Source organism: Apus apus, chromosome 2, assembly GCF_020740795.1.
Source record: "Apus apus isolate bApuApu2 chromosome 2, bApuApu2.pri.cur, whole genome shotgun sequence".
NCBI lineage: Eukaryota > Metazoa > Chordata > Aves > Apodiformes > Apodidae > Apus > Apus apus.
This window is the reverse complement of record NC_067283.1, coordinates 32,295,144-32,367,232: the sequence shown is the minus strand read 5'-3', so window position 1 is coordinate 32,367,232 and position 72,089 is coordinate 32,295,144.

The window sequence follows — 72,089 nt, the reverse complement described above, 5'->3', positions numbered from 1 at the left end:
GGGCCCCCTACTCAACGCCAGGTCCTCAAATCTTCCAGCTGGTCATTAACAGGCACAAACGCCTGCTCTCGGGGTCATTATTGTTTAATTAATGCAGACTATAAAACAATTTTAGCATAGTTTAACTCTATAAAATCGCACACAATTGAATTGTATCTCCAAATTGAAAGCATAGAAAAGTTATTTTGTATTATTTATTGATTTGGCTGCTTAATATGAATACATAATTAATGATACAGCACAATTTTAGGGAAAGATCTAATAGAAATAATTACACTGAACTTGCAGGCTTTTAGGGTTACAAGAAACTGTCACTCAGTTTACACACAATTGATGTTTTTCTCTGTGTGTAATTCTTGATCATTTCTCTATGCTTTGCTCCTGACAAACTGTCAAATTATGTGGTTACAACAGCCATTAGATTTACATTGCATTGTCTAATTCACTTTGCCTCATGAAATTAGATGAATTATTAAACACATAATCTGTTATTCCCTATTAAAATTAATTGATTTTCATTTCAGTTTAAAACTAACGAACTGTCTAGGGATACTCTCATAAACCTCATCACACAGCAGAAAGATTATCTTATTTCTCATCATTTCTGATCATGATCTTTAGAATATGATACCTCTACACCTTCACACAGTAGTAAAAATATGATTATCCCAAAGCAGGCTTTTCAGCTGGTTTACATAAAATGCTTTCAGCTGTTCTGTATCAGAAAGAAAAAATGTAAAAGTTATAAATTACCTGAAAAATAGAACAGCTACTTATAAGCAAAGGTATTTTAGATTGACATGAATGCAACTAAGACCACAAGACCACACTGAGTAAATCACCATCTGCTTGCCATGAGGTAGTCTCCTCCCCAAATTAAAGCAATACCTTGACAAATTAAAAACCAAGTTGTGTTAAAGTGGAGAAAATGATGAGTAGTATCTTCTAAGAGATATGTTTAATATGTTATTCCTCAGAGTATTAATATTTCAGGGACTTGTCCAGCTGTGTCTGAATTCTACAATTAGTTTTATTAATTAATTCTTTTATTCAGATATTCTCCCCTCATCTCCCCTCTCCCCCCAACTTCTTTCCCAGCCTGGTTACTTTATTTTTGCTGAATTCAGCTGCATCATTTGGTATATTTGACATTGTTATATTCCTATAGATGTCTATAAAATCCCACTCAGCTCTTTTGTAAGCAGCTCCATTACTTCATGCAACACAATTCACCAACTCACTTTTAATACTCCTGATTGCAGTGCTCATCTAAACCAGCAGCACTGGCATCAAACAGTGGTCTCCAGCCTGTAGCATTGACACAATGGCTTCCTAGGGTTTTGAGAAAGCTGCTAATTTCACCTTTCAGCCAAGATAAAGCCCTTGCAAATCTGAAGCAGTCCAACAGTGTTCCACAACATTAAAGTTCCTAGGATTTCAGTTGAATAGACTTTCTCTTTATTTATTTATTTCTTGGCTCATTCCCTTTTTATGCGTATGATTGCTATTTACCGGGAAACAAACATTATTTATACCTTGCGTTTTAAAATCTTGAAAGGTTGTGTGTTCCCGACTTCCTTCTGACTCTGACTTCTAATGCATTCTTTGACTTTTCTTTCTTTCAACTCTCAGAGAAATCATTTCAAACAAGCCCAATTATGCTTCCTTTAAACATGTCTGTTTCACTTCTCTCCAAAAAATGCAATAGCACGATGAAAATTAAAATTTTTTGTAGGAACAAAATAGTGTTTTGCTATTGTTTTCATAGACTTACTATACATAAGCCTACAAATATGACTATATAATATTTACAGTATAATTTTAAGCAGTTTGCACTTGGGTTTTACTCAATATTAACATTCTGAATTTCTAGGAATTTTAATTCAAACAAGTAGTCACAACCTTTCCAGAAACGTTTGGCTGAATGCATAAAGAATAGTGCAAAGGCAGCAAAAAAATGCCTGTGATTAATCTGTATACTGATACCCAAACAATGGTTTTGTTTATAGGGTTCTTTCAAACTGCTGGAAAGATGTGCTGGGTTAAGGGGTTGGCTTTTCCTCCCAAAGCCAATTTGTCTCATCTCCTGTCTAGTTTAGGTTTCACAGCTATTTTTTACAACTACCATCACCACAGCATTCAGGTGTTTTCTGCATAAACTGCATCATCAAATGGGTGACACTGAGGGTCTTCATGGATTCCCTGTGTGTCCTTCACAAAGGCTGTTTTCACCCAGTACTGCTAATGGAAAAACCTGAATCAAAAAATCATACTTTTTTTGTTGTTTGTTTTAGCTTGCACCATCACTCCCCATGTTGTTTGCAGTTGTAGGTCTCCACAGTCTCATCTTCCCCAAAAGTCACACTGTATCTTGACAACATTTTGCCTTTTACTCTTCCAAAAGTGTTTTATCTGTTATGTTCTCAGTTGCATTATCCTGGATAAGCCCAGCTGGGAACTGACCTGGTATAGATTGTAAACAATAGGATCAAGGACCTGACATTGTGGCTTGTCCAGAGGAGAAACAGCTTGTCATATTTTCTGCTCCCATTTTCCCAAGGATCAGCCAACACCTTTCTCAGGTCTTTCCTACATCTTCACATGGGTGCTGACACCTCATATGCTATGTGCCATATTACCAAGCTTTTGTAAGGCCTAACTGGCTTTCAGCAAGGACTGCCTGTCTTCTGTTGGCCTCCATCTCTTTGCATGTGCTGGGACTGATCAGGGGGTGACAGGAGATCTTTCCCCAAGCTCAGCTCCGTGCTAGGGAGCAGCCACTGGACCTGACTCATGAGTCTATAAGGCAGAGGAGGGCTCTCCCCCAGTTTGTAGGAGATGAAGACTGTAACTTAAAAGGATGATGTCCCTTCCCAGAGACTATGAGATGTGAGGGAGAGGAGGAGCCCAAGAAATGGCCTGCAACCTTCATCTCTAGGAGGGAGGAGAACTGGCCTGACTGAGCTGGTGTGGCCTTCACAAGTCTGAATTTAGAGATAGCAACTCAATCACTATTCCCCGATAAAAAACCACCAGTCCCTACGTGGGATGAGGCATTTTTATTTCCCCACAGTAGGGAGGCCATACCCAACTCATAAAGCCATTGAAAGAAGTTCCCCCAGGTCAACATGGTAAAATGTGGCTTACATGTTATCTAGGTCAAAATAACTTGACTGATATTATTAATGAAAATTAAGATTCTACCTACCTAGTGGCATTGCAGCAGCATCAAAGCTCCATGGAAATATGTCTTTGTGAAAGATACCATGAAAAATACATTTATTTCTACACTCTTGTATTTATTAAGTACACTACAAAAATGTCACCATATCAGCAACTTGTCTCCTTATTTTCCTTGAATAATGCATAGTTTTCCAATCTTGCCGATGAAAAAGAAAGGGATCATTTCAATTATTTGATATTTATTTAATACGTGTATAATAAATTCAAGAAGGAGTTTAGTAAATTATTTTTTTTTTTTTTGCATTTCCTTAACTCTTAATACAGAAATCATTTTCTTACCTGTAAATGGGAAGCAAGAAATAAAATCTCCTTTTAATTTTAACAATTCCATCGCACCAATTTGCACAATTTCTTCTTTCATTATACTGGAAAATAAAGAAAAGCCATATTTATATCTTGAATTCTCTATCTATTCCAATATACAATATGAGTTTTGTGAAGGTCGTTGCTTATGAGAATCAGAATACAAAATTAAATTAAACATTTTGAAAACAAGGATACAGATACTTAAAGACAGATTCCTGTTCGGGGCCATTTTTTCTTCTGTGTAAGCTGTACCAAAAATTTCAGGGTAATTTTGGGTCCAAAATACTATGCAAAATCTGTCATCGTGATAGTTTCAGTCACTGCTGAGGCGATTCCTACGAGAATGCCAATCTATTGTGTTAATGTGACATTTTTCTGTCAAATTTTTGAAGTGGAAATTTAATCTGTTCCTTTAAACATCGAGCAAATTCTTTAGTTTGTTAGCATGGAGCCAAATATCTAGACATCTCTGTGTGCACAGTGTGACCAGTTTATCAGGAAGAGGGAGCATGGTGGCAAAGTTTCATGTCAGCTTGGAATTAAGTTTCTCGGCAATGAATATTCAAGAGCTAAACTAATGAGGAGCAAGCCAGATGTTGGCTTTGGTACCAATGATATACAGAGGAAAGCAAATATAAAATTTTAAAACCTTACAAATGTAAAAATACATGTACTTTGTTGTTGTACCCAATTGCCAAAAGAAAAAAAAAAAAAGAAGAAAAATCTCCATACACACCCAGATGCATAAGCTTGCAAAGAGAACAAAGACTGCTATAAATATTCCAAGAAGCCAATAAAAAAAACTAGGAGTGGTTTGTTCTCCTGTGTAATGGCCTGCCATAAAAGCTTTTATTGTTAAAGGAGTTACTTTACTAAGAGCTGTATGAAGAAAACTGAATGAATGTGAAAAATTGCATGCAATAACCTGAACTGAAAGATGATTATCAGCCTCTGAGTTCTATGCTTTTGAGCGGGTGCTGCTGTTAGAAGATTGCCGTTGTGGTTAAAGAAAAGCTTGTTTTGTACTACTATCCCTCCTCCAGGTGTACAGAGAGTCAGTGTGTTCCTCTCCAGTGCCTTTGTCTGTCCATATTAAATGTCATTTTTTAAAATTGAAGGGCCTGATCCTGCAGTTTTACTTTCAGGAGGCACTTCTCCAGTGTGCTGGAACATTTCCATTGCAGTAATTTTTAGGATTCAAGGGTCTGATTGCCTGATCCTGGAAGGAGAAGCAATCATGACTTGCTGTGACAGCTACCTTGTGCTGAACTGAAGACAGTGTTGGCCTGCAGGCCAGGGTTTGGAAGTGGAGCTTGACCTAAAACCACAGAACTAATTCCCAAGAGTGACTCACATGACTGCTGAATCCACCACTTCCCAGGAATAAAAGCAGATTTCCTTTCTGTGACCTTTTTTATTTTTTTTTTTTTTTTCCCCTAACCAGGCTTTACAAGTACACTAAATGCATACATTGACAAAAAACAAAAACCCTGAAAGCTGTTTCTCTTACAGCTGCGAAGGAAGGAAGTAAAAGCCATGGTTATTTCTATACTTCACTGTATGGGAGGTGGTCTGAGTGCTGTGCTAATTAGGACCTTATCAGTGGCTAAATGAATAGGCAGGTATCATAAGCATTCCATGTCACTTCAAAGGGAGCTCCGAACTCTGAACATTTACAGCATCAGGCTTTTAGATATTGCCACTTTAGAGAGTATCTTTGTGCCTTTGATTCTTGGGCTAGTTTGTTTTTTTACTCTCCAGCACTTAAAAAACACACAAAGCCAGAGGATGGCTGCAAATCAGGACAAATTTGCCTGGAGTTTCCCATGGAAAATGCTAAGGCACCATGTTTAGTGCCTCTGTTTCACAGTTTCACTGCATTCGTGATTTTTATCATTCTCGTTGACATTCTCAGAGATGAAGTCAAACAAAAAAACACTAACATCAGCTTTACCACTTCTCTTCCTATTCTGTTCACAAGGGATAGAAGTATTTTGAAGGAAAAACTGAAAGGAAGATACTGTTCAATCTTTAGCAAATTCATCACAATGAAAATTGAAAGCAGGAAAGGAGTTGAATGTCTTTTTATAAATGAGAACCAGATTATTCTAGATTTGCTGAAATTTGCTTGGTTTTCCCCTACAAATCTCAAAAAATTGATACACTGTTTTAATATAATCTAAAGTAATACTGATATTTATAAATTTAATTTATCCTAATAAGAATACTGATTCAGAAGAGCTGATGGGCTAAGTAATTTTTGATAGTACCAGACTGCACAAAAACTTCAGCTAGTTCTCTGTACCAGTCACTATTCTGTATACATATAAATTTTGCCCTGCTTTGGCCATCAAGCTAATCTCAAAGGTTGACAAATCAATGCTGCCACCAAGTTGCCCTGAACACAAGGAAGTGCCGTGCCACAGCAGGAGCCTGTTTCAGCAATGTGAGGTTCTTCTAAAGAGCATCGAGCCAGAAATCTCTCCCCCAAGAGGAAGGCACCTCTCAGACTGCATAAATGCCCCTTGGGGAGACAGAAGGCTGGTTTCAGATACCTGGATTTCCTAGATATATTTTCTGCTGAGCAGCCATAAATTGTATAAACTTCAGGCTCCTTGGAAAAAAATCCACAACTTCCCACACAACATGTACTTCTCGTTACCTGTAGCTGCATTTTGGAGGAGGTTCAGTGGCTGTAAGCACATGCCCCAGACCGTTTTAACACCTTCAAATAAGAATAGCAGGAATAGCCCCTCATTATTTTCAGGTAGCACACACGATTTGTACCTGGAGATTAAGAGTACTGTCTGCTCTTCTTTTTTCCTGTAGATCTCATCAGCCTGGGACAACAGGCTGCACCTGCCAGGTTGAAATGTGTCCCTTGTCCTTTTTAGCACCAGGAAGTTCTCTGAGACCACACCTCCGACAGGCAACAGCTGATCCCTAAGAGGTTGAGCCTGGTTGGGTGTATTAGACCCAGTTCAGTTTGCCAGTTTTACCCACTGAGACCCTGATGGAGGCCACAGCTGACAGTCAATCACATTTGCCTCTTTCAGCTCTGGGCATGCAAACAGTCAGTATAATCACTAGGCCAGGAACTAAATACTAGGGGGGATGCATGTTGGTAGGATAAATATTCTCAGCAAAATCTGTAGCTGGTGGTGTTGTGTCTAGAGGCTAAAACCACTTGCTTGCACATGGAATGGAAGGCAAGGTTTTACATGGCATTTCATCACATCTGACCTACCTCTGCAGGTCCAACCCAAGCTGCTTTCTATTGCTTGCTCCTACACCTGCCACAAATCCCAGCTAAACTTAATGAATGTATAACTTGTTTGCAGCATTTCCAGGTGAAATTAAGTTCTTTTTCTCCCTGTCATTTGTCTGGCTGAGATAATAGGTTGCTACAGACCATCTGCAAGAGCCCAGGAGTGTTCCAGCTGGAGGAAGACTTCTGAAGACCACATGGAGCTGGAATTAGCAGAAGGTTATTCTGAGCCTGTGGTTAGATAAGCACCTGTGTAATGGTGGTTGCACAGCTTTCTTGGCAAAAGCCTCAGCCTCCGAAACCTCCCTGCAATGTACTTTGAAAATTAAAAGGTATATTGTATCACTATTCTGCTAAAAGTAGTTCTGCAAATGGATCTATCCATAGCACTGCCAATACTACATATCTGCTTGGGAAGTCTCAGCACCTCCAAGCACATCAAAACTACTTAATTTTACTCCACACAGTTGTAAGCTATCATCTCATTCTTATCTTCTCACTCCTGATCATAGACTTACTGCTTTTCAGTGAGTTGCTTAAGCTGCTTGTAAGGTAACAGTATTAACTAAAGAGGTGCTCCCTTGTCATTTCCCCAAGAAATAAAGGGCATTCTTGAAAGCAATCGTAACAAAAAACTTGCTATGAGAAGCATTTAGGATACAGTTATGGCAAAACAAAAGGAATTACCTAAAAGGCCAGTGCTGGAACATCACTCAGGCAAAACTTCCACTTCAATTAATGAAAGCTTTGTTTGAGAAACCACTTAATATTTTATCTATAGAGACGTAATTGAGGAAAAATGCATTATCATTCGGTCACTTGTTGAGCAACAGTAGAATATTTTGCTCATAATGAGAGCTTATTGAGTTTGGTTGCCTTAAGTTTTCAGCTTCTAATTATGGTCTTTAGAAGACAATGGAGACAGCTTAAAATAATCAGAATGCTGCTAAAATTGCTATGGCTGCTGCGGTGTTACAAAGACAAATGTTGGCTCCCTGTGTATAGTATACATTTAACCTGTCACTGAACACAGGGTATTTTACAGGTAAAATGTAAAGGGATGCATTTAGTAGCTATCAAATGAATTTTTGTTGTATTTGAAGGTAACTACTTAACTTAAAATACTACTTTATTAAATCATAACTCAAAGTATGCTACATCAAAACCACTTGCAATTTCCTTCTGCTCTCGCGTGAGTCATAATGCACAGTTACAGGTTTCTGGAACATACTGAAATTCAAACTTGCATTCTTAGTGCAGCTGCCATGGCCAATTCAGCTGAAAATGAGAGTTATAGTGAAAGCATTTCCTGGTCTTTGACCCCTCTTATAGGGTTTTAAAAAGCAGGTTTTTTGTAGAGCATTAACCTCATTCATAAGTAATCCATTTCTCTGAGTAATACGAGAGGTGTTAAAACACTTCAATAAACGGAAAAGTATTTAAACATCTTTTATTCTGAGTTTTAAAAGACTGGACGTTAACTTCAAGAATTTCTGGCTGTGTAATGCAGAAGACTGACAATAGAACTGACTGTAATAAAATACATTCTCTGGTACGTATATATACAATTATTAGGATAATGTTTCATGACAGGTAGACAGTAAGAGACAGACATATTTGACAAGTTGTAGTTACATATATTTTATATTTGTGTATTTGTCTCTATTCCAAAGTTAACTGCACACAATAAGAAGCTGGGGGGAAGAAGAGAAATAAACAAGCTCTTGATCCTGGACAATGAAAGGGGATTTCATGGGTCCTTCTGGTATTCTGTGAACCTTTCTAAAAAGTCATTATATGTGTCCTATAATCCTACAACACCAGCTGACTGGTCCTGAACTAAACTGAAGTACATATTCTGAGTGTGTTAAAAGTGAGTACTTTGATTTATTTTCTTTTCAGTATCTTCATGTGTGCACTAAATTATGGCCACGGATTCTTCCAAAAGCGATTCCTGCTGAAGCAGGATAGGATTTGTTTTGTACAGAAATTAGTCTTATCCTCTCTGGCATAAAAAATAAATGTGTCTGAATAACAAAACATAAATACTAAATATTAAATATTAAACACTAAATGTTGAATAGGAAATATTAAACACTAAATACTAATAATGAGCCTGTCCAGTTCCAAAATTTAAGTGCTTTATGATAGAGGTAAGAATGAATCATTGCAAATACTGAGTTATTAATTAAATGGACTTAATTCCTTATTATAAAATTAGATCCTATCCAAGTTTTGCCCCTATAGACTGTATTGGTATTTTGTGAGTTTTGCTTCCTTGTTTTCAGACTTTGAAAAACAAGTACCAAGTTGTCACTTAGGTGGCCTGGCATGGTCTTTACTTTCTAAAGAGCACTGGAAAACACAATGGATATTCTATACAAATACTAGAGTAAATTAAATAAATGATCCAGCATACAGACATAGCATTATTTCATTATCCTGGAAAAGAACTATAAAATAAAGGTGTAAAAATTTAATGCTGATTGGTGAGAGACTTAAGAAGATTACTTGCTTTCAAGTCAGGTTGCAAAGATGTGAGAAGTGTCATTTAATGGAGTGGCACTGAACACCTATTCTCCTGACACAGGCTGGAATGTTGCTGGCTTTTGGGATGAAACAATGGCAGAATGTTGTTACATTATATGGCATGTCCTGTCAGGTACTGTTGTGCCTACACAAAGGTATACATTTGATGGGAATAAATGGGATTTCTCAACAGGAAACCACAGTGGCTCTACTTGTATATTTGAGATTGGCCTAGATTTTTTTTTAATCTCAGCACACTTGATTCCCCTGAAAATCCCTTTTGACTTATTGGTACATGAGTCTAACATATGGATACATCACCTGCAATGCAAGGGGCCAGCATGCAGCTCTCAGCATTTTATTTCTGAGGTCACAGAAGACATCAACTAATGGTGCATCTGGTGGAAATGGTGCAGATGGAGACTCAGCAGTAGATGCTTACTTTGGGGAGCAGATGGATTCCTGGAAGCGGTTCTTCCAAAGATAAGTAATCAAGCACAGAGGAGTTCTGCGCTGCTCAGAAGAAGATAACTCTTGATAAGGTGGGGGCTTTGGTCACTTGGTGAAAAGGATCTTTATGATGGCAGTGCTTCTACATACAGGGAGGCCAATCCTGGTTAAGGAAGAGAGAAGGACTTAGATGTTGCTGTTATTACAGATCCAAGGCATACTAACTCCTGAAAACTGAAGAACCAAAATCTGACATCTCCACAGCTGAATCCAACCCTACCATGGGCATTTGTGCTTAGCCTAAGACGCAGCTGAATCCCTCCACTTCTGTGCTCTTGGTCCACTCAGGTGCATCTGTCCAAAGGGCTGCTGCTCCCTACTGAAGGTAAAGGTGCTATCCATCCATTGAAAAAACACATTTAAAGTGTTAAAAGTGGAATTGCTATGTAAATACATTAGTGCTTGCTTTATGCTACTGGAGAATAAGAACATCAGTTGGATTTTACAACAGAATGACAACTACTTAATAATGTGTATTTTTTGAGACATATCTCTTCTGGAAAAGAGGAGTATGTAACTTAATTGACACTTCTGCAAGCAATAGTTGCTTCCTTTTCAAGCATTCACCTTGCTGAGGAAAAAATTGAAATGTAGCCCAAGATGTAAAATATTGATGTTGCATTATTCAAAAGAGAAAGCTTTGGTATGTCTCTTTTGTTTAACCATGCTAAAAGCAGAAGTGCACAGGGCATAAATGACAGAACAACAGGGCTTTTATGTATTTAAATTACATCATATTCACAATGCAGAGCAGAAAATAAAATGCCTCTAAACCTAACATTTCCTAAAAAAGCACAGACACATAGGAAGATTCGAATTTATTAACATGATCATGATTATTTTTTTTAATATTTAAGAATGATGTTAAAATTTTATGTGCTAATGTACACATATTGGTATATACACATATGTACATATTACTTTATAGGTCAACGTCTACAACTTAAATATTTAAAGTTAGGTGATTCCTGTGTAATCTATACCTGGGCCACTTTAATTTCTGTGCTAAAACCTAGTCATTAATGATATGATGGTACATTGTATTTCCACCAGCCTTGTGCTTCTTTCAGGACACAGGATGGACAATGCTCGCTTAACAAGCCACTATTCAGCATATATATTTGCCTCATTATATTTGCCTCTATTCAGCATGTGGCTTTATGGCATGTTTATTGCATTCTTTGCTCTGAATATCAAATTGTTAATATTCTGCTGCTTTTTCTTTTTATTGTACTCCTCACTGCAGTGTTTGAGTGCTTCACAAATGACAATGAACTTACCTCACAGTGCTCCTGTGAGACAAGTTGACTTTTTTCTTTTTTACAAACGAGGAATAGAGCTACAGAGATATTAATGTGGGATGAAGTCTCTAATTTTAAGTATCTAAACAGAGATCTCTACAACCAGATTTTTCACTAAGTTTCTTATTTTATAATGCTGAATAAGTCTGCATTATTTAAGTACATATATTTCATAACATGTTAATATTTGAGTATTGCAATCAAAATATAAAAATGATGTTAATGTGTTATTTCCATTGTTTACAGGAAAAACTGATTAGAATTACATTTAAAGACAGGATTAAAAAAAATTACTGTGAGGATGATTGAACACTGGGACAGATTGAAGAGTAGATGTCTCCATCCTTCAAATGTGATATTGAAAACCCAGCTGGGCATGTTTCTTGGCAGCTTACTTTGGCTGACCCTGCTCTGAGCAGGGGTTTAGGCTAGACCATCTCCAGAGGTGTTTGCCAGCCTCAGTTACTCCATGATTCTGGGATTCTGTGAGATTTTAGCTATATTAGAATCATAGAATCATGAGATCTAAGATTGTCTAGTCCAACTGTTAACCCTACTCTACCACGTCCAGCACGAAGCCATATCTCCAAGTACCATATCTAGATGACTTTTAAACACATCCAGGGATGGTGACTCAACCACCTCCCTGGGAAGCCTGTTCCAATGTCTGACAACATTTTATGTGAAAAAATTCTTCTAATGGCTAGTCTTGAATTGAGGTGCCCAAGACTGTACACAGTATTGAAGGTATGGCCTCACCAATGCTGAGTACAAAGGGATACTCACCTCCCTGGTCCTGCTGGCCACACCATTTCTAATTGTCCTGGTTTGAGCCAGGATGAAGCCAGGATGCCATTGGCCTTCTTAGTAGCAGACAATTATAAAAGAGAAGGAACTGTAATGTACAGATCTTATATTATTTGTGCTTAGCTCAAATTTACCAAATTAAAATTACTTTATTGGAGTTGTTTTTATTTAGACTGATATTTCAGTTCAATTAAGATAATGCCAGCATAAATTTAAATTAATGAAAAAAAATGTATAGCTGTGTTCAATCAAACATGTTTAATATTCCGTATGTGTTTCTCTTAGGTTAAGTACAAGTCTGAAATGAAGCTAAATATTTTCATGTCTTAAAATGTATACCTTTAATTAAGAGGAGATGAGTAGTTTAAGATGATGGAATACAGCAGTTTAAAAACAAAATTATAAGCAGTTCCAGTGCAAATTAAAGAATATTTATGGAAATAATATTAATTACATTATTTAACTAAGAAGGTAGAATTTAGAAAACATAATTATACTTAACTATATAAATGTGCCCTGTGTTTCCCTGTATAATTTTAATTTTTTCTTTTTGTAACAGAATAAAATTAAAAAATATGTATTTTTAATAAGATATATAACTTTTGGTAAGTGTATGTTGGAGCATAACGTAAAATATTCAAATATTCTGTTGGTCAAGGCAGACAACTGAACAAGCCTGTGGAGCAGGACTGAAGATGTTACTTAACCACTTTTCAGAGCCTGGGGTTACCATGTCATACAAAAGGACTTCCTTACCCCTTCACTCTCCAGGTGATGAGGGATCTCAGGTAGGACCCTCACGAGAATTGCACCACCTCTTGCTCATCAAGGGACAGGGGAGCATCTCACAGTGCTAGACCACACGACAAGGAGCACCTTTTTGCTCAGCATTACCTGATGATGGGATTGGAGGTCTCTGAGACAGGGTTGGGGCCCTATACAGTGAGACTGGGGCTCTGAGCAATAGCATTGAGGTTCTACATGATGGGACTGGGACTCTACACATTGGATATGGACTCAATGTGACAGGGTTGGGACTCTGCATGATGGGGATGGGGCTCTGTGTCAATGGGACTGGGACTCAATGTGCCACAGACCCAACAGAGAAAAGCCCACACTACCCAACTGCAGAAGTCCTGCTCACATCTGCTGGGCTGGCACAATGCAGAAAACTGGCTTGTCAGCTGTGGAGCTAAAAAGTACTGGCAGGATTTTGCAATTCGAAGAGAGCAGCTGAAGCCCCCTGAGCAGCTTCATCTCTCTGGCTAATGTCCAACTAAAGACACCTTATTGTACAAGAGTCTTCCCACAAAATGTCTTTCTAAAATCTTTTGGCCAGTAGCTCAGTAGCCCTTTAAGTCTTAGTCCTTGCAGTGCTGTGCATCACAGTTCTTAAGATGTTCTATAGATTCCTCTAGTAATGCTCAAAGGAAACATAGTTTTGTACAGCAAAAATTGAAAATGCTGTCCTGAGCCCTGAATACTGATGTGCTTTATTTTTTTTGTTCACAAGGAAAGTCCAAATGAAGTCAGCCACGGAAGACCGTAGAATTCTCTTTGCCCACAAGAGGGTACATCCCACACTGCATCACTTCTTAGGTCAGTATTAAACAGATTAAACAGTCATCAGGAATATGATGCAAAACTGGCAACACTTCAGATGTCTTATCTCTTACACTGAATAAGATAAGGGAAAAAAATTGTTATGTGGAGTTCTAGAGAGAGGCAAAACACCGGAAGACATAAAAATTTTTGAGTGGTACAAAATCAGCCTCACACGGGCTACAATCAAATCAGGATGGAAAAAAAGAAAATTAAACAGCATCATCCTACTTTCTGCAGGTAAGGACCCTATTATGCCTAGCACTGTGCATTCACAAAGACACAGAGAATACTTGCCTTATTAATCTATGAAGTATTTATTTGACCTAACAAAAAAGTCTTTACCATTTTTTTATAAAATAAAAAATATAAAATAATTTCTGAGAAATCAAACCCAGAAATTACTGACTCCCTAATATACAATTGGCAAATACAAATAAGCCAGCATTTAAAAACATCCATTGTTTTTCACTGGACTAAATCCTTATCACTTTTTGTTACACCTTAATGACAGAAAGGGGAGTTTGTCCTTGACTTCCAAAAAATATTCATCTTTCCTTCATAAACTCCACAATCATCCCTTAAACCTTGCAGACAAAGCTTTCATGTACCTTGTGACTTTCCAGACTACTGTGTTTTGTGCTGGGTTAAGAAACATGAAAATATGGTTCACTGATACAGCAAAAAAATTATAGAAATGAAAATAGAGATTTAAATAGAGACAAGCTAAAGTTCAATGACTAACTTGTACATTTGCTTGGCTGAGAAGGTCTATGAAGTGAGCAGCCAAATCTGTATATTAGTTAAGTTCAGGAATTTATAAATACACATGCAGAATTTGCATCTCCAGGGACAGAGGAGTGATCTAGTGTGATGAGCTGAACCTGGAACAGGTAGAGCCTGAGCTGCAGGGAGGCCATGGAGTGGCCTGGGGTGGCCAAGTAGCTTATGACCTCCTCCTCTTTTCTCCAATCTGCTCTTCTTTTCTTCTGCCTTTTCCTGTGGCTTGAATGCATGGGTGATTTCTGCTGTGCTGCCCATGCCCCGAGAGTGTGCACACTCTCTTTGTATTATGGATAAGTAGCACTTGACACCTACATCCACATCAGAATATAAAGGCTTGCTTTCATCTTGAACCTAACACTAAAGGACCAGTTCATTAAGGCCAGGGAGCATTTGTTGACCGAAGACAGTTCTCTAACTGTGCGAGGCTTTGTTCAAGCCCTTGAAACCCCTGATAAAGCAAAGCTGAGGAGCGGCAGAGACTAGGCACGGAACTGTATCTGCTCTCTGTAAAGGTTGTTTTATTTACAGCCTTGTTGCTACAGTACACATGGCAGCTATGGATGGATGATTCCATGTATGCCATGTTATTTCTTACAATTTAAGGAGGAGCAAGACATTGCACTTGCAGTTACCATGAATTCCCAAGAGTTGTGTTACTTTTGTATAGTGCTGCCTTGCTCTGCATTATACTGCTTCACATCTGTATGCACGCACCTTTCCTCACACAAATGCATTTGTAGGGTGAAGAAAAGATTGATATAATAATGAATCATCTTTTGCACATCCCAAACTTTGTTACAGATTAGGCAAATGAACATTTCTGTACCTCTGAGCCTCCCAAGGATTTAATTTCCACAAGTCCCACCCTTACCTCTTTAACTGTGATGGCTGTGGAGGGAACTTCAGAGATCTTTCCATGACCACTAGACTCGCCAGGCAAGACTACAACATGCCTGACTTTTAGACTCTTGAATACTAATGCCTTGAGTCACAGAGTAGGTAAAGAAGAGGTTTTCCAAAAATAATGTTTTTAGGATTCTGGTTTCTCCATATTCTCTTTGACTGAAAAGCAAGTGGACTTAAGTAAGTGTTCCTGATAAGAATAAGCAGTTAGAAGACATGAATGGAAGGAGAAAAAATCCATTATATATTCATGGGCTTTCTTTTATTATTTGTGCATGTCTGCAGCAAATGCCTTTAATTTTAATGGAAGTCATATGGCTGTTTATGTATCTGCATATTTTAAGCTTGCATATAATGTCTCTTACATCAATATTATAAGCCAGATATCCAGCAATAGAAGAACATGGATCTTTAACAAGGCAGAGCTGAGTCTTACTCATCACATTCCATGGAAGAGGTTGGTTCTGAGGATTTGTGGCCTTCCAGTACATGTGGGAAAAAGCAGAAATGACACACTGTAACTAAAGACTTCATTATATTGCATGTGCAAAAGGAAACAACATGAAAATTCAAGGAGTAAATGTAATTCTCCCTTTCCCTATCATTAAGGTGTTTAGCTTTGCAATTTCAATATTTTAACATCATTTTTGTAATGTTGTGTATATCTGTAGGACCCCACTTTTTAGTTTACACCTCCTGAGGGACTGAATGCTTCAGAGTTAATGAACTTTCTCATCAGTTGGCCATTAGTTTGAACTGAAGCCAACTCATCAGGATGAAAAGCATCTTGCATCTAATGGATGTTTGGGGTTCTGTATAGAATGAGTTTGGCAGATCTCTTTCTCTAGCTGCCACAACACAAACATGCCATAATACTTTGCACTAATTGGCAGATTCAGTGAAGAGGCCAAGTGTGGCTGATCTATTGAGTCTGATCTACCCTTTCTGCCCCTGGAGGAAATCTTCCACCCCAGGTATACTGCCAGGGTTTGTTAGTGTTTGTTAAGCTTACCAGACTGCTTTCATTCAAAATCCAGAGGATATCAGTCATGAAGGCTGTCTGGTGATGCCTCTCATTATTACTAAAACCACACAACTATTTAAAGAGGCAGTTTACCATGAATACATTTTTTGCACATAGGCAAACAACTCATTAGCTGAACTGAATAAAACATCACCCAGCTCCACTCAAAGCTTGGCAGCTACATATAAGTTTGCAAAACTCCTGTTTGCTTCAAGTAGAGTTTATCAGTTTATGCACGTCTCAGTTTGTACCCCAGTCTTGTATTGAGCAGTGTTTGTTTACCCAGAATTCCCTTATATTGTAATTCTTAAGACTTTTATTTGTAGATTCCAGGTGTGTGTGTGTGTATATAAATGTATGCATGTATGTATATGTTCAATATACCAACATTCAGTATTTTCCCTTGAAGGAGGAAAAGAAGATATTCTTTCTAATTGTCCATATTAATTGAAAATTCTTGGAATGTCAGTGAATGGACAGGTTTAAAAGCATATTCTCCAAAACGCATCTTTTTTATTCTGATATTTTCATCTTTTTATTCTGCATTAATGATATAAAGTAAATGAAACTTAGATCTGCATAACTTTCATGAATTTTTATCCTGAGTTTATATTCAGGTTGGATATAGAGTCAAGTCCTCCACTGTGCCTGGATCAGACATCACAAAATGGAGGTGGAAAGAAAGAGGAATTGAAGGATATAAGCCTGTTTAGTGTTTTCCTGCTCAAAACCTACTACTCCAGCAGGATTTCTGCCCTCCTTGCTACCAGCTCCTGCACTAAAAGGATAATTCTCTACATCATTTCTTTTACGCTGCCTGCAAACAACAATGAACCATTTTGTGGTACTCTCTGCTGGAAGGTACCTGTTCTTCCCAAGCATCTCTGCTATTTTCTTATTAGTCCAGCAACAAATAAAATCTGCACAGAGCAAACTCTTTTACTTCAACTGTTTCCAAGCTGGTGGAATGCAGGTGAACTGCGCCAGCTCTGGGGGCTGAGGACAACATTTGTGCTGCAGTGTGTAGTCCCCTCCCTCTCAAAAACACAGCAGTTGACCAACATTCTCCTCTACTCCCTACACCCCTGCTCCCTCAGTGTTGAGGTGTACCCTGGGCACTCTACCCCATTTGCTCTCTCCTTGTTATTCCCTGCTTTTACTTGACAATGAAAGAGCATATTTGGTTTGTATTCATTACTTTTTCTTCCTGTCAGAGCAGCACTTAATGTTGGTATTTTTATCTACTTCCATCCATTATAAGTTCTAACCATCCTCATGGTCTTGTAATAGGCAGGAATATTGGGACAGGGATCACTGAGGTAACGATCTTCATGGATCACAATAGCTTAAGAAATTTGACGTAACACCATATATAATTTAAATACTTTAAAAATGCATAAGTGAATTTTAAAAATACGTGATGACTCGTAATTCCAATTTTCAAACAGCTTATTAATATTAATGCATTAAATATTACTTTAAATTAATTGTTAATTCTAACTCTTTTTTTCTACATTTTTTGCCCCTAGCTTGGACTGTATCTTATATCAAACGTATAATGAATGGAGTAGAAGAGAGGAATGTAAAATTGACATATTTAGACTACCAGCTCAGTCTGCAACTAAAAAAAAGGTAAACCTTCCACACCTGAATGCCATGTGTTTCCCAATATCAGTGACTGAAGCCAACAGTACCTTTCTATCGATGTTGTCATTTACTTGTAGAAGTAACAAGCACTACTTTTCTCACCTACTTACTCAGCAGTGGCACCAATTCCAATGTTTCTTCACCTCCAAACCCACCTGAAGTATGTTCAGTTTGGAGGTGGGTCTGTGTTCACAGATGCATTCCAGGACCTGCTCCAGCTCCTATACTTTCACTATTGTTGAGGTCTTCTCAACTCTGCCAATCTCTTTGTCTGGTTGTTCTTCAACAAAAATGAAGGATCAACCAACAAGTCAATTAAGAAGTCCATAAAGTTGCAGTTCTCATGGTAGAAGCAGGTGGACAGGGACTATCAGACTTACCCTTAGTGTTTTCCACTTTGAGGGGTTAACTTTTTTTCAATAGTAAGCTTTCAGATTTATTACCATGAAGATCCCAATTTTAATTAAACACTGGTAAGGGCACAGCTTAGATCTGTAGTGAAGGCATGTGCCAATGAGTTGCATCAGGCAACAGCTTTATATTTGTTAAAAACACTCTCACTCTCCCCCAATTGAACCTTCTTATTGCAGAACTTATTGCAGAAAATGTTGGGGGTTTTGAAATATTTTTTTAAAACCACAGGGGTGGTGGCTTTTTCTGTTTTCATCCCTCCTCACAAGTTACCTTTTTTCAGTGTCATCCACTACCATTTATTGAGCTTTACTCCTTTTTCTGTTTTCACTATGAAGTCTGGGAAAGAGGTTGGATCTGCTTTAGTAATAAAGGTAATGTTCTAAATTCATATATGAATCCAAACCAACGTGAGATACTGCATCATTTGCTTCCTGATTCAGAGACAAAAAGTGCTCATTTTGTAAGAATTTTTAGAAAAGCTGTTCTTATGTGCAAAACAGGTAAGACTGTTGCCCTTTTTATTTGTATTTATAGAGACATTTTACTAGTATTTAAACAGACATTTTAAATGCTTACCCTTAATTATCTAAAATAGATAGGTTTAGAAACTGCAAAGGATAGGTAGGTATGTCTTAAATTCTTCCTATTTTTTTGTTTTCACACAAAGTTATCCATCTACAAAGGCAGATATTAAATGATTAAATAGTGATTTATATTAAAATGTCTGCAGTTCTTCTATAGGTCTAATTAACTTTTCTTTGTATTTTTAGTATTCCCTATGCAAATGAATGTAATACCAGAGGAATGCAACAATTGTTACCTGGAAGTAATTAAAGGGTGATTAGGGTTGCATCTTCAAAACACTGTAGAATATCCAAAATCCTGTATCCACTAAACAGTGTATAGTTTTTAGAGTCTTCATGTGCAGTTACAAAGTGAGTTAATAATTAATATTTTACAATATTTACTAAGTAAAAAAGGGTCATGCTACACTTTTCCCATTCACAAGCTTCAGCCCCAGACTTTCCAACCCTTTATTTATAAAAATGAAATATTATGCTAACCACAACCTTTTAACAACAACCTATTCACAGTGGCCAAAGGTCTTTATTGCTGATCTATTAATCTATTATAAAACAATAATTTAACTGGGTTGCCTTTTTTTTAAGGAGAAGCAAAACAAAAACACAGTGATTAAAAGAGCAAGGATTGAAATTCCCTGAAGTATTCACCAAACACAGTTTCTTCTTGTTTCCTCTGCCAGAACACATCAAGCAAATACTATAATTTATATCTTCCCCCCCATACAAATAATGAATTTACACAGAAAAAAATTCAGTTCTGTACATACCTCTCTTCTGGTAATTTTAAGTTTTCCCATGTCCATTAGGCCCTTACAACCTAATCTTGCTCCACCAATTGCTCCCATGGTGAGATCATTAAGTAAATTATTTAAAGATCAAACAGCCTGCAGTGACAATGGAGTTCCATGTAAGGTAAATGCTTCAAAGCCCCCCCTCCCCCCTTCTCAAATTATAGCTCTACAGGCTATTCATCACCTCTGGATGGGGCATGCCCCACCATTACTTGGCTTTTTGCTGCAGGCTAAGGTAGCTCCACTAATTGGCCTTTGTAACAAAACTGACCTGTGGACAGGATAAAACTTGTTTGGAGCTTTAGAGACAACAATTATTCAAGGTTAAAAACACATCAATGCCACAGCTACGTCACTATAATAAGGGTGAATGAATTTCTTCCTCTTGGGTCTTAATGTGAAAGAATGCGTTCGTGTTGTGCCCATGCCAAACAAAAGCTCCTTCAGGTAGTTGTACTAGTCCACTTTTCTTTCTTTCCCCCACCCCTTCTTTCTTAGCTCAAGGACAAGTAGGTCTATCATTTTCTTTATTTCTTCAGAGCCCCTCACAGTGAGGGCCCTTTGATCTCCGAGAATAATGGTAGATGGAACAATTTAACTGCTTCATACAGGTGCAGGAGTTTATTTGACAGGTTGCGGCTTTTATTTCTAGCACATTAGCTGCACGCATACAAATGGGCTCTTGACAGATTCAAGCAGGTAGATCAAAATTTTCGATTTTTTTTTTAAGAAGTCTCAACAAAAGCCTGACCACACCTGCAGAGATGGCATGATTTAAAACGCTGCATAAATTAAAGACAGGTAAGTCTGGTGTGCTCCCTGCTGTGGATAAATTTTTACAACGCGGGAAGAGAGCATGTAGGAAGAAAAGAAGCTCCATCAAGTAAACAAAATGGGATCCAGTCACTCACCTCTAAAATTAAAGAGCCTCCACTTGATCTGAGTTATTTAAAAATAAGTAACTCCCCTAGTCAAGTATTCACATTGTGTTGCTTATAACAAAGATTTGAATATAAGATAGAAGCAAAGTGAAGGAAAACATTTTCAAATCATATTTACGCAGACCAACACTTTATTCCTAAAGGCTGATTATCTGTATGAATTATCTTACATTTTCAGTTACCCATGATTATGACTAGTGCAGTGAAAACCTGCCCTTGGAAGCTGTGTAAACTGAGGTTTTTTCCACTCTCTTTTTGTATTTATTTTTTTTCCTGATTTTCACTTAGTTTAAGTGCCATTGAAATGGCTTGTGTAAGGAGATGATACTCAATAGCCTACCAGCTCATATTAAGTCTGAAAAAGATTGCTTCTTCAGACTGTTTCCTCTTATGGAAGCCACACATGCATTTTACGTTTATTTTCCTCTCCTGTTTTGAGCTAGATGTTGGTTTTTCAGTGCATTAAAGTTCTTCAGAGAATATCTTGCCCCTAAAGTAATGTATTCAAGGAAAAAAGAAAAGTAAGTCTGTGAATGCACAGATCTTCTGCTGGCATAAATAATTTGTTGGGGGATGGTTTAGCAAGACTGGTAGTACAGACACAGTTGTGCTAGTATCAAGATATTTTGTACTAGTTTAGCTTAATTGACTTGTGGGAACATTTATCCTAGACTAAAAGTCTTCATTGCAGTATAAGTGCTTTGGCACTGCAGGACTGTATAACTGTAGGTATGCCAATGTATTCAAAATTATAAACCTCGAGGTCACATTTGCGTCACTCTGCTGACACGGCTGTGACAGAGTGGAATGGGAAGCGGTAAGACAGGTGGGTAGTGCTGAGAAAACTGCTGTGTAGCAGAGTGAGAGTGATGGTTCATCCCTTTCAGTCTGAACCACTGCATCTTCACCAAGTGCTTTGGCACTGCAGCCTGCTGGTAATGCTCTGCTCCATAGCTAGTGTGTTCCTAAGAGATATGTGGCCCATTTGTCATCTGTAGGCAACTATAGTAGCTGTTAAACTGATTTGGTGAAAATTACACCTCAGTTTTCCAGGCAAAATAATGTTTTAAGAGAGGTAACAGAAGCGCAAGGCTGCACCATGGAATGAGTGCTGAGGATAACTATTAGTCAGTTGAACTGTTTCAAATTTATGCATCGTGAGTCACATTCAAATTTAATTTAAACATGGTATACTTATTCAGGCAAGCTTGTGTTTTACTCCACATAAAAAACCTGTTCCAGAAGAGAGCTTGAGCCACACTTCAAGGTTTTAGATCAAAAGTCCTAAAATGAAGGTGAAGTTTCTAGAGTAAACTCATCACTGAAATTCTGTATTGCCAGTAAACCACAATTTTTTGTTGCTGGCACAGCATAAGGCCCTGCATGATCTCACTACCTGGGAAGATTTCTGCTATTGACACATCTCTAGACAACTGTGGTGATCAGCCCTTGGGTTAAGTAGTTTATGCAGTTTCATGTTCCTTTTGGCTATTTGCAGTTTTTGGTGGGGCTCCATATCCCTGCAATACTGCTGGGTAAGCAAGAGTCTCATGCAGGTCACTAACCATGCAGAGTTTTGCTTCCTGATAGTTTTCTGTGACACTCTGCTGCTCACAAGTTGCATTGCAAACAGTTGCTGTTCAGCATGCTAACCCCACTCCTGGTGTGGTCACTTCATAACAGGACCAAATCACTTGGCAGCGGAGCAGAAAGGATGTGTCTCACCCTCCAGAGCAACAGATCGCTGAGGAGCTCGTGGTTTGCAGGTGGGAAATGCTGCCAAAAGTCCATAATGCAAAGGCAGACACTGCCCCAGGCCAGCCCACAGGCTCTGCCATGGCTGGGTGTTCTGAGGAAGGACTCACCCAGAGATCAATATCTAAAAGCAAACTCAATTTAGTATTAAATTCTTTCTTCTCCACCCTGCACCAGCTGTCCTAGGATGCTGACCAACAGGCGCTCCTTGTTCTAGAACAAACAGCCTCCTTCTTTGTTTGTTTGCCTGTTAATTAAAAGGCAAATTCTCATTTGGAAAAAGCTGAACATCAGAATGTGGGAAAGACTGGCTCAGAGACACAGCAATGAGTCCTGTCTGCAGTCTGCTGCTCTAGCTCCCACAGCTGGAGTCCAAGAAATAAATGTGAGGTCTCCAGCTGCCAGAAGAGTTTCAATAAAAAAGGGGATGTGAGTTGCGTTAATGATCCGATATTTCAGAATATCTAATGAAAAAAAAATAAATGAAGACTTACCCTCTGCCGGTTTTGCCTTTTCTATTTTGATATTGGGAATAAAAAATGCTGCTGCAGATTGTATTTCTGTTAAAGCTATCACAAGTTTATGACAGTGCTAAAATGGTGCAACACACATGGAAATCTGTCAGTCTTCTAGAGCACTTTACTGCTCTTATTTAACTAAATGTATAATAGCTTCTTGCACTTAAATGTAAGTAAGTAGGTTTGTTTTCAAAAATCTGAATTTTCATCTGGCAACCAATCAATCAAACTTCATTTCCAAGCATTTTTTGTGTAATCTTAGAGCACTCCAAGCACCAGTTTCCCAATATTCAATGGATCCAAAGCTGGACTACTAGAAACACAACTGCCAAAATTTGGTATATGATCATATATTGCACCCCCAGTTACAGCAGGGGTCTGTGATAAATACTTTCTCAAGGTTTTCTTTTCTGAAAAACCTTGACTAATATCTGCAGTGACTTTCTCTGCAATCACCCCATTGAAGAATTTCAGCTGGATTGGTATTTTTATGCAGTGATTTCTGTGCATGTGCAGCAGCCAACAGATTTCAAGGAAGAAATCCACCAGGAAAAATGGAGAGTAAATAATTGTGATCGTTGTTTCTAGCAGAGGTAGGTTCACATCACAATGCATGTAGCTGCCTTACACAGCCGTCTCCACACAGTTCAGCTGCGCACTCTTGCTAGGGCCACACTGCCACTACCTGTGGTTCCCAGAAAGCATGACAGCTCCACAGTGCTGCTCACTCTACCACTTTTCTCTGCAATTTTTGCACCTCATCTCAGTATGGATCCTAGCTAGACAAAGCACTTTGCTGTACTTCTGGAGAACTCTACTTTCAGAACAAGAAATAAGTGGTTCAGCGGGTTTTTTTTTCATTCTAAATTCTTCCTCTCTGCCAGCCAATTCTCTACAAAGGTCTTGGAAAACAGCCCAATGATGCAATTTATGATTTCACTGTTGGAGGTTGAAACATTGTCTCCTTTGTATGTTTTTCACAAATCTGGGTTTATTCTGCTGTTTAAATGATATATGCAAATGAGAACTAGAATTTATACTGCTTCTATCAATTAAATTGCTCAATATTTTTTTCTATATCCAACTCAGGATGTAAGCATCTTAAACCTTAGTAAACAAAGCTATGTTTAAAAGTAGAGAGAAAATAAGAGAGAGAAAGGTGTTACCTCTCAAATGACCAGTGGAGAACCTTAATGACTTGCCTGTCATAAGACGCTGCTCCAAGTTCAGAAGAAAAGCAGGGATGAAGGACCAAGACTTGATTTGGCATTAATGGTTCCACTCAAGCAGCCAGTTAAAACAGTAAAGGCTTTGGTTTTATATGGCTTTATATACTATGATAATATGGCCCCAGTAAAATAATTATTAGGGTTCTTATTACTTAATTTTCAATACATACCTCGCATCAATTAGAAGCTCCGTTCAGTTCCTACAACTCAAGATGACAGGCTAACGTATCTAGTGTGTCTTTAAAGATACGATTTAGTGATAAAAATTTATATAATAATTATGTATTACTCTAGACTATCTATGTGTAGAATATTAAGTAGTACCGAAAGAAGAGATATTTCTCACCTGTACAGAATAACAAAGTTTTCTAGTTTTTGCAGCTCATTAGGTGTTTAGTTAATGAATTAAAGACAATGTATCTTTAGGTGAAAACCTTCTTTGTAATATTTCACATTACAATCACAACCTTTTTCTCTAAAATAATGGAAAAAAATAAATTGGTTGCTCACAATTAAGGTATATTCAGCTGACTGTCCTATTGCCTCACACACACCCCCACCTTGAGCACAAGATGGTGCATTGCTACATTCCCACCACAAACACAATTGCAGTTTGAATATTACTAACTGTGCAATACTCATTGTGTTCTCCTGCAGAGCTGTGGTAAAAACAAAACAAAACAAAACAAAACAAAACAAAACAAAACAAAAAACCCACACACTTTTCCTATTCATAAACAGACCAGTCACTTATACTTGAAAAAGCTTTTAAAGCCCGGATGTTATGCACATCTCTTCATGAAAAAGCATGGTCCTCTTCAATTTTAAGAACAGCAGAGAGTATGGCAGATACTTTCGATAGGTACTTGGTCTGTTCCAGCTAAAAGGTACCCAAAATGTTGGATATTGTAGTGCCTATTTAATGTTGTAATATGTTTCTATTAAGCAAAAGGTTTTCTATTGAATTCAAAGCCAATTAATGAGAATCTTTCTAGTGACTTCAAGGGCTTCAAATTTTAGTTCTTTCTGAGCTTGCAGTTTTTTGCAGATGTTTAGACTCTCATGCTTATGCAGCCAACTCTGCAGTCTTAATTTCTCAAAAGTCTAACCTGTCCTGTATTACTTTGTGTGTGCCAAATAGCTTAAATTACTTTTTTTCCCATTTATTTATTTCCTGTTTCAAGGGGCTTTCATGTTAGGTTAGCCATGGTGATAACCTGCTCCTGAAATTTGTTTATGTACTTTCAGCAGGTTTTATCTCGTAGAGCAAATTGCTAATTCTGATAGTAGAGAAACATAATCCCTGATTATTTCTAAAGGACAGAAAGTTTGGATTTTGGAATAACCTCAACTGGCTATTTTGTGTTCCTAAGTGTGCACTTACAATTTGTTCGCTCTAGCTACGCTTAGTCTTCCTGCATTTGAGTGCTGTTCAAAATCTCCTGGCAAAGCTATAAAGGATCATAAAGAAGCTATGTGGGAATGTCTACCCTACTAACTGATGAAATGCATAGAAGGAAGGAGTAGGGTTTGGTTTGCTGCAAGCCACTTTGAATCTAGGACCTCATGGCTGCCTCATAGCTTTAGTGTTAATTAGTTCTCTGGTCCCAGGCACACACTGTGCATGTGCACAGTGTTAACTGCTGGAGGACACCAGGTAGGGTGCTTTGCATGGTGCCCATGTGTGTGACTTCAACCTTGCTGCCACCAAGGGGGAAATAATTTAGGTTGCATTAGTGCTACGTTCAAGCATGTGTCATCAAACTCCTAGAGATACAAGGCAAGTTTCCACATAAAAAATCACACAGTAGCTCGTTGTATCTCTAGTGTAGCTGTACCCATTAGATCCAGCAGTAAAAAGCTGGTGTCAAAGCTGGATTTTCGATTAATATCTCCAGGTGAAACTTGTCTTTGCAGGCATGAGAAAAAATTGTGTTGGTTTAAATGGGAAAAGATGTCACCTTCTGTGCAGCTTAGTATTCTTCCTTCTCTAGCTGTTGTCTGCAAAGAACTGGCTGGTCACAGAGATCTTGCTGTTCTTACTTCCAGCTGATGGGCTGTACTGGAAAGCATTGCAGCCCTGACACTCAACCTAAATTAAAAGCAAACAAACAAAGAAATGAAAAACAGCAAAAAGAGAGAGAGAGAAACAACAGAACAAATTAAATGGACTGGTTATTCTTGGCAACGTGATATCAATTTCTTACCACTTTTGAACAATTTTTGATCCTGAGTCACTGCACATTAGGTGTAATTTAGGTTATTAACCAGGCTTAAATACCATTGTTTCTGCATCTCCATGGTGAAAATATTAGATTAAAAAAAAAAACCCAAAATGGTTATATTCTTATTTTGCTGTTTTGACACAATTTGTTTTGGCTAGTGCTGATCACTTGCTGTGGTGAGCATAGCTGCAGGACTAAGAGTGAATCTGTTATTGCTAGTTAATCAATAAATACAATGCTATATTATTTACTAGTTCTGTAGGATTGTGTAAGTAGCCTATTAAAATTAATAGCAGATGTATTTACATGAAAATATGGATTTTTCTCTTCTTAGTCTATGAATACTATGGAGTATTACCACTTTTACCTCTTAGACTGAACCATACTATGCATAATGTTACTCCAGTCTATTTTGAGATGACTGCAAATTGTCATATTTTTTTGTTAGAGCAATGAACAAATATTGATATTGTTTCTGTTCATACAAATGGATATAACCTTTTAACATGCAACTTAGTCAATATATTCTGATGTTCACATTAGGGATTTGGAAGTCAATGTCATTTCCTGTTATTCTTTTATGATTAAATCAATTGGAGTTATTTACTCATAGCAGAAAATGTGGGTGATTGCCAACCCTAGGGCTTGGTGAATTGCTTTCTCACTACTGCTGCCCTGTAATGGAAGGTACAGGTTCTCTTCAGGGGTTGACTAAACTTGCTCATGTATAGCAGCAATTTGAGGTGCAGAAATTGTTTATTATTAAGGGCTAGCAATGTTTCCTGCCAGAAGGCATCTTCATCATTTGCCATTATATTAACATTGACAAAGCATCGTAATACTAAAACCCAGCAGTGTTGATCATACAGAGGAAAACAGTAAATACTTGGCAATTCAGCTTAAACCAGTGTACTTTGTACTCCTGGGGTTGAGAGACCAGTTAAAAGACAATGGAATAATCAAATAGATGCACAACAGGACTTTTGGAAATAATGTTCCTGAGATTTGGAGCTATAAAAAGATAAGGGACTGTACACAGAAAAGATTTTTTGTTATAACTTCACATGTTGCAGCAGAATAATCTGATATTCTAGACATGGCAAATAGATTTTGTTTATCTTTCAGAGGCAAGAGTAAATATTAGTTTGCATAGTACTTTTAAGTAACACTATAGTTAATGCTTTGGAATACAAAACTTGCAGTCCTGGAATCTACGTTTTCTGTGTGCATGATCCATACTTTTCTTTTGGAAGGGTAAGTATGTGTTTGTATGTAATGCATGTAATTGTCATTTCCTTTAGTGCATTTAGAGAAAAACACCTCTCCTTCATTAAAATTATGTAAGTTCCAGCCCATTTGATTAACCTAAAACCCAACAGAGCATGAAATCCCACTATTCTTATTTTGTGCAGCTCATTCCAGAGCCTTAAATTTGGAAGCACCATGATCTAACAACTGTAAAGAAAAAAAGAATCACTCAGAAATACTTCTTTTTGCTATAGTGCCCTCTGATTGAAATTCAGGCAAAGAGAATGACACAATGATCAAGATGGTGAGCTTCCCAAGCCTTAAACAAACCACCCTTTTAAAATCCATCATCCTGTATCACAGGTACCATTATTTTTACACGTCTATTTAAGAGGATTTCATATAATTGAGGAAACCAGTCCAGGTTCTTGTTAAAATAAAAATCATAGGACCATAGAATGTGTGGGGTTGGAAGGGACCTTAAAGATCATCTAGTCTAGGTCCCCCCTACAGTGCACAGGGACTTTTGTAACTAGATCAGGCTGCCTCATCAGGCCCGACCTTGAATGTTTCTAAGGATGGAGCCTCCACCACATCTCTGGGTAAACCGTTCCAGTGCTTCACCACCCTCACACTAAAGAACTTCCTGATATCCAATTTAAATCTACCCTTCTCTAGTTTAAGTTGCCCAGCCCCTCATCCTGTCCGCACACACCCTTAATCTTATAAATATGGAGGAAGGAATTGCAAGTGTTATACCTGATGGAAAAATAGGTTTTTCAACATTTAAGCCACAGAGTATATAACCATTCATAGACAGTTGATTGGAATTTAAGAGCCCAACACATCCAGAACAGATTATTTCCTGAAACAAAACTCTTTCCATAAGTGACAAGCAGAGGAACTCTGCTAGGTCAGTCATAATGACCTGATTCATCAAGCCTTTTGTAAGTTACAACAGCACCAGCTGGAGATGGTGGCTGTCTAATTTTGTAGAGGTAACATTTTTTATTTGTATTTAGATGAGTTTTATTGGCTTTGGAATACCTTCCAAAAAGCAAAATTTGGGTTTTGAGGCACAAACAAAAAGGTTAATGCTAAAGCACAGTCTTGGTTTGGGTAAAGCCATGAAGAAAGAAAATGTCTGCTGTCCTCCCTGACAACTGTATAATAAGCATATAGTTCTGCCTTTTAACAATCATTATTATGAACACTCAGAAGATCTTCTAGATAGTTATCATGTGGACATAATCAAGTAAAGAGAAGGAAATTCCTCAAAAAACACAATTTAAAAATTGAAATCTTGGAAAAAGATCACATCTGCCAAGCCTTAATCAAAAGTGATTTTTATGTCTGAGTTTTAAACTTCTTAAATTCGAGCCTGTAACAAAAGCGCTTACAAGTCCTTAATTATATCAGTAAGACTTAGCACCTCCACAATAAAAGTCAGATGCCAGTTCATATTACTGCATCTTAAACTTAACACAGAGCCAACCATTAATATGAAAAAGGACAAACTTGATAAGGGACCAGTGTATTTAGACCTCACTTGAAAATCTGAGGAAGCAATTTCTGTTCCTTGGCAGCAGTGACCCCATAAATTGAGCTCATTGATGAACATTTTAAAACATATTTTCACTTTTCTTCCTTCTCTTTTGGCCCAATCAAGCAAAGATTGAAATCTCCCATGCATTCAGCTTACTGAAGCCAAGCTTTCTCAGAGCATCAGTAGAAACTTTTTGTTTCAGTGGAAAGTGGCCATCCAAGTCTCTTTGGTAGTTTTGAGAAACCCAGTGAAAAGCCAAGAAAGCAGAGACCAGGAGGAATAAAAAAAACATGCAGATTTTCATGCGTGTTTTAGGTCTGGATTCAAGAGCATTTTAAAGTTAAGAGTCAGATCTCAAAAGCAATATAAGCATGAGTTTAGGCATTGAAGGAATGATGTAAAAATGTGAGTTCAGGGCCAAAATATTTGAAACAGACAATGAGTGATTGACAGCATGTATTGAAGTCTGTCACAGGGGCTGCCAGGGCCCCTGTTAGCAGAAGCGGCAGGAATTCAGACTGGAGGAAATGAAGGTATGTACAGGTGTCAAAATATCTGAATGTTTAAGGAGAGCTATGAGTCTTTTTTAGCAATGATAGAAAAGAGACTGTGTAATATACTGAGCTGATTCCTATCTTGACTTGCATAACTGCAAGTCTAGTGTAATTTCCCTGATTTCACCATTGTACAAGAATAGCAGAATGTGATTCTGGATCCTTGAAAAGGTGATAACAAAACAGGAGAACACTGCAAAATGAATACATTTAATAAAATCACCTGCAGGTGACTCTTAAATCTCCTCTCCCTCGTCTCTGTGAAATGACCTTGCCATACAATGAAGTGAGGCTTCCCTTGTGGCTTGTGGCAGGTCAGGCTCAGAGTCTGTGTGATGGAGAAGGGCTGTTTCCCTCCTTCCCCAATACTGCCAGCACCTCATCAGCATCCTCCTTCTTCACCAGCCTGAACCTAGCCAAGCATTCCAAGATCATTTTCAAACCTGGCAGTCCTTCAAGACATCATCTGGGTACACGTCGCCAATAAAATGCCAGTGGCCAGCTCTCCCTGGGTAAGCAATCCTCGTAATGAAAATAGGTCTGAAGTCATTATCAAAAATAGCATTTTGCATATAAGCAACATGGTTAAATACCTTGGTAGAACCCAGTAAATTTTAAGCACAATTTTTTAATATGTGAGTGACAGGCTCTTTGAAGAGTTAGGAAATGTTAGTGTTCTGTGACTGCAGGCTCTATCTGCTAATAAAGACAATACCTTACCCCAAAGGTTTTTTCCAGCTGCAGCCTGAAGCACAAACGTTGAGCAAGTATCACACAGAACTGTCAGTTAGTACTGGAGCCAGAAAATTGTTGTTTCAAATGTTACAGTACAGGAAAATCGCCTCTCTGCACTTGCTGCCAAAAAAATGACAGCTTAATTTATGCCATGCTGAAGCTACATTACAGAGCCATTCAGCCTGGCAGTTAAGTACACTCCATGCTCACATCTTCCCCCTGTGCAAGTGCACTGGGGAGAAATACACAGGGACTGTAATAAGGACAATTGGCTGCAGCGTTTTCCATGTCACTGGAACTAAATACAGGTGAAACAGTATCAGCAATAAAATCCATCACTCGACCCTCATATGCAAAACACAATTCGGCGTGTGGATTCACGAATAATCAGGAAGGATGTGTGACAGAATTGTTATGCATGAAGTGGATTATAGAGAGGTTCACTTGTGTCAGACCTCTGGGTTTTATGTTGAAGGGAGGTGCTGAGGTATTATCCATGCCTTTGAAAATTATGTCAGTATCCTTGGTTCAGACCTTCAAAACTTGGCAATGTTTACACTTTCTGAAATTAAAAATCTGACAGTATTAAAGCACAGCCTAGTGTCGATATTTGTCATCAAGGTTTTCACAAGTTATTAAAGATGCACATGACATTACTTAAAAATGAACCATCAGCCAAACAAACCCCATTAAATTATCATCCTAAATGCATCCTAAGATTGCTATGTAGTTTTTTAAGGCCTAAGCTTAATTTTGTTTGACAGTGAAACAATGATCATCCATGTAATAGAATGAAAGGAAATTATCATGTCTGTTGTTCTGCTTAGTTTATTCATATTAATCACATGGTAATTAAGTCCAGAAAGATTGATCTTAAATAATCTTGCAAATGAAGAATTGCAATTCATTTAATGAACTCATCGAGATCAAAACCAGTTGATCTGGATGTCAGTTAATTTATTTCCCCTCTCCTTCCTCTTCTACTCAATGTTTGTACCAATACTAATGCATGCAATGTTGATGCTTACCAACAACTAACTCACTCACAGCAGACTGGTTTCACAGCCATCTTGTGAAGTGTAGGACAGTGAAACAAAAGACTACCCTGAGATTTTTAAGGGGTAAGGAGTCTTCTAATGTACCCATTCTAGATTTTGTTATGAAAGCTACCCACGGAGAATGGGACTACTGAAAGCTATTGTGGGTGGTTTGAAGAAACTATTTCCTACTAACTAGTAAGGACATACTTGGCATTCCAGGTATGAGTAAATAGCTTCAGAATTCATCGTAATGTGAAAACAATGTCAGGCTTAGAACCGACATGGTTTCTCCAAGAGCCTTTGTGTCCTGTGTGGGCTTGTGTCCACATTTATTTTGGCCTGAATTAAACGTTTCCCACTCCTGTTTTCACAGAGCTTACATTTTGAATGAACCCCAAATCAGGAAAATCATCTCAGTTGAAATGAATGAAATGTGTCAGGAAAACTAGAAATAGTCCACAGTTTTCATGGTCTTTATGCTGAATTATAGATCTTCTGGTTCATCCAAAAGAATCAAATGCTGGGAAGTGTTTCAGCAAGGTGAGATGAAATCTGTCATTTAATATGGCAAACCAAATGCAAAACATATAATTCCATAATTGCACTTAAATTTTAACTGCAATTTAGTATGTTAGTACTAAAATATGTTTGAGAGTTTTCTTGAAACCTCTCATGAATTTCTAAATGCAAGTGTTTTCAAGCTTCTGTCATGTAAAATATTTTTCACTCCAAACAGGACATATAGTATGGTTTTATCCTATAGTGCTTGTTTTTTTTTTTTCTCTCTCTCTCTGTGTTAAGTCCTTGAATCAAGTAATTATATTTTTAGTCCCTGTTCATAGATTGACACCATCAAATTCATAATCTGTTAACACATAGAGGGGCATTTCACACAAGGCATTTTCTATGTGATTAGGAATGTTGTAAATTATCCATTTTCATTTCATGAGAAATAGATTCCTGTATTACAAAGGTCTGTGCCAAACGTATTCTTTGGAGAAAGAAACATGACACACTGTTTCTTAGGAGCCATAACTCATTGCTAGTTCTACCACATAAACAACAGGCTCATCTTTAGCATGTGTATCTCTACTAATATGGACGTGTACAAATTGTCTATACTTCAGCTGTGGTGGGATTTAGAATATTATTATCACACATGTAATAGGGAAGGCAATGCACTACTGGAAGAATGACACTCACACTCTTCAATGATTAATGACCAGTTAATGGGCACTCAATGTCTTTCCTCATAAAATTAGCCAACAAAGACATAGGAAGGTGCAGAGTTGTCTCCAGTTTCAGGTAGGTAGCGCTATTAACTTAGTATATTAACAAGAAGAAACAAGATTTACAAATATAAGACAATGATGTTTACAATTTTTCTGTTGTGAAGAGAGTAGCACAAGGGTGCTGAGAAAAAAAAAAGGCAAAAAAAAAAAAAGCTGATCTGTAGCTCCTCCTTTTACAGTATTAGCTAAACTTTCTTGGTTTAGGCAAAGGATTAGAACTCTTGAGAATCTACCTTGTCCCAGGAACTCTCTCAAATCAACATATGGCTGGTCATCAGGAAGAGTCATTAAATGAAATGTAGTATTATAATAGTGCTTTGGGCTTTCAAATTTCTAATTAATGAATTCTAAGTGTACCCAACACAGTACTGATTGGAGTGAGGTTTTCTAGACTTTTAGAGACTCGTATTCTCTATGCTAAGATGTTTCAAATCACCAAGTTGCAGGTTGTGCAGCTACACAGATTTTCTGTGTCTGCTCTCAGGATATTTTGAAGAATGAGGAGTCATAGGAAATACAGAAATGTGCATGTATAACGTCACATCCTCTGTTAGATTTATAAACATTTTAAAAATTACACCTTCTGCAAGCATACAATTTTGGTTGTGTATAATACTTCCTAATATAGAACAAAGCTGCTTTCTTTGTGTTTTTCTGTAGAATAGAAAACTGACATGATTGTGGATGAGGCGGAGAGATTGTTTAATTCCTCTGTGCCTTAGTTTACCTGTCTGTAAATAAAATAATTGCTGATATCTCAGCTTGGTTTAAAAACTGATTGTCATTTAAAAGACATTTCAGACTCTTATTATGATTGTACAGTGTCTGAGATATTCCTCATTCCTCATGGAGGAATAATAAAATAAAGATACTTCTGAGCCCACAGAACATAGATGATGTCTCTTTAAATAGTATTTTATCATATTAATTCATCAATTCCATTACTCACTGGAAGACTGATAACCAACTTCAAGTAAGTACAAGTGTCCAACAGATCAGAAAGCTAAGAATTATAAATTATATGGTAAAAAGTGATAATATGAGGCTTAGTTGTAAAAAAAACTCATATCAAATGAGACATGCAAAGCATGAAGACTGAAGTTAAGCACTTAAAGAACATGTTCAACTCATTTTTAACTGTGCATTTCAGTCATTTCCACCAACCAAAGTTGGTAAAGCTAAAGAAGGTGTCTAGAAACTTCAATGTGACAGATACTCAGTTTCACAAGAAGCAGCATAAAAGCAACTTCCAGATCAGAATCAAATCCTACATCTTCCAACAGCAGATGACAGGACATTAGAGCTGGGTTTGATTTAACCATGTAAAGAACATACCTTGCCTTTCTAAATGAACTGCCTACAAAATCTGCATGCTTGTGATGGAGCCCCAGCATGGCTAGGACATGACAGTCCCCCTGTGAAAGCTTCATGTCTCTGTTTTCACTGCTGCAGCAACCAATGGGTTATCAGTCATTGTCATGAAGACTTCAGTAAGCATCACAGTTCTCATTTTCCTCATGTTTCAGTAATAGAAATCTAGTTGTAGACCTCCTAGGGGTTATTGATGAATAGTCTGAGAGCTGCATATACAAATTAATTAATTGCACACATATATAAATGATTTAATTGCATATTAGGTTAAACTGATGTGGACAGACCTGGTGATAAAATTAATGGAAAGATAAAATTCTTTACTTTAATTTGTCAGATTAATTATTGCATGTTTAATTTACATTTTGGAGGAACATAATTAACCAAGATCTTTTAGGAACTGGAAACAGATTACACCATTTTTCTTCCTTTTACTGAATGAGGAATATAGATGAAGTAGGTTTTGTTTAATGTCATCAAGCAAAAGCTACTCTGTGCTGTGCTCTGTAAAACAACACTTAAACAAGCATCATTTGTTATGATGCTGATGCTAGGATGTGATTTTTGGGAGCTTGTTCAGGACACAGACCTGAAATGCCTTGGCTGGCCCGTGGCACCCACCAGTCTCACTGAGACAACCTGCCATTGGCTGGAAATACCTTGGCCAGAAGGTTAACTGGCCATATTGTTGGCCAAAACAGCTTTAAATCTGGTCATGGGGAGCAGATGGCTGGAGGCATTTGTCACATGCCTCGGACATTTTTGTTGCCGTGGAGTTCACTTGTTGCTGTATTTATGTTTCCTGGCTAATTTCTAATTCCTTTTGTATCACATGGTCTCTCAAACTAATAGCATTTTCCTCTTCTAGAGCACCCAGTCTGGCCAGGTAGAGAATGTGCCAAATAAACTTCCTGATTGGGTTAATTATTTAGGAAAGGAGAGAGTAACACTGAATCAGGAATTCATTGAGGAAGCCAGATTTTGCTTTTTTCCCCTTGTGGTGATGAAATCCTCATATAAGAAGTGTCAGGAATTAGTTGCAAAGGAGCTCAATGACTCCACACACAACGAGTTTTGCATGTTGACAGCCTCAACCTGGCTTTTCAAAACTGGAAACAACACCCAGATATTGCAGTATCCCACAAGCAACACTTCAGTTGCAGCAGAAGACAGTGAGACACAAGAGAAACCCAATTGCTATTTTCCCTTTTTACTAGGAATTTCAGCCTTTCTTGAGCCACTGAAACCCAGCTTCCATATTTTGGGAAACTACATACTGGTAGATTTTTTTTTTCTTTCTGAAACATGACCTGTAGTCAGCATCTCTAAACTAAAAAGAAAATAAATCATTTATTTTATAGATAGATAGATAGATAGATAGATAAAATATTCTTAAGGAAGATGGAAACTCTGCAAGGTTTTGATTTGTCATGCAAATAAATGGCAAAATAGAAGAAATGGATCTCCACAAGCTATGCCTGAAATTGTATATTGAGAGAGTACAACTGTCATTATGACAGCCATTGATTTCTGTAATGCCTTATAATCTACTCAAATATGTCAACTAATTTGGATTTTACTGTAGATTTATGAAAGTGTTTTGTGTTTTTTTTCTAGAAAGACTATGTGAAAATTTCAGAAACCTTATTTCTAAATATTCCTTTTTGGATTAAAAAATAATCATAAAACAATTTGATTTTTTATTAATAGGTCTTGGTTTAATTACATGATCATAATACCCTCTAATTAAAAATTAAAAATCAAACAATTAAATCATAAAAAATTATAGTAATATGACTACATATTTTCCTCCTTAATGACTTCTGTTTCTGAACAGCAGATGTGTATGAATACAAACACTAGACCCAGACCCTAAAACTTTTCTTGAGTAAATTTTCTGTCTTCAGGGGTATGAAATGAATGGGTTAATGGCTACTCAAGTAACTGCTTGCTTCATCAGGCACACACACTGGAAGTTTGTAGAGGATGATCAATAACAACTGCATGTTTTTACAATTGTTATCATAAGTTTATTAAGCTTTAGAATGCAATATTTTCAGTGCTATAATACAAAGGCACAGGTTTTATTGTATGCAAATGTGTGACTTGTCTAATTCAGGAAATGCAGTATAGACAGCTGGAATCTTCCTTCCGTGCCATCTTGGGACTGGTTTTCCCCAGAGTGCAGCATTAGTGTGTCTTCATCTTCAGTTAAGACCCTCTGGTCTTATCTGGATCCTCAGAGAAGCACAGATGAAGGTTGTGATTTTTGTCTCCTATATTGTGTGCATTTTTTTCATGTTACCCTCTTGCACACTGAATCATTCTCCTCTTTCTTCAGCTGGAACAATTATTAGACCATCCCATCTCAGTGGAAGGAAGTACAAGTTCCATTCTTAGTTTTATTGGTCAATAGATGTAAGTGGATTTTTCTGCAAAATGAAATAGTTATTTGCTATCAAAATGCTAATTTCTAACACAAAGGCAGTCTTTACTGCATCAGGAAGATACATTAGCTCATACGCAGGGTTCAGCTTAGGACAAAACTTCGTCAAGTATTCAAACATGCCAGCACTCTAAACTGTTTAAAGGCTCAATAGAGAAGAAAGTTGTTTATTGTCTTAATTGTGTAATTTTGTGCACTAAGATACTTTGCTTTCCTTAATTTTATCAATTGTACCTTAAAATAGTATCTTGTACTAAATATAAGTCACTAAAAACAAATAAGCTGTAAAATTTATTTAGCAACAAATGTTATTTTTTTCTTTTTTTAAATGTGTTATACATTGAAGGCACTGATCCTTAAAACTACCATTAAAAAAAAATCTCATAATAGTAAGTATTAAAATTTTCTTGTCACTCAAAAATATTCTAATACATATTTGGAAACAACTTTTTTATTTTGGTTTGGTTTGATTTAGGCTCCATCAAGACAGATGGAGAGGAAGACAAGGAGAGTGACTAAAATGAGAAATGTAAATTCTTTCCTTCAAAATTGAAGTGTTTTATAATAAACAAAGAGCTAAATTTCTAGTTGCTAAGAGACCTACGTCAAAACAACTACCTTTTCCTTCTAAATAAGGACCCAGCATAGGCTACTACTTAACTCTTTGTGGTCTCCAGCTTTCTACATTATAATGTTGAGAATGAGTGTGTGTGTTGGGGAACAGATTCATGTCACTACAACAAAGACAGTTCATAAAACATGATGTACTTAACTATTTTATTCATTTGTATTTAAGATGTTATCACAGCTTCCTTTTTCTTTTTTTCCTCAGGAGAAAAAAATGTAAGGACATGTCAGAGTACATAAAATTAATGTGTTTTGTTTGAGTAATAAGATTAACTGTCTCCAGAATGTGACCCTTTAAAAAAATGGAAAGGAATGTTTTGAGCAATATGTTTAAGTACTGTAAGTATTGTATTGACTAGCTCTCACAGTGTTGGTGTCTTTGATCCACCATGTAAGACAATGTGTGGCTGCAGGCCAGCAATAACAACCACAGAAACCTTTAAAGACTCAGGAGCTATACCTTTTATTCCCTCCTCCCTTCTCCCCCCCCCCCTCCATTTTTATGTCAAGGAAATCAAACATACAGCTAAAGGGCATCATAAATATATCTGATCACTGTTCAGGGGGTTTCCAAAATGAGCCACTGGAGAGACTATCTTTATTGCAAGGCCAATTCCAGATTTAATCAAAGCAAATGTGCTTTAAAATCTAGTTGATTAAACTGGAGTAAATGTCAAAACAAAGACCAGAGAACAGTATTTACACAGAAGACATGTCCCTCTTTTGTGCCAAGGACAAGTTTGTACACCATTCTGAAAGCTGTCCTATTCATCAGGAAATTTTTCCAAAGTACCTCCTTCTGGACTTTGGGAAAGGATGAACAGGAGGCACAGCACTTTTAGTTAGCTTCTCAGCTGCTTCAGTGTCTCCATAGGTACTTCTTGTAACTTTCTCATTTACCATTCCATGAGCCTCCCTCACTTGACCACAGAACTATGAACAATAGTTATTTTTTTTAGTATTTTGGGTCCAGCTCTTTAAAAAATCCTACCTGTGAAGCAAAGCTTTCTCACCTAGGATCGGCACAAGTGGTGTATGTATTGCTCCATCTGACCTTGTCTCATTTCTGGTCCAGTGGAAGAGAAAAATGCTAACTCTCAGTTGATTTAACTTGAGCTCCATTGACAACATGTCATCTAGATGATAATTTCTGACACTGGAAAGTTGACACCAGCTTCCAGATCCTTGTTGACTGTTAAGATGCTTGAGATCTATATTAGTTGCCCACGGAAAGTTTGATGGTTGCCAGCCTGAGACACTTTAGGGCAAGTGCTGGACTTAGCAAACAAATTGGGGGTATAAAAAAGAAATCAGAATTAACTAATAAGAAGGGACAAAATATTTTGGGTAATCAGGTTGGAGCTGGCAAAAAGCTGAAAGACAGCAGGGAGCTCACATATATTGCAGTCCTCCCTCTAAAAGTTGCCTCTGTTTCTTCCAGCTTCCTCATATTCCTGCAGATTTTTCAGAACATCACAGATTTCAAGCTCCTCATCCCAGATATTTCAAGTACATTGACTCTCTTGAAGAAATGGTCTGTCCACCACTCCATACAATCTGATGAACCTTACTGGGAAATGCACATTTCAGCTCCACAGCCTTGTCTGCAACTCCAGTTCTTTGAGAAATATAAATGACCTCTACATTCTGTCCAGACTTAGAACAGTTTCACCTGATAATAAGCATAACACTAATGAGATGTACCACAGTGTACACAAGCCTTCAATGTCAGTGAAATGGATTCCAAGGGCCCTTTATTTCCCATCTTTGCTTTTATTATTCATCTAAGTTTGTCTTTTATTCCAGCTTTGTGATTTGTTAGGAGATTACATGTAAAAATTTTGTGGAGCATGGAATCATGGTATTTCCAATGCAGAGTCAACTGCAGTGAGGCTGAGCCATCTCTCTCTCCACACACAGCTGCTATGTCCACGTTCAATAATTTCAGTGATTCAAAGGTCACCAGAGCAGTGCAATGCATTTAGTAAAGTAAGTTCACACATATACTACAGTAAATGAATGTAGACTTAGCTCAGTAATTTTAAAATACTTGTTAATAGAGGGGAGAAACTAACAGAGAGGGCTCTGACAGGCCAGGTACCAAGTCACGTGTATGACATACCTCCCCAACAGCCTAAATACTTGGATAGGAAAATTTGGGGGCAGAAAGGAAGATGGGGAAACATTTGCTTTTGACTGCTTCCAGCTCTCTTTGAAAAGTATTGTGAGAAAAACTGAGCATGGCTGATCCAGTGCAGAACACAGAACTGCAGGCATGAGTTAGCAGTCAGAGATGTGCAAGATATGTACATTTTTTCCTGAACAACGAGCATGAGACAGTTTACTCTTTTGTTTGGATGTCATCACCAGATGGGCTACCTTATAGGTACACATGGGAGTATTCTTGGTCTTGAAATCAGCTCTCCCACAAGATGAATTCCTGAATTAACGTAATAGTTAATGAACTGTGGGCTATTTAGTATGAAACATGGCCTCTAGAGGACAGCACTGTGTGTTTGGGAACAATGTTAATACCATAATGATAATCTGTCATCATTTTCAATTGATGCTTTAGTCTTAATTTTTTTAGGTGATAATTCTGTGATCCTTGTAAAATACACTTGTGGAATACGTCACTCTAAAAGGACAGATAAAACAAATTATTTATTTAATCTTCAGTCTACATATACTCTCATGGTGATAATATCTTATCTTCTACCAAAATCACAACCACAGAGCTATCTAAAAGCATTTTTTAATACAAAATTATTACAGGAACAGGGCCAAAATAAGTCCCCAAATCACGAAGGGTGTCCTTACCGATTATTTAGCCCTGATTTTTTACAAAGCATTTGCAGATGTTCAAGTCAGCATTTATTTTTAGCTGAAGAAAGCTTGCTCCCAATACTGAATGCTGTATCAAAGGAAAAAGATTAGATGTTTTCCACTTCCTGTGGTGGCTGACTGTCACTTTTGTCTGTCACATAACCATTTTGTGCCTGCCATCGAATTAAGTGACACTTCTGAGGATCAGTATTGATATTTTCAAATCTAACACTGCTGGCCATAGTCCACAATCTGTTCAACCAGTTGAGGCAGAGCTGCTTCAACAAAATCCACCAGAAATTTGCAATGAGATAAGTGAGATCAGAATCTAACCCTCCTCGTTGCAGGTGATGGAAGGGTAACATAACAGAACAGCCTTAAAATTTCAACCTCCCCTCAGACTATACAGATAGCTATGGGAAATATTTATTGGAAGAAAATGCCCTCTCGAAAAATAACAGATGTTTAAAACTTATTCTTCCCTGTAACAATTTGGAAATTTATGCATAATTTAAAATTCTGACTTTATGAACCCTCTGTGTAACGCTAACTGTCAATGTAAAGAGTTTCTGGCAAGGTCTGTGTAATGTATCTCCTATTTAATCCAGAGGCAGCTAGAGGACAACTGAAAAACTTGTTAGCATTGGATAAGCGCTTCAGAAAACAGTGAGCATGACAATAGATTGAGCAAGTCATGGAGACATATGTGGATATTACCTGGAATGGAAGTTAAAATGTAATGCCTGCTGTTGGGCCTGAGAGCATAGCTGGTTGGACGGCTGGGTACAAGGCAAAGCAGCAAAGGAGAAAAAAATGTTGTTTTCAACAGGGCTGTTTAAAATGAGAGTGGTTTCTTGGTTCTCTAGGCCAGGGGATCTAAACTGAAGAATGAGTGGCAAGGGCCAGGCAAGGAGGGAGAACCTGAAGCTGAGGAGATGAGACTGTGGGGATTAAAAGGATGCAGGGGATAAAAAGGAGGGTGGGAAAGCCAGAGGACTTCCATGGTGGAGAGGACAATTAAACCGGATGCTTCATGTGCAGATTTTGTTACCTTTGTAAGGACCTGTAAATAGCTTGTTTTGCATATGAACAGTGGGAATGTGTTTTCTGAGTTAGTTTAGAAAGATTGCATTCTTTGTTGTGAATTAACTGATAGGCACAGAAAAAAAAACAGTCCTAGAGAGAGGGTAACAAACTTCAGAGCAGACTGGGGGAGGGACGGTGACAACACTTGTTTGGGCGACTAAGGAGGCAGGAGCACCTCCTACCCCTTTTGGGCAGGAAGGCTAAGCAGTGACCACTCTTGCAGTGAGCCAGGGGCAAGAAACTGGGGTGCTGTCAGGCTCAATAAACCCAGAAGTGCCAGTCCTAACGCCCTTTTCTAAACCAAGAAGGTGTTCTGAAGCATACCATGATCCATTTAAGAGGGTTCTTTTTGTGGAAGAAGGACCTCTCTCTTCTCTTTCACTTTTGAGGAAGCCAATTCCCTTCTGGAAGTGCTGGGTTGAAATCTTGCCCAGCTGTGGGTTGAGAAAAAAGGGCAGGATGGACCCTATTTCTAAAGAAACACATTCATTCAGAACTGTATAGGAGTCTGTTAATACAGGGTAAAGTCAATATTGTTTACAATTAAGCTAACGATTCATTAGATTTTTTTAAAATTATAGTCAGAAGCCTAATTGCTGGCTCTAAGATCTGAATTTCAGTACTGCATATGTTAAGTATGTCAAATATTCAGAGGGGTGGTGCACAGAAAGCTTTACAAGATCAGTTTGGGTGTATGGCTGAATTTTCTTTTCCAGTTTTTGTTCCTTGTTTTAAACCCAGGCTTTGACTTCCCATGTGACAGCACTTCAGGCACACCATCCGTTGGGTGGCACGGCTTGGTGTTAGTCTAATCAAAACATGTTAGTCATATGAATATTTGTGAAACGCAGGGATGACAGCTTCACTGTGTGCATCCAGGATGAACTATCTCTTCAAATGAATGACATCAATGTAATCTCTCTGAATTCAGCAAACTATAAGTCATGTCAGCTGTGTTCTACCAACTTTACAAGACTGTAGGACCCTAATCAATCTCACAGTCATGTTTTTAATCCAAAATGTTTAACCTTGCCCATTTACAATGTCATGCCTTGAAACTCACACAGCAAACCAGACTCATTTCCTTTCTTAGAAATTGTCTTTAATAATTTCTGTACTAGCTGACTCATAAACAAAATGATTGTCAGAGAAGTGTAACTACTTCCTGAAAATTACTTTCTTACATGAAATAATATTTGGGGTGTTATTTTAAATTGACTGAAAATAAACATAAAATGAAACATTAAATGTTAGAAAGACACATTACTCTATGGAGGATAAAAATATTTTTCCTATACATTCGTAATTTAGGAGGACAATTTAATCTTCCAGCCACAATAATTATATACCTCATAATCCTTATATGTTAAAGCCACCTTGTACGATGAAAGCATGATCTTGTCAAAATAATTTGCATATGGCATGCTAGCTTATTAAGTCTTCCATCATAATTAACTGATTAATTTTAAATTGTGTAATTTTAAAAGAAGCTAGGAAAATACCAAATAAAGTGGTCAAAATTCAAAATACCAAATTTTACAATATGAGACATGATCAAACAGAGACTTACACAAATATATGTCATCAATGATGCTGTTAAGTATATTTTTGCAGTAATTTCAGGGGCTATACTATTAAGGGATTACATTATAGGCAATATTTTCCAAGACTAAAGAATGTTCCACTGTATGGTAGGTGCTGAAGAGAAGGCTAATGAGAAAAAGAGTGATTGTGACAAGCAATTATGTCACCTATGTGAATGGCTTAATTTTCTAAATTAGCCACTTTGATAATTATGACATCTCATTTGTCTTTTAATTCTGTGAGCTGTGAAGTTTACCTTTGATTTTTTTCCAATCAGATAAGAGGCTTTGATAAGCCAAGGGTCTATTATGTGCCTGAAAAACTCGCATTTCGGTCTGATTGTCTGCTCATCTGCTTGAACTGGAGCAAATAGCACTCTTCACAAGAGCTCTCCAAACAAGGCTTCCACTCCTTCTATTTGCATTAGCTATTAAAAAATATTTGCTAAGCAAATTAATAATGTAAATAAGACTGCAAGGGGGAATGTTCAGTCTGCTTAAGAGGGAAAGAAAACAAACTGTTTTGAAGCACTTTTTAAACCACTTGAACAACAGGCTGTTTGCATACAAGCAATTAGCATGTTAATTACAAATGGTTCTTATCCACTCATTAGAACATTTCTGAGATTCACTGACAAATACAGGTCTTGCTTTAATTATCTTGACTCATAAGGGAGTTGTGAAGCTTGCATTTAATTAAATTAAAAGGGAAGAGTAGTATTTTAAAGAATTAGTTCTGATTTGGGGTTTAACTACAGTAATCTTTGTAACTTCTGCGTAAGATACATCCGAGCCCAATATGTTGTGCATGGTTTATATATAGTATGGAAAATATTTTTTTCAGGCAGTTTTTTAATATACGTGTTACTCAGCCTTCCTTTTCTTTTACTGAATAGGTATGGGATTTTTTTACAGAGACTGGGTTAATAACTATAAGGGACAACACAATAGTTAATGACTTACAGAGAAGTCTGACAAAACAAAATGCCGTTTAACATGTAAACTCATTTAGTGCCATCTTCTCATCTCTGTTTGGATGTACTATTTACTATTTCACCCCAGTGGGAGTGAGAGTGGACAGATTGTTCTTTTCAAAACAAAAATATGCTGCAATGTCATTATTTCTGTGTCATGCCTCCATATGGGCAGAACGCAGTCCAGTTATTTTGATCAGGTTGTCAATATTTGTGATATTGAAAAGCAAGACACAGAAGCTTTGTAGCTGGCAAAAGCTGTGATGCTCAGTTGCAATGCAATGATATGGATGACCCCTGGACTAAAGTGCTTGTACACCTCTTTTTTACTCCAAGAGCCTTTTCTGTTTATTTGTTATATAGTGAGGGAGGGGTTTTTATTGCTTGTTTTTGCCAAAAACATTTTCGCCTTTTATTCTAAAGACTACACAGATGCAGGAAAGACATTATGAACTCTCTTGGCCAATGCTAAATGACTTGTGTGCAAAAGTTATTGCTGTTCCAAACTGTCTTTTAAATTATATTGAATCCCTCTGCTTTCCAGTAAGTATCTAGGTGAGACATCAGTTAACTGATGATAGACTGAACCACAGCTTCACGAAAATAGCCAATCCTTTTGAAATGTCACATGAATTTTTGCAGTATGTTCTTTTTCTGACAAGTTTGAATGATGATAATGCTTTTGGAAGTGTATTTAAAGCAAAAGTCTATTGTTTAAAACAAAAGCAACACAAAACAAAAATACAGAACAGAAACAAAACAACAACAACAACAACAAAAGACACAACAAAAAACAACCAACCAAACCAAATACCAAAAACCAAACCAAAAATGCATTTCAGTTGTTTTACCATGATTTACCAAAAAGTAATTGAAGTTGTAACATCCAGTGTTGTTCTTTACCTTTCCCTTGCAAACTCAGGTGAACATCTGTCAATCTCACCCATAGAATCTCATTTGGCATGAGATGCAGGCTGATCTCCTCAATGTGCCCAGACCTCCAAATGTGTCTGCAAAAGAAGCCTTATGACATGCCATAACATGCCTGGCTGCAACAACAGGCATCTGAGACCTTTCTCACCTTCTGCTCCTACATTTATCTTTTGCCATTTCTCATTGTCCTTTACAATCTAGGTCTTCTGAGGTATTTGAGCATCCTGCTCTGTGCTGGATGGATCAAGGTATTCAGCACTGAGGTCTGGATCTGTCATGTAAAGAGTTTTGATAACTTTCATGGGTTGGTTTTCATTCTTTTTCCCCATAGAATTCCTAAAGAATTTTGGGTTCCAATTTTGTCCTCACTGAAGTAATTGAACATCATTTCATTGCAAGCATTTTGCTTCCAATTGCCTACCCCAGGTTTCAGTACTTTTTCATTTGTACATCCTAGGTTTCATTATTTTTATTCCATAAGATAGTTGCTAAAACATTTATGAGCTTTCTTAAAAATGCACACTATGACATTTTAAGGTTTCTTCCTTTTAAACTGCCTCAGGAGAAATGTAGTTAGAGACTTTCATAATGCTTAGCTTAACTCCCGCTTCTGAAAATCAAATAAAATCTTTGGTAGGGAATTACTAAATTTCTAATGACACTCCCTCCTCCCCCCCCAAATCTTCATCATTTTCTCATTCTACTCTCACCTGAAAACCGAATCTGTTTTGCAATCTGTGAAACAAGTACAGTTCTGTGTTACAGAGTTAGACTAGATTATATCAAGAGATCACTTCCAACCCAAATGATTTGGTGATTGTGTGATTAGCATTCTCTTGCTGAAAAACCTTGAAACAGAAACACTTGTTTAAAAGGCCTAGAATAGAGAACCTTGAAATATTATACAGCTTCTATCATCTGCAACTCAGCTGTGTAAAAATTAGGTACTGAATAACTAGAATAAAATAAAGCTTTCTAAACACTAAAAAGGAAAAGAAACAAAAGACCCTATTATGATAATATCTTTTTAAAAAATAGTAATCATAATTACATTTTTATTTCTACAAAACACTGTTTTCCTGCTCCAGGCCCAAGCTATTTATAGTTAGACATTAACTAAAGCCATCATACAGAGATGATTAAATGCAAATTGTGCAGTAGAACAAACCTTGAATGCCAGTCCATCTTTTTTATTAAAATCATTGATAAAGCAAGGTCAACTATTAAAAAAAAAAAAAAGTAAAACACTCAGAAAATCCCCCAAAAACATGTCTTTACCATACAGACATCTTTTGAAACCTCCTAAAAATTGGAAAGAAATATTGAAATATTTTGCAATGAAACATACATAGAGAAAGAAATCAACCATATTTGGGTAGAAAACCCACTCTATCCCCCTATAATTCCATTTTTAAAAAATACAGCACAGAACCATTCATTTCCTTGCCTCTTCCATTGTCCACTTAAATCTCTGAAACTTTTCTCTGGTTTCTCAAGTTTACAAAACCAACTTACTTTTTTTCACTCCTAAACTTTCACAGCCCTACTTATGGTTCTGGCTTTTATTTCTGACTGTCTACATTTGAATCCATTCAGGATGTCAGATTTGCTGTTTCAGCCTTCAGGTTCTCCTTTCCATGTCTCTGCATGCCTTGCCCACAGCCAGGGACAGGTTCTCTTCCTTTTGTTGCTCATAGACACTGAATTGCTAACTTAGCAACTGTTCTTATTTCTAGTGTTTCTTCTGAAATTCATACTGCATCTCCACTTTCCTGTCTCAGTTACTGTTCAAGCTACTGCTTAAATTATTTGTTTCTACAACCATATGCACATGTTTGAATGTGGCCCTAATTTTTGGTTAGGAGTGAGATTCATAATGGCAGATTTTTTCAGAGTTCAGCTCCAGTTGAAAGCTCTGCTACTAGCAAATATACTTTTTTTTGTCGATTAATTTGCCACTGAAGTTCAAGGGAATTGTGCATGCATTTATGAAAAAACAGATCAAACAAAAAAAACCAAAACCAAACCAAAACCAAAAATACAAACCCGAAAGAAAACAAAAATCAAAACCACAAAATCCCCCCAAACTAAATCCACTGAAACTAAATAGCCAAATAAAATTAACATATGTAGTATGGAAAACTGATATTTTCAGGCTTCCAAATGGACAATCTGAATTCTGTAGATTAGTGAAGATATTGCATGCTATTTAATACTTGGGAATTATTTGCCTGTTGACTTACTCAAGCTCTCAACAGCTGTTTGTGCTCTCTCCATTTTTCTGTTTTCTTTTTTCTCACAAGTGCTCTACCTTGACCACGAGGAGCCTTGAAGAACAGCTGGAGTGACACATTGAGTCTGACTGATGGCTGCAGGACCCAGATCAAAAAAGTTGCTGGCAGATACTTCTGCTAGAACAGTTCAGGTTTTTTTCAGTGGTTCCCTTAGCTGAAGCTTTACTAAATGCTGAGTAGTCACTTCTTGGCTAAGGTCCATTCAAGCTGCATTTGGATCTGGCTGAGATGGCTACAACCTCATAAAAGTTCATTGTTTATATTCACTCTCACTTATGGAGAGTTTGCCAGCTCGTAGGCACTTATATTCTTAGAAATTCTTCAAAATAGCTGCCATCAATGCAATGTTTTGACTTTACTTCAACTACAGAGGAGATCCTTTCAGAAAATCTTTGTCATGCTGTTTATACATACTGTACATTTTATGTGGAGTTATTTATAGAGTTGTGAGAGATTCAGAAGACTGGAGCTCTCTTTGTTTAACATGTCTTTCAAATCAGAAGCATATCATAGGTCAAAAAATGTTTCCAAGACAAATATTTTCTTATGTAGAGTTATCCTGCCTGACTAGTCTTCTGAAACTTCCATTCATGCTGTAATACACAAATGCTGGGGTTTTCAGGCTCCCTTTTCTCATGCTTAAACTTACAGCTGAATAATGCCCAGTTTTAATCTGTCTCAGACTGATCATTTCAGCCAAGTAATTTTGTGTAAATATTATATCCCTCACTGACAACTCAGCAAGGAGCGTTTATCTCCTGAATCACTGCTAACAAATGAGTGCCACTGAGTGGTGACATTTTGACCTGTAATATTGAAAATGCTGCTTGTGAAGGAAAATATCTATAAAAAAAGTATGCAAGCCTGAAAACTCCTCAACAATTCTGAAACAGCCACAGCAAATGTCACCTAATTTGTGCATTGGTATGTGCAGTAGGATTCAGTTTGGCAATTTTTTTCTTCCTTTTTTTGAGTAATCTCTCTAAAAACTACTTATAGCATCAGAAGAAATTGGTGTTCTTTAGTTCTTCTAGATTTCTAGGTAGTGCCGCTGTGTTCCATTCAGCCTCAAACAAATACCCCAAATGCATGCCATGCATTTTGAAAAAGGCAATCAGGGGTCTCTAATATTACTCTATGGAAAATAATGACATAAAGAGACAGGTTTTTTAAAGAGCCACTCATTGAGCAACCATAAGAGGTGAAACATGGGAGTCCTAAGAAGCAATGAAATAAAATTATGTTAAACTGTTTGCATCTAAGGACCCAATACAAAACCTACAAAATTCAATTGGTTTTTCATCTCTTTCCTGGTTCAACTGTTAAAAACCAGCAGTTCCAGAGACTAATCCTGGGCAAATAACCATTAGTTAAAAATATATAACTTCAATATATTTATTGTTAAAAATCTTTTGACATTAAAATCAAGACTTAAACAAAAAAAAAGGTTGGTTTTGTAAATTCCATTGGTAGACTAAAGTCTTTATTTCAACTTTTCAGGCACATATTTTTTATCAATTCAGTCTATAATATTAATGCCAGTTTTTCTTCTAATAAGAGCCTTAGTTCTCTGTTCCTCTGTCATCCTTGAGTGATCAGAGAAATTGGACCTTGAAAATTAAACTTATGCAAAATGGGGCAATTCAACACAGAATCTAACAAAGGAGAAAAATTCCCCATCTTTGGATGAAAAAAATCTGGAGGTGTTTGGGAAGAAAGGAAAAAAAATCTGGCAGGTTTCAACAATTCTGACAGCAGCTCTGAGCTGCTTGAAGAAAACACCAGCTGAAAAGAAAATGAGAACTTAATGCAGGTAAGGCAGGCAAAGGGTGTTAACTACAGTAAATACAGTTTATCATATGGTTATAGAAATTTATTACAGGGATATCAAAATACATATTTAGTATAAATATCCATAAATGTATATCCAGAGGAATAAATATAAATCTCTATATAAACTCAAAGATTCTCTCACTCTCTGTTGTCACCACACTCCCTATCAAATCCACATCTAACAATAGCACTATTTCCTGTTAGACTTTTCAAGATCTGCTTAGAGTGGATTTTCTACCCTTCCCTGTGATCTTTCATCTAACTCTCTTACCTGTGTTAATACATTCATCATTCTCTCTTTATGCTGTCATCCCTGTTTTATTGTCAATCTCACCAGCACATTGTTTGCATCCATCCCTTGGTGGTTTTATGCAGTGCCCTGTCACGGCAGGAAAAATATATGGTTTGTTATTCATTTCTTCTATAGCTTGTTGAGCTCTTCCATATTGCCTTTTTAGGCTCCCACATTTCAGTCTCCTTCTATTAATAAATCCTAACATTAAAATAAATTCAAATAGGAAAAGAACCCTCTAAACCTATCATTTTTGTTGTCTGTTCTTACAAATAAACACGTTTTCCTACATTAAACCCTCAAGTCATAATCAGTATTTCAGGAGATAAAGTTTTAATTTTGCTTCTATCATTTTAATATACTTTAACATGTATGAGAAATTAAAACAGAGTCTTATAAAGAAAGTGAACTAGTTAAGCTCTATGGCCAGAAAATTGTAAACTGTGTTGCATGTAACTCACTGCATTTCTTTCTGTTACTACCTCACCAGTGATTTTTGCAGTGTCTTGTTATAGCGGGGCAAGGCACATTTAATTCTAGAGCTAAACATTAGCAAATTTAATTTGGAAATGTTGGATAAAGTCTTCTTGACCATCAGCTTTGCTAATATGATCTTCATCATTTTAGATGCAGACATGATGTTTAGTGATCGATATGTCCTCATGGGCTGTCTCCTTGAAAATGCAGTCTCTTCTGCAAAGGAGTTGCATGTAGTCGAATGACACCTGTAGGACCTTTAGGAAAAAAACCAAAATTTGTCAAGAGATAATTAATTAGGTACTTAGTAAAGGGGAAAAAATAAATAAAAAAATAATTAATGAAGGAACAAATTAACTAACCAAACCTCCTCATCAGTATATAAACATATCTCTTTTTTAATTTAAATATACTGTTTTTATGATTTGCCATGTGTGTAGTGTTGGATCCACTCAAGTCAACATAAATTTTGCCATTAACTACAATGAAAACTAAATGCAGCATTCAGGTTGAATTTGTCTTAAGGAATTTGAGATACTTTATTTTTAATCAGTACATCCTGATCTATTTTTATCTGCAAAACCTGAAAGCAGTTTTTCAGGATAAAAAGCACAATAAAAACCCAATAATTGCATAAACCCCTAAAACCTTGTTTTCGCTTTTTGTTTCCTGAAATTGAGTCACCTTATTTGTATTTATTTATATTAACTGATTCACCCAGAGAGTGGAGCTGCTTGATACAGCTTATTCTCTTGAAAGGTGGTACTTACAGTATCAATATTCAAAAAGACTGCATCTGATAAACAAGACACTATTTTTAAAAGGTTATTTCTTATGTCTTTTTTTTTTTTCCCCATCATGGTAGCACAGGTTTAGCTTTATTTCTGTACCCAAGGAAATAAATGCTGAGAAAAAAAACAGACTTCTGCTCTGTGATGTTTTTCTGAAAGTCTGGGGTCTGGTTCAGAGGGAGTTGAATAATAAGCCAGGTAATGCCAATATATTAACAATGCTGATGTGGTTGTCATGTACATTCTATAAAGCGTATGCCAAAGAAAAATGCTGGCACACACTGTGTTGAAATATCAGCTTAGTTAAAGGATCCATGGTGAACCATTTGTCTCTTATCCTTACCTCACTAGTCCTGCCAGCAGCCCTCCCTCTGCCAAAATGAAAAACGGACAGATGCCAGAGGGATGGATTTCAAAGTGTGATTTTTTTGTTTGCTTCAGTTCTACTCTCTCCCATCTTTGAGATTTTGATTTTCTCCCCTAGAAAATGTGGCATGTTGGATAACAGGATGAGTTAATCAGGAAAGCTGTTAGGTTTGAAAGCTCTGTTTGGGCTGATTTTTCTCTGAGTCTTTACACAGAAAAGGATGGAATACCTGCAGACAACACTGGCTTCCTCTACACTGAGGCTCTCTGTATCCAAAGAAAATTAAAGCCAAAAAATATGTAGTAGATAGAAAATGCTCACAAATCTTTCTTTGCCAAAACCTTCAAGGAAGGCCTGGTCAAAAAGTGGTGGGTCAGGAGCGCTGGTTCTATACATACCTTTGTGTAGTGTCTGCATATTTGGCTAGAATAAGCCCCTACCTGAAATTAAAAAAAAATAAAATGCATTCCCTCAATGTGCTGTGTTGAAGGGCTGAGGAATAGGTTTGCTCTTTCCTCTTCCCATCAGATAAACTTGCTGATTTGATAGGTAATTGAACCTCCTGAGCCAACAGTGACCCAAATCCATAGATTTAACATAGGAAGAGAGTATTTTAGTGCAGCAGAACCACAGGAGAGGCATATGTAAGTCGATGCCAACTATCTGAGCTCTCACTACCCATACAGAAAGGTTTGACCTTTCTATCCATCTGATTGAATTACTTTCAGTCTACGTAAAGGGAAAAACAAGACAAAACAGACCAGGCTGCCCCATCCAGCACATGCACATCATGTGGAAAATTTTATACCTTGGTGGTAAATGATTGCCACGTTTGTGAAGTCCTCTTAGGTCTTTAAAAAGGATAAGGGTACAGGAAGAATGGCTGGGAGACCAGTGGTTATACCACAGGAGGATTAACAATATTGAAAGTAGACTTTTAACATGGGGCTGAAATTTCTAGAAACAAATGCAGGATGAGTCTAGAATGAAGAAAATGTTCCTGTGTGAATGCAGTCTGGTGTTCTCCCTTATGATGAAAGGCTGAGGGAGCTGGGTCTCTTACGCTCCCACAAGAGGAGTCTGAGGGGCGACCTCATCAATGTTTACAAATAGGTTAAGGGTGAGTGTCAGGAGGACGGAGCCAGGCTTTTTTCAGTGATGTCCAGTGATAGGACAAGGGGCAGTGGGTGCAAACTGGAACATAGGAGGTTCCACGTAAACATCAGAAAAAACTTCTTTACTGTGAGAGTGACAGAGCATTGGAACAGGCTGCCCAGAGAGGTTGTGGAGCCTCCTTTGCTGGAGATATTCAAAACCCGCCTGGACACGTTCCTGTGTGATGTGCTCTGGGTGATCTTGTTCTGGCAGGGGGGTTGGACTAGATGATCTTTTGAGGTCCCTTTCAACCCCCAAGTTTCTGTGATTCTTTGTGATTCTGTGATTCGGCTGAGTCCCACAGCTGCAGTGAGCCTCCACTCCTGGTTCCTTCTGCATCCTGAATAGATCTAGCATGCTCCCCTGTTTGGTGTGTCAATGGCTTGTCTTTTCCCAGAAAGCATTTCTGATGTGAGAGAGCAAGCCAGAAGAGAAAATCCTTCCCCTTTATAACATCTTTCTATAGAGAATTCTCTTCATTGTTAAAACAATAGCAGGGAAAAGGTCTAAGTGTGAGATTTGAAGCTTGATCATCTGGCAAAAAAATTTCATGGGGAAATCTCTGAGTCTCAGATTTGATGATACAATAAAATATTTTTTACCATTTAAATTACTTTTTCAACTTCTCTCTCACTTTCATATCCTGGCATTTTGTGTCCTCCCTGTGCAGATGTCTGCACCTGTGCTCACCTAGTAATATTCTCAAGTAACTATTTTAAATGTTCAAATTGATGAGCAGACCTGTTGCAACCCAAGGAAGAGCTAAGGTATAAAGACATCAGTAACTTGAAGTCAAGATTTGCTAAAATATCTAATTGAAAAGCCCAGCCAGTGCTCTCAGTGAGAGGAAGATTACAGTGTAAACTCACTTCTCAAACTAGATATTGAGGAACCCATATGGAAAAGTGGCTTTCAGACACAAATTCATGGCAACACATTGCATAATGAAAAGTAGCAATTGTGTTTCTCACAGAAGTTCTTGTTTTCCTTCTAAGGCTGGCTGCAGAATTATACTTGCTTGTGGAACATGTGGTGTAAATGGAATGTTTGAGTAGGATGGACAGCACTACTGATGAATCTCAAAACCAAAATTGGTCCCCCTCCCATGCAAGCTGGCTCTACACAGGGGTCATATAGAAATGCAAATTCCTATGGAGAATGTTGATCTCAATGATAAAGAAGAAAAAAATTAATTAGTTTTTATACTGCACTCTGGGGATGACATTTAGACTTAATCTTGCAAATAAACTTGTAATGTCTCACTGTTATTGTCACAGAAGTTTGAGCTATGGCTCATAAAGGCATCCAGAATACCTTTACAAGGCATACAGTCCCCAAGCTATTTACTGCTGACACTACAAGCCTTTTGTTCATCCTGCCGTAAACAAAATGGAAGATCCAGAGTTGCCGGCTGTTCAACATATAATGGCAGGGTTGTTTTTTTTATAGTTCACCTACCATACTCATGTGCAATTGAATGTGTCTCCCATATATTGCTCTTGCCAATTCTATCTCCAGCAATTATCCTGTTCTAGTACTCCATTGCAAAGTACCTGCCAATAATGAGGGATTTGCAGGTGGTGGCTCCCAAGCACTGCTTCTCTCTCTGCTCTTTGCAGGCCCCCTGCGGTGGCAGCTGGAATGTGATGGTGCTGATGTTGTTCACATGGAAGGCCATGACACAAGCCAGGGCAACAAAGATGCTGCCCCAGTGCCAACAATGACAGTTGTGTTCTCTTTTGCCCATTATTTTCAATAACTAGAGGACTAGTTTGGAGAGGGGAGGACACTGCTGAACTGTGACAAGTTCTCATGGTAGTTCTCCCAGGCTTTCCATCTCCTGCACTTATTTAAGGAGAGTGAGTACTATCACCACACAGGGCTTTTTATACCTGCAGTGCCTGACCTGGCCTAAGCAGCTATGAAAATGGCTGCTCACAATCCTAACTCAGGCAAGACTGCTACCAAAGCAGCCTAAAGTGACGTGAACTAAAACCTTAAAGAATAAAAACAGGTAAAGTGAAACTGCATCAGCCCAGCCTTTCTGGTCCCTGCCTGTCCAAGGGGTGAGTGATCACTTCTCATTCATCAGGCACTGTGGAGGTTTGTGGTTGACTCTTTGCAGGTGCAACTTCACAAGGGCTGTTTGTGTTAAAGTGGCCTCTTGTGGAGAGGTGTAATTCCTATCAGCTTCTTCCTCTTGTTTGGCCAGAGGCCATTTTTGACCTTTACAGGCTTTGAAATTTGATTCATTTTGTATTACAAAATATCCATTCCTCTGGGCAGTGAATAAAAGGTCTTTGAAGTCACCACCTAGGGCTCCTTACATGTTTTTCCAAAGGAAGTGGAGATGCCTGCTGTCTGGCATTTTGGTCTCCTCGCCTGCTTCTCACAGAGGCAACAAGCAGCACAACTGGAGCTGCGCTGCCCTGTTCATGTGGAAGAAGGTCTCCAGAGAAGAACCCTCAACTGACTTTGTCTGCTTCTCTGGGCATGAAACAGTGGATAGTAAGGGCTGTTCATACTGATGTGATGGGAATTTCAGGAGAAGAGCTGGCAAAGATGAATCAAGACAGGGATAGGGCAATGACATTGCCGCAGAGACAATTCTTAAGCATGGCTGTCTTTCCACCCCCAAACATAATGGAAGTGCAATGAATATGAAAATTGCTTGTAAGCACAATATGAAGGTAGCTGGAAAGCTGCATGAACAATGTCAACAGTGTGTTGCTTCCTGGGGAAAATTATCCATTTACGCCTTATCTTCAGGTACAACATTTCTGCAGAATCCACTCATATGCCAATATTAAATCTGATGTTAAAAGCTGTATAGTTGTTCTAGTCTCTGCTTTAGGCATGCAACACTTCTCCACTGCAACACCCCACCCTTTCCCAAGTAACAGTTTTTGCCTCCCCTGGACAAGAAAGCATGTTTACCTTCTTCACAGAACTGGAAAAAATAATCTCAATAACAATCTCAGCAATACCAGCTGGCATTCAAGGCTGACATTTGTACTGGTTCAAATCAGAGCATGTCAGTGAGTGCTGAGGTGATAACATCCTAATGGAGTCACAAGGAGGCAATACATCCTGCTGAGGCAAAAAGATGAACTTCCCATTGTGCATAAAACAGTATTTTTACCTCACCAGTTGATTGCTAGTTTTAAAAAATATTTTTTTTGTATTCTTAACTTTTTATTATACAGAACGTTATTTGTTACTCAAAGCAAATTGGCAACGGTAGGCATTGCATGTAATTATTATGCAGTGCACCTAACTTGTTTGTTTACACTGTCACCGAACAGATACAGGAAAATATAGAGCAAACTAAACTTCAAATCTTTCTTATTAAATCTTTGCAAGGAATAGTAAAAATTCCTAAGCAGTTTTTACTGCAAAAAAGACACTCAGACTGCAGAAACAAATGCCATTATTGTTTCAACCTTTTTCTTCTTGTCTTCATCAGCCATATATCATCACACAAATTAAGGGACCATTTTTCATTTCTGTCATATTTGTTTCAATTCAAGCATCACAGCGAACATTCAAAACATTGATCTCTTTGCATCTTAACAGTATTTGAAATAACTCAAGCCATCTGAATCTCAGTGGTAAAATGCTATTCTAAACCCACCAATGGGCTGAAGGGGGAGTTATGAACCATATCTCATGGATAACAACTGTGCAAATCCCACTTTTTTACTAATACAAGGCATTGCTTTTCACTGGTCTGCTTGAAACATCATATTTTGGCACTTGTAGATGTGGCACATAGGTTAAAGTTCTGTGAAGAACCCTCACCAGCACTCAGTGAATAGCTTACAACCCAGGAAAACGGAGATCTTCAGTGTGCAGTTCCATGATGTGCACATCCACTCATCTCCTTTTCCACTCAGCAAGTGTTGAAGAGGTGGAGGCAGCGGGCACAAAAAGGTGGAATTCAGCCCCCCTTACCTGACCATCTCAAAGGCAGGTGACAGTGTATGAGCTAGAGATGCTAAATTACTTCTGTAATCTTCAAGGCCAATGCATATCTCCAGAAGATGATTCATCTGGTCTATCTTAGGATGTGGTGAATCACCATGTATTGGTATGTCATGCCTTTTCATAGATGCCCATAAACTGAGGCTAGGATGACTAATTTAGACTAATATATCTTTTAAATATTTAAAAATCAGTTAAGAAAAAAAACTTCTAAAAGAGAGGTACTCCGAAGTCTGCTGCTGGTGGTTTACTGCTGCTGTAAGGTTTAGAAGTGGAAACTAATTCTCTTTTCCTCAGTTTTTCTGCAGAGGTAAACAGCTGTGATTCAAAAGGAGAGAAAACCAAGATATAACTTAGAAATATTTTGGTAATGAAAAGATACATGCAAATAGTTTTTTAGCTTAGTTCATTTATCTCTTTTCAGTGGCCACTTACTACACTGTCTATATTTTTTAATTTTCTGATTGTTTTTGTCCCTGCTATTGGGAATAGTCAAAACAATATTCATCATTTTTTGCAGGAGGTCAGTCTTTCACCTGAGGTCATCTAAAGTAATATTTAGAAAAAAGCTAAATTATCACCTAGATCCAGAACAAAATCACATTATCCAGAAAATCAATATTGCTAAATTGCCAATTCCAAATCTAGGGTAGAATTAGCTCTTTATCTGACACTAATGCTGAGAAGCTAAGGTAAAACATCTGAAATAGCAAAGGAAACCAGTTGGTATCACACATGAAATGAGCCTGTAAAAATGGATATTACAGCCAATGCAGAAACATCTTTTCATTGACAATGAAGAAGACAATAAAAAGGAGGAGAGTATTATGGATCGAATAGCATATGTCAGGGTTAAAAAAGAAACATGTCTTCAAAGAAAAATCCACAGGAAAAAAGTCTTTGCCACAAAACAATTGTGAGTAGAAAAATACATCTGTAACTGTGCATTATTTTAAATGGAAATATACATTAATTTATGGGTGGGAAGAAAATGGGGCTTTCAATTGCATTAGCAATGAGTAACCCAAACCCTTCAACGCTGCTGCTGCTGCTGGAAAGGATTCAGTTCTGATATTTGCAGAGGCTGTTGAACATGCATTTATAATGCCAGGTGCCACAGCTCCTCCTGGAAAGCCACCCAGTCCCAGCAGCTGCAGCATGACAGCACCTTCCTGGACACTCACCATTGCTCCCAGGGCAAGCAGCTACATTCTGTGGCCACATAGCCAAACCAGCACCCATGCCCTCTCAGCATTTGCAAAGGTGGTGACACTCATCACAGCCAATACAGTAACTATTTCAACACACAGCAACAAAAGACTATAGATTACCTGCTTTTTTGTTGGTTTGGGGATTTTTTTTAATCTTAAGGAAAACTTTACTTTTGCCTACTTTATAGATGCAATGACGCCACATTCCTGTAAGTTTAGCTCTCTCATTTTCTAGATAATTCCCATTGCCTCTCTATAAAGGGAAGATGTTGGCATTTATGTACATCTTATGGCAAGGAGGTGATCTCAGAGGAACTGCTTTTGACTACAATCTGAGTAAAAATGTTGTATTTCCTGAGGATATAACCTGATAGCCACTTAATGACAATAGAAACAGCATTATTCTCTGTGAAGAAGGGACCGAGCAATAACAAAGTATAAGCAGTAGTTTTAGAGCAACTCCACTTGAAAGTCTCTCAAAGTCTTCCCTGGCAGTAATCATGTGATAAGACAATGGTATTAGTATTAAAAGTTTGCCATTCTTGAAAGGTTTACAGCACAACTGCACTGATCACTTTTTAAAAACACCTCTGTGAAAGACTGTTGACTGAGCTACGAGGTACAGCTTGTGTTAAGCAACGCTTTGCAAGGGCAAACAGGGAATACTCATGATGCAGGTCAGTTCGTGCACACCAGAGATAAATGACACTGGGTGCTAGAAAGATCTGTTTCAACTGCCAAAGGCTCTTTCTTCACTTGTTAGACATGGAAAAGTCTTATTAATATAACACCTTTGTTACTGTGGTGCCTGCTGTAGCAGTCAGGGAGAGATGTCAGTCATTGGGTGTCTACCACGAACTACCTTTCTGTGAATTATTTCACCTTGTGGATAATAAGAATGTGTTGCTGCGATAACCAGAGCAGGCAAGAAATATTCCATTAGTAACTAAAACATACGTAACATCTTACTTTCATTTTTAAGTCAAAAGAATGAGAAAAAAATATATATATTTATTCCTGCACCGTGACTCTGTTTTGTGCCAGCAGCAATAAAAGGCAGGCACAGTGGGACTCTTCTCTAAGAAGTTCTGTATTATGTTAAAAGATGATACAAGCCACAGGAACTTCCAAGCATAAAGAGAAAATATAGGAATGTTGATCCATGGAAGAAAAATTAAGAGGGCAAGGGATCAAATGAATGGTTTTAGAAACAAAACAATTTCTCCCTGTATTAGTTTCTAAAAGAGATATTGGAATGATTAAGATAAAGAGCTGTACTAACAGAATATGTTATGAAAATTTGATATGTCGAAGAAAAGCTGAATTGTTCTTTTATGGGTCTATTGAGTTCTATCCTTTCTTATTCAAACAAAAAAGAAGCAAATCAGAGACTTACCTCATACCAGATTTCAAGTCTGCACATCCTCTGATTTCAAAATTTAAAGTTTCACATTTATCATACATCCAAGATTTGTAAATTACCTCTTCCTGATAAAACAAAGCTGAAGTCTCAATCCATTGTCTTCTACATTTTTAGTTGCTTGAATCCACAGTTTAAATTTAGATATCTTTTTTTTTCTTTTCAGGAGCTAGATCTATAAATTTTACTTAAAGGACAATTGAAAGCAGACCTTGGGAAATAAAACTGAGGAAGAAAAGTGGTATGTATTCAAAACTTGGAAGTATCCTGACAAAATAAATGTAACTAAAATATATAAAGTGGCATACTTGTTTTTCCAACTATAATTTAAGAAAGCAAATGTCTATCTTTTATACCACAATCCTTCCATAAATTCCAAAATACATTGTAAATTCTATCCAGAATTCCCCATTAGCTAAGTGAGTATATTTATCAGGATATTTCCTCCTTTGTTACTAGAACTTATCCCTTGCTTTTTGATAAGCACAAAGCAGAAACAACAGGTTGTGAGTGCTCATCACCTGCAGCAGTGACAGCTAAAATGAACACAAATTTCACAAAGGGATTTGAAGTTCATGTATTCCTGCACTGTGAACTCACACTGAGAAAGGAGAAAATGTACTCATTGTAGCTGTCACTACTTTTCAGCCTCTTCATATTGCCTTTTTAATTTATCATTTATAGCAGTGTTGGCCTAATAGCAGCAGTGTTTTTCTTTGTGGCAACTTCATAATGCTTTTACAGAATTCCTAGTAGCTGCTCTTCTTCTGAAACAAGATTTTTATTTATTATAAAATAAGAGAAAAAATGTCAGGTTAAGCCCAGCTGAATATCAAAAATTGAAAAGTGTTAGTTATTTCATGCCAAATTATAAGTCTGGATGTGATGAAAATGCTTCACTGGTACTAGAAAGAGACACATTCTCCATGATTTCAAGGAGTTTAACCAAAATAAATAAGAATTTGCCCCCCAGAGATGTGGCTGCATGATCATACTATTTTCTCAGATTGCTCTATCACAACATCACACGTTCTTTCAAAACAATAGTGCACCAAAGGTTTATACCTGTCTTACTCTGACTGCCTTAAATCACTACAACAATGCTGGTGTTGGACTTTCAAGAAAACATTGTTTTTAACTACAGGCCATTTGCTGCAGTGAATCACTCAGAGAGGGGACAAGGTTTTGACAGGTTTTCTGAAGTACCCTTCAGAGATGAACTTGGAGGCCAGTGACTTCCTTTTAAGATACTGTCCTGTTGTAAAGAACAAGGTTTTTAAAGAACACATCTGTTGTTTCAAAGCATTTTCCTTCTATGGTGTTTGTATATTATCCTCACTACTACCTCTAGACCATGAAGTATAGCTCAATGAATAACTAACAGATGATTACATTTATGAGTAAAGACTACTCATAGCAGACAGCTACTTCCTACAGGTGACAAGCAATCTTCGGCTAGGGCTTCACTTGACTAGTCATTTTGGGACATGATCACAAGGGCTGGAGACTGATGAAATTATCCTGTCCAACATCAAACACAAAGTGGTTGTAAATCAGCTGGGGCTGTGGCAGGGGAAGAACAACTCATTCTTTATGCGGTACTGGCAGCTCTTTCACCTAGTAGCTACATTAAGAATCCTAACAATGTCATTAAGTGACCCCAGGAAGAAACTTGGTAAATTTTTATTATTGACATTCATATGAATTTAGCATTCATTCAAAGGGGAAAAAAAAATCCTATGAAACACAAAGCTGCATTATTCTAAAGCAGTAAAATGGTTATTAGGGGGAGTTGAGTGAACTGGGACAACACTCAGAAGATACATACATAAAATATGCCTGTTGTAACTCTCTGTTTGACCTTGTACGGCCATGTAGGTGCTCAGCTGACATACCATTATAATATCCCAATAGCTGGCTCCATAAAAAGAAAATGATAAAAATCTGACCTCTGCAATATAACCTTTTCTTCCCACAGAATAAATAGTTGTTTTTCAAAACAAATGTAAGTTAAAAAGGCTGCATCTGCTACCAATGACCTGACATAGGCATGATGTAAAGAAACACATTTTAGGAAAGAATTTGTATGTTAAGTTTATTAATGTTCAGAATAATAAATACATACATAGTTGTCCATACGCCTAGGAGCTTCTTTCTGTAACTCTTGATGCTGCTATTAAAGAGACAGTATGTAAATCTGCTCCAAACTAGCAAAATTAATTTAAAAAGCATTCTATGCATAACTACATAGCGGAAAAAAATACCTTGCAAACATAAAATAAATGACTGAATCTTCATTGGAGAAATATATTCCAAGGGAAAAAAAACCCTAACACAACACAAACACAAACAAGACTAGTGAGGGTAGACAGAGATTCAGCAAGGGCCATTGTTTTGATCTTTGCAGACACACACACCTGCTACAAAGAACATTTGAGCAGATTTGCATTAAAGGAAAACACACATTGTGATGCGTCACTTAATATGGGAATGAGAATGAAAAAGATGTTTGTTCATTTGTGTAGCTAATTCCCCAGCTCACTCTTCCCTGCCCTCTCCAACAGTTTTTTAGGCATCTATTAACAGACCTAAAAGTAAAACATTTTGTATCTCTGCTAGCTTTTGTTATTAAATGTCAGAAAAAGCACTGTTGCAATTATTTGTGAAACGTTTAGAATATTAGATATTCAACCCAAGTTGCCCAAATTATTAGTAAGCTGATTGTGAATTCGGTTTAGTAATGTGACCTGTTTAGAGGATGCAGTGGGGAGGACAGGTGACTTCTTAAGGGCTTTTATTTTGATGAGCAGAATTGCAGGCCTTGTTTCAAAATTTATACATAGCTGTGTGCATAATGATTGCTCTGTGTAGCATTCTGCAGCACCATATGTATATAGCACACCCAGTCCATGTATTTTATAAAAAGTTCCATTTCAAAACACGCTTTCCAAACCTCTTTCTCTCTAACGTCATCTTGCCTCAATTCTCATAATAGAAAAATCCATTGTCCTTGCCTCCTGAAAAAAAAACCCTCCTCACCAAGACATTCCCAAACTTCTTTAAAGCATAAAAATACTGAAGAGGGAAAAAAAAAATCCTCTTCAAGGGAAGACATGAAGGGAATTAAATGAATGGATGGAACAATAATCCTCCAATATGCCAAAGAAATATATTTTCCAAGTGCTTTACTTGACGGCTATTTCTGTGCTCTCTCTCAGCAGTGCTCCTTGGGCACTTACACTTTAATTGCCCTGCACTTTATTGGCGGAAGGTATGTGTTGGCTGGCTGCCAGCCTTGGCTAGAACTCGTCTTGTCACTACAATGTCTAACAGCGTGTACAGAACAATATCCCAATTAGATCCCTAAGTGCTGGAAACATGATACACTGCCGTTATGTCTCTCTGGGACCCAGAGGTAGGAAGTTTTGAAAAATAAATTAAGCGTGAATATTCATTCTGATCTCTTGCAAGATCTTGCAAAAAGCCTTGACAAAATGAATTTTCGAATACTATAAACCATGGCTATGATCCTGCGCTAGCTCTTCTAGTGTGGGTTAGAGGAGACCAAGTTTAATACACCCCTATGTAGACCTACCTCATTATCAGAGCTGTTATTTTATCTTTCAAAAGATTGTGAGTTAAAATTACAATCCCAACAGCATTTTTCCTGAAGATTCCCTGTCATATTTTTAGCAAAGTGATCTGCTTTACCCTTCATGCAACAAATCCCACTTACAGGCCTTTCAGCTACTTCAAGGAACAATGTGTAATGATCTGCTCCATTAAATTATTGCTTGTTCTCCAAAGTGGCATGAGAACTGTGGAGTCCTTTCCAGTGAAACACAAATCACAGAAAACACTGAATATTGTGAGGAATTTGACTTGCACAATTTCCCTCTGTCCTCCTTTTTTTTTTTTGATAAAAAATGTTGCTATGAAAAATGATTTAACATTTACATTAAGCCTTCCAGTCAGTTCTGATCTTCATGGTAGTATTTTATCTGTTCCTAACAGTCACTTTTCCTTTAATTTTTAAGGAAAAAAAGTGCCTTAAAAGTGGAAAATAATTTAGTTTCCTAACAGGTTTGTTGCTGAAACTCACATTTCCAACTTTGTTCTATCTTTAAAAACGCACTAATCTAAACACGTTTGCAAACCTCTTTGGGAAAAGAAAAAAAAAAAAAGTGAATTGGATATCCTGCATCCTCCCCAACTTGCTCATGGTGCCTCAGAAACAGACACTGACAGGACAAAAATAATTTAACTGCTAGGGCCTACATTTTCACAGGAGAATTTTGTGCTTGTGAATGGCAAAAAAAATGAAGTAATTTTCCAATGTGGGATTCTATGGATGCCTGAAGGGGCTGGAGCCCCACAGACTTACTTGCACTTCTTATTAAGTTTACGTTGATGTCTTTCACTGTAGAACATTCATGTAAAAGTGCCAGATGTCTGGAGCACAAACAGTTTTCCAGTTCATAACTAATTTTTTAATCTCTCACATGAGCCCTAAAACTCCTGGGCTATATTCACACTTGCTTTGCATGTGGAAATCTCACAGATGTGGCAAGCACAAACATCATAAGAAGGATGTGGACCACAAAATGTTCTATGAAGCAGGCTGAGATAAGCAGACACAATATGGTCTTACAGGCAGGACAAGGAGGGACCTTAGCCTTGAATGAAATTCTGTGGCTGTGAAACAAAAGACGCCAAGGAATTTCTTTGACTTGCACAACTCTTATCAACCTGATAGTATCAAACTCTGAGACACAAATAATCCTATTTCTGCACATTCCTGTCTGCCAAAATTATTTACAGACTGAGTGCACATATGCTTAAAGATTACATGGAAAGGGAAGCCAAATGTGTTACCCTAGAGCAATACCAGGAAGCTGACTTTACTCTGGGAGCTGCCTACAGAGATGGAGGGAAGAGTGAGGAGTATTTGCCCACTGAGAAGTACCTCTTCACCCTTTCACTCACTGTATGAGCTCCAGAAGAGCAGTGGGGCAGCTGAGGCCACTCACTCTGCCAGTGTAAGGAGCTGCTGCCTCTTATTTACCTTCTCTGCTCCTTTCCACCCTGCCTGCTGCTCCGTCATGTCCAACACAGGACAGGCAAAAGGGTCTCACCATTTCTGTGCAACACCAAGGCTGGCGTTCAGTTTGATGTCAAGGTGGGATCCACATTTTGGTGGGTACTTCTGAGACTTTTATCCATCCAGGCTACCCCTGCCTCAACCTCAGTGCCACCTGCACTGGGGTTTCTGCAAGGCCCTGCTAAATTGGTTTTCCACTATAGTTTTGCAATTCCCATAATTCCTGTAGCTCTCAAAGTCCCATCTTTGCCTTGTAGTCACATCAACTCCATTTAATAGAACCCCAGTGCTGCTGCATCCAACTCACAGCCAGGGAAACAGGATTTGCCTCAAGGAAATATTTGATTGTAGCATTTATAAGAAAAAGATACTAAAACCAGCGTGAATATTAAAATGAAAGGTTAGGTGGCATATATCTTAAATTTTCATAATAGGTAAAAGTGCATGATATCAGAGAAAATTCACCCACATTAATCTCTTTGAGCTATAGATAATAACTGGGTATGCACAACCTGTCTATGTGGGCCCCCTAATCTTTGAGGAGATTCAATTGGTTATAATTAAAGGTTTCAAACAAAATACTAAAAAGAAAGATGCAAGCTGTCTATCCCTAAAAGAAGCTAGACTGCAGCAGTGTAAACTCTTGCTTGTTTTACTGCTTATTTTCATTTGGCAGGGAAGAAGAAATGCAGAGATTCAAGATTAATTCTTAAATCTTGACTTAAAAATCTGTAATTTGCCCTGTAGCCTGTCTTTTTTCTCTTAGTTTACAAGCATAAGAATGCATTCTAATTTAATATGTGCAATATTATTGTTTTATTATTCAAATAGCAATCCTAGGTGTTTAAAAGTGTCTGCTTTGCGCTAAGCTGTTTAGCTGAGTTTACCATAAAGTTCAAACATAGGCAAATATTTTGAGCCATTCATTTGATGTTGTAGCCATAAATTATTGTTCATGTCTGTAACTGTTACCATTTCAAGGAATAAAATTTTCCAGTTAGTTGAAAATTAAGTGGGCCAGATAGAAAGAGTAGTAATGACCTTAGATCTGGAAAAAAAAACAAAAAACAAAAAAACAAAAAACAACAACAACAAAAAAACAAACAAACAAAAAAAAAAGGATTTCTTGATGTTTTCTGAAGAGCAACTCAGTTTTTAATAAAACTCTGAATAGTTTTCATTTTGAAAGCAAGCAGTGAATTCAAGATGAAATAAAACATAACATATCCTTATAGTATCTTAATGCTCTGGGAAACTTTACCTTCTTTTAATTTATCATCTTTTTTCCTACTTTGAAAGAATTAATGAATGAATTTATTGTAAAAAAATTATACAAGTAGCAAGGAAAATGATCTAACACTACAATGTTTCTAGGAGAGTCTGAAATATTAAAAGATTATTAAAATTTAATCCAGAAAGACTGAAATCTTCACATGTGTTGAAACCCAGTAAAATCAAGACTGCATGTAGGACTGTAACTGATCACACAGAGCAAACAAGAAAATGTAGTTTTCATACACACGTTTTACATGTGTTCAAAATATTTACAGTTACAGGTTATTTGAACTGTATGGTTTGCCTATACTAGTAACCTTTTTTTCTACCATTGCAATAAAAATAAAAGCTTTTCCAATTGAAATGTGGGACTGAATCTTGGCTCAAATGAAGTCAACAATAAATTTCCACTTGCTACAAGAGAATTAAAGTTTTCTCCTGACTGGTTTTTAAGTTGTTTTTTCTGTCATCAATCTGAATTGCTCACTTTAAAGCCTTTCTCTTCCCAACCCCACCTAAATTAAGTAAATACACAGCATTTATGTAGTAAACTATAGATTACAATAACACTTTGTATTTTCTTGTGATATGGTTATTGAAGAATAGTTATGATAGTTACTAACCATTCGGCAAATCGCTTCAGTAACTCAAACTTAAGTGATCAGGAAGAAAAAAAAATCAGATACTTGTTGAACTCTGACTGGCTTGGTGCCATGACCACTTCCCTGGGGAGCCTGTTTGAGTGGCCAACCATCCTCTCATTAAAGAACCTTTTCTTAATCTCCAACCTGAACTTCCCCTGATGCAGCTTCTTCCATTTCCATGTGTCCTATCACTGGTCACCAGAGAGAGATCAGCACCTCCTATTCCCCTGCTCTCCTTCAGTAAGTTGTAGACTGTGATGGGGCCACCCCTCAGCCTTCTCTTCTCCAAGCTGAACAAGCCAACTGACATCTGCTGCTCCTTGCATTATTCTGGCTCGAATGGGGACCCATGATGTAACATGTGCCACACCACCTCCTTGGAATATGTGTGGAACATTGCCCTCCTACCCTACCCCTTACTTAAAGACAAATGTAACTTTATCTCATTAAAAAAGGGGGAAAGGTTCTTGAAGCATTTTAATAGCGGTAATTGCACCTCAATGGGAGCTCGCCCACTTCTTATTCAGCAATGCACACTTTGCCTCCTTCTTGCACTGAGTATGGTAATTTAGTATTATACTGCCACAGCCCCATGTTTATGGTCCTGTCCCTCCTCCTCCCCTATTCCATAATGAAAACTTTAAAAAAAAAAATGTTGTTATGTAGAGTGGTGAAAAGAGAAAAGAAAGAGAGAGGGGGAGAGAGAGAAAAAAAGAGAAATAGTGTTAGTCTTTACACCTGTGGTCTTTATGTTACTTCTCTTTTCATGATTCCTGAAAGCTTAGATTTTGTGAAGTTTTTATTTTATTTCAGAAAACTGTCCCCAGGATGGCAAACCCAGTGAGTAAGGGAGAAAAATAATTCCTGTACAATAATGAATGGATTTCTGCCAATGACAGGTCATGATAAAGAAAAAAAAAACTCTGATGACCCTCTTTCCTGTGCTCTCATTTATCTCCTACTGGTGTCCACTGATAGATTTCTGCTGTATGATTTATTGCAGAAAAACACCACCTAGAAATCGGCTTTTGATAAAATTGTTCAAGGATTCCTGGACAATAAATCCTAATCTTTACATGCATGCTGCAAGATGTTTCACCTTTCTTATGCTATAAATATTATATGCCAAATGTGATAATAAATCCATACATCTAAGCACTATCTCTGTATTTTAAGAAATAAAATTAGAGTATGTAAGCCTGATGTTAATAACATATATATATAATGCTGATATATATTGATGGCAATATTTGTATATTTGGGGTCCAAATTTCCAGCACTGTGTTGTACTGAAATTTCATTGCTTTTATCAGCCCGGATAGTTCTGTTATTTAAGACAATCTGTGATTGTCTGTGTTTACAACAGACGCAAGCTGGCTTGAATCAACAAAGATGCTCCTATAAGTCTGCCAAGAACCTTGCTGAGGAAATCAGCTGAAATTTCCAGGTCTAGTCTATGCAAAGATCTCTCTTCATAATTAATCATCTGGAGTAGGAAGTGTGTGATAGCATCTGTCACCTCCGTATGACCCTAGAACTGTTACAGTGGGGTTAAATGTGCACAATCCCAGCATTTAAAGCTCTCTACAAACCATAGGCTCAAGGTCAGGATCTGGCTTAATTTTACTCAAGAATGAGAATGAAGTATAATTTCTGGCCAAAACATATTTGCTATGGTCATGGGTCTAAACCCAAAGACTGACATTAATTACTGAGTTCTGTACAAAGAAGCCTCTTTCTTTTCAAGCATCCAGACAAAACAAGCAAACCTTTACCTAGAATACAAAATTAAGCAAATCAACTATTTGAAGTCTGAGCTGACAATTTGGGACGCAGAAAAGAAATTATATCAGAAAAATAAGAATAACAATAATTGTAAGAGACAGAGACAAAGGTAATATGAGAAGACTGAATGTCAGAGAAAATAAAATAACTCAAAGAAATACACTACTCGTAATTATTGTTTCATTTGGGACAAGACCTTTTTTTTGTTGGTTTTGTTTTGTTAAGAATAGGATGCAGTTAATTTTGCCGGAGTTTTCTGAGTAATTTTTTTAAAAATTTGAACATCAGACTAGTCAGCTCTTTTTTGCTTTCCTGCCCAAAGCCAATTTAATATCTACCATGCACCTGTGCAAAAAAGAGAATGTTACCAGAGTGTTTTCCATACATAATGACTTGAAGAGTATTTTCTGATAGTATCTGTGAAAGAGGAATGTGTTCTACTGAAGAAAACTGAGAGTGTTAAGTTTGGCAACTGAAACTTAAGAGACTGTAACACTGAAATCCTGAAGGGAAAAAAGAGTGGGAAAAACTTCAAGGAAAAAAAATGTTGTAACTGGAAGGGGCCAAACTCTCATAAACAGTGTTTGATTTCAGCTGTGTCCTCTGATCTGTACTGAAGGTCAAAGAAGGAAATGACAGAGAAGTTATGATTATGTGAAATGAAGTGAGAAAAAAATGATTTAGCATAATAAACACTTCCCTCAACTACAGAATGTTCTGCTCACTGAAATTGTCTCCCGAGTGTCTTCCTGTCTCCAGGACACATGGATAATCCCAGGCTGAAATGATAGTGAGGCATATTATTCTTAAAAATACATGACTAATGCCAGTTTATGCGAAAGGAACTCGCCTCACCCCTCTAAAAGACAGTAGAAACCTCACCCTTCTGGTTTGCTTGAGTAAAAACATCAACTTGCCACGTTCAATTCCTGGATTTTAATTTCCTTCAACTGTAAAAAACCTACACAATTTTCCTGATAAATTCCTCTGTCCTCTCAGACACAAGACAGACTAAACTACTCCTATACTTGAACCATGTCCTAAAGGGCACTTATTCTGTATAGGCAACAACTCCAACAATTCTGAGAGGAAAAGCTTCTGATGAAGCATTATGGGCCATCAAACCTCTGCTGTCAAGCTTCTACACTTGCAGTTTATGAAACTATTGAGCTCAATTTGCTGTTTTTACAAATGGGCCCCAGATTCAGTCTGGGTTCAAATCTATTTTCTCAGATCAGACTTTCTGCCCTCCCCCATGCCAGAATTATTATTTTTTTATTATTATTATATTTTTTTACCTTTGCTTTCTGAACATAGTATAAGACCATTAATGTATTGGATTTCTTTTTACCTGTCCATATAAGGAGTTTCCTGACCCTGACATTTGAGTAAATTTTTAAAGAGAGGCAAAAATTGAAAAGAAAATAATTAGAGATGGCTGAGCACAGATACATATAATGCATTTTAGTTAAACAAAATCTTCAAATTCAGAATAATATTTTGTATATTCATAAAGCACACACAGATCCTCCTATAAGGGAGATGTAAGGCTCAGTAAAGCTCTTCACAACAAAAAGAAATTCCTCTGAAAGGTCTGAGCTGAAAATTTTCTCAATCTGCTGAAATGCATGCATGTGTGAACTGCTTGGTCTCCATATTTTGCTAGAAATCAGGTTACATGGAAGTGTAACTCTCCTACTTACCTTGGGAGCTCCTTCATGAATGCACCCAAGGTTCTGAACTGAAAGTGTCAGAAGAGCAGTACAGAGGTGAATGCAGCCACTAGCACCACATCCTTCACCAGCATCACCCAGCTTGCCCAGCTCCCCTCAGCAGCTCCACCTGTCAATCTGGAGGTGTGCTTCAAGGACCATCAGCAGCTGGTACCTAGTACATCCCATTTCAGTGTGGAAGGTGCAAGGCTGTATCTGCTTCACTGTCCCCAGAGAGCTGAGCTAACCTCGCTGTATTTTTAGTCCCCGTATCTCTGTGGATGGCAGGGAGATATTTACTCATTATGAATCAGCTTATGATTGATTTTTAAATCCAAAAGTGGTGCTATCTGATTAACAGATTTTTGTGCATGGATGGTACAGACATCCTAGCCTGCTAATAATAATGCTGGTGCCTTGCATGAGTAGCACTATTATTATAGCTTCCATGTTCTCCTTAGATTAATTTTTTAAATTTATTTATAAAAACTTGTCCAAGGTTCTTTGAAAAAAAAATAGATTGCAAATATATATATATATATAAACAAAAATAGCCTAAAAGCTTGGTTGAAGAAAAACTGAACTAAACTCTAAGATTCCTGGAAAACACCTCTTTTTGCTGAAAGCTGGGCAGCTTGTTTTTTGGAAAATTTCCAACTGGAACATGTGAAATTATTTGACGTACTTTTCAAAGATTAGTATCTAAAATTGTGGGGCTTTTTAAACATTTTTATCTGTTGTTTGTGGGTTGCTGTTTTGTTCAGGAATTAAAAATAGAGCTTGACATTTCCTCTCGTTTTTTTTAAAGAAAATTTAGAAATCCCTTCACAAATATCTGCTGCTGCATAAGCACTTAACATGTTGTTTTACATAAATATAATTATATTTCTTCTTAGAACAGACATTGCATGAAGATTTGCAGTTGGATAACATGAAAAATTTACCAAAGAGTGCAGTCTGAAACCTAAGTGCTAAATATATCCATAGAAAGTTTATTCAAATTATTTTTTTCTGTTTCAGTGGTCAGTTCCATTGAGAGCTGTCAATAAATTATACACCCACATAGGCATAAGCTCATCACAAGGAATACTACTTTGTACAACCACTGTAACTTTTCATTAAAACAGATTATGATTCACTGAACTAGCAATTAAAAATGAAATATATCTCTTTCCTACTCTTCACCAGACTGGGTTACTATAGGAATTTAATTTAAAATAATTTTGCCTTAGAAGTAGAGACTACCTTTCAAAGACAGCAGTACTAAACACAATAAAGTGTTAAAAAAATTAATTCACTCTCCGTTCTTCAGGCAAGAGCAAAGTGGTGCAGGATAGCAATGAAAGGAAAAGAGCAAAAGGAAGAAGCTTCTCCTGCCAATGTCTGGTTCAAACCCTGGCTCAGGTACGTCTGAGATAATTTATGGGAGCATAATGATCTGCACCAGGAATCCAAGCTCAACCTGCTGCATGACTGAGCTAGTTTCTATAAAGAACCTAGCAAGCTGGCGCCACGGCAAGTGAAGAAAATGAGTTTAATCACTTTACAAGCTTTTGGCTTGTGGTCTTTCTGGCTATATCTGAATGAAACATAGGAAGAAAATAGTCACAAAAAAGTATGCTGGATGCCTCTGTAGTTGATGATTGTTGGGATGTGGGGTGAAGGAGGGGAATTAATGTACCTAAGGGGATGTCAGACAAGTGAAAACAAGGATGTTTTACAAGCAATACACTAGAAGTCTGGGGATCATAATAAGAAGGATGTGAAAGCAGTTAAATGTCTGTCCCCTAGAAGGGACCCAAGCAACTCTGGGGATAAGGGCATGACAAGTGGGTTAGTAGTGGAACTAGTAGCAAAAGGAGCCTCCAAAGCAAGGTATTCACATGATCAAAAAAGATGTATCTGCTGCACATGCAATATTTCTAGGTAATATTTTTCCCCGACCTCACAAGAACTGTAACCATTGATCTACAAAACAGCAAAGATTAAAAACACATCCAGCAAGATCTGTTTCAAGGTTACATAGCAGAGTAAGAACTAGATGCTTCTTTGCTGCAGAGCTTAGAATTCAGGGAAAAAAATCTTTAACATTAACTAGTGTGTCTTTAGCTTAATGAGTGGCGACATTAGCAAATTCTATTTTTTAACTTCCTGACAGTGCGTTCTTTGGTCTGCTAACACAAATGTGTGCTATCAGGAGATAATTTATCTAAGGCACTCAGAGAAGTGCCCCAGAAAGGGCCTTTCAGTAACTTGCAAACTGGAGAGTCCTCATCAAGTGACAACCTCAAGAAAGTTGCATCAGATTCAAGGTCAGTAATGGCTAACAGATGAGGTTTTATTCTCTCCAGAAAGACTAAAAAGGCTACCTTCCCCATTTATCCTGTGCCTTGCTACTTTTTTCAATTGGCCAGAATATTTTCATTGTAAAAGCAAATGACAGAAGAATATTTTTAAATTAAAAAAATTCTAAATAAACCGTACAGGAAAGCTGCTACATTGTGATTCCTTCATTGTCACAATATTGAAGCACAAACAGTTTTCATTTTTCATCAACATCCACAGCAAACAAAATACCTGAAAGTCTGCATTGTTTCTGACACTGCAGCCTACACTGCATTGCATCAGCGTTGATGGACACCTTAAGACAGAAAAGAAAAACAAAGAGACAGAACTAGATGGCTTAATAAGGCATTCTGACATCTTTTGTGGTGGAAATAGTTCTGTGGATAGTGGTGTCATTATTAACATCTAGTGTTACTGGCCATATTCTCAAAAGCATTTACACTACAGTCAATAGGCTGAATTTATGGCTGGGATAATCCCATGGTAGTCAACACAAACAGGAATTAATCTGATTAACACTGTAGTCACGTCCTAGATTTCCAAACATATAAGTATGATGTGGGGAAAAATCTAATATTTGCCTCTGAGTTTATTGAGACTAGATGTTATTGCTTTCATCTGTTTATATAGCTGTGTATATAAATTCGCCATACATATTCTTCAATACAGCCTTTGAGGAACACCATGTGTATCCCATGCACAGTGAGGCCAGGATATCCTAGTCCACCTGGAACACTATGCTTTTGGCAACAACAGGA